The sequence below is a fragment of the Diadema antillarum genome, unplaced genomic scaffold, assembly GCF_040938485.1.
Source record: "Diadema antillarum isolate AM-2024a unplaced genomic scaffold, OU_Dant_1.0 seq00000767_RagTag, whole genome shotgun sequence".
Lineage (NCBI taxonomy): Eukaryota > Metazoa > Echinodermata > Echinoidea > Diadematoida > Diadematidae > Diadema > Diadema antillarum.
This window is the reverse complement of record NW_027271657.1, coordinates 1-63525: the sequence shown is the minus strand read 5'-3', so window position 1 is coordinate 63525 and position 63525 is coordinate 1. Positions and strand designations below refer to the sequence as shown.

Here is a 63525-nt window from a genome sequence, read left to right as displayed (position 1 = left end):
TTTCATACATAAATCAAGATTATTTTCAGTAATATCACATGGAATATCAGTAAGCAGATTACAAGTACATGATTCAAAGAAGGAAAATCGATGTGTAAATTAATTTCATTAACAAAATATAAATCGTATTACCAATTTTCCAAATAATTATCTGAGAAATTATGCGGAAGAAGGACTGCCACTATAAGCAAAAGCTTGAGCACGTGGCAGCCCAGGGACCTTATACACACACACACACAAAAAAATTATATTGTTTGCGGAATGGAGAAATACTACAAAATATAAAACACTGTAAATACATTATATTTTTTATGTTCCTAGTGCATGCATAGATACGAATAAGAGTAACGTGAAATATGATGATGATGATGATGATGATGATGATGTATGATGATGTTGACAGGGTAATGAGGGAAAATGTGATAATGAAGATGAAAGTGATGGTGGTGATGCTGAAGATAATGGGAATGAAATGAAATGATAGACACAGAAACATTGCGTATATTTATTGTAATTTTAAATCCAATTTACAGGAAAAGAAATGTGATCAAACAAAACAAAATATATATTCAAATGCTATATTCATAGATTGTAATCTGACAGTAATGTAGTTTTCAATCTAGCCTTGAAAGCATATAAAGTTTTATATGATTTAACATAATCTGGGAGTGTATTCCAAAGATTTGGTCCATTATGTCTTATAGATTTTTGTGCAATTAATAGTCTGGGATTTACTAAATGAAAATTTTGCGAATTACGAGTGGGATATGAATGAACGGTATAATTCTGTTTAAAGAAATCGTGAAAAATGTTTGGAAGTAAGTTGTTCAAATACTTAATTTCAATTTTATGATCTCTTAATTCATTCAAATTCATTTTGGAGCATTCATATTACCGTTAAACTCATTCTAATAAACACCTTTTTTCAACTGAAGTCCATAAGACAAGCACCATTTCACTATTCGTTCATTCAATTTAGAATGATATAGCCACGTGATCACGTATATGCTGCGCTCGTTCATTCAAATTTATTTTTGGGCATGCGATTTAACATGTTCTGCAGTCAATTTAGCAGACATTTTTTTTTCTTTCATCATAGTTATTGTTTGTAAGCATCATAACGTTTCATATTTTCCTATTTACTTTAAAGATCTTTTTTTTTTTAATGTGCTTATTGAGTCTCCCAGTCCGAAGATAATGTATGTGGCCACAACTTATGAAAATCTGGCCGTTGAGCGCTTTATTCCGAGTGCGTCGGCCGGCTCTAGGAAATCAAGGTTATGATCTTTAAATTCTTTTATAATTTTTCTCTGTTGTCTTGAGATATAGTTACGTCTGTATCTAACTTGTGCGGTCATGACTGTAAGAAGATGGAGTGAATCTGTAGTACTGGTACATGTAGGCCTATAATGACACGCGTAAAAGAAAAGGGTGTAACTCGAATTATACAGGGTCAAAAGTATGATACTTTTACTGCTTAACAGTATGTGGATGAAACAAAAAGTCGCATAGAAATACGCGTTTAAGTGTTTTCACCTTTTCAAAAAAGATATAACATGACGTAAATTTGAATGAATATATTTGGAATTTGACTGCCCATTCGCGAAATTGAATGTCTCTCAAGTTTCCTTTTTCGGCGAGTGATGTCGATTTTGAATGAACGTAGAACACCAGCTCATTTTGAATACCCTGTTTACGAATTCGAAAACCACTTGTGCAAATTTCATTGATTGAAATGCTAAAAATTGCAATTTTGAAAGACAGACTGTGCGATAACGAGGTTTGTTTGTTTTTTCTAAATTGAATGAACATTCTATGAAATGGACTGACAAAAGTGTGAAATTGACCGGGAAAACCTATATTATTGCAAGGTGATGAAGTTACAGCTGTAGATGATTCCTCAGAGATAAACGTGAATTTCTGAGCTCTCTACAGATCAATGAAGTACACATGTGAGAATGAAAACAGAGATCCAGTCACACCATTCCAAGCAATATTTAGTTTCACTAAAGCAATGTAGAGTAGAATCAGACAAACGGATTGGTCGACTTTTCATTAAGTAATCAATGAATTAATTCATTCATACATTTTTTATTTTCATTTCAAAACAATACATGGATATACAAACGTCAAAATGATGCTATATTCTTGTAACATAATGTTACATAATCAGTAGAAATACATCTTGTTTCATTAAGGACTTGAAGGAAATGAAAATTGAGGGGCTGCTAAAAAGCGAAATTGTGTATGCGTGCAGTCCCCTAACTTATTTACGTTACATTACTACGATACATTTATACAAAACTTACAAAACCTCAGGCATTGTCTAAGTCGAACATTATTTCTGCTCAAGTTCTTTAGTTTTTCAACTTATTGGTCATAACCGTAAATAAAATCATTTGAGAAGAGTTAGCCATTCCCTAACCCGAGCAAACTCGCAAACACAGACGCACGCACGCACACACACACACACACACCAACTCACACACACACACACACAACGAACACCCACACACACACACACACCCTCTTGTACTGTTTCCCCATTTAAGTTTCTATCCCCCAAATCCAGCCATCGCCATGTTTCTTTCAATCCTATATCGCACAGGAAAGATCTAATGGTCCGACTATAGTTATAGAGAACCAATTACCCCTAAAAAATTCAATGCATTTAATGAGTTAAGTTTGAATATTTTCTCAATTCATTTAATAATCCATGTTTACTTGCTTTTAATTGCTGTTATCATCAAGATGCCCCTTTGGATCACATACTTATTGTACTTATGAACCCAAACTACTAAGTACGTTTTGCGCAACCTTCGAACTATGAACAGACGACTATTATCGCATACGACGTGTCGTGACTGATTTCGTGAAACGCATAAGGCGAGTGTATAGAGACAAATTATAGTCTTTGTGTCAAGTGTATTTGATAGGCGAAAACTCTTGCACAGCGCAAACCAACCATATCTTTATCCTTATTGTTTTCATTGGAGTGTGAAGTCGGACTCACAATGTCCGAAACTTTCATTGGTATCGTACTCAGACAACTCGACTGGCCAACGGTGACTGTCGGGTTAGTCGCGGTCATTATCACTCTCCTACTTCTCGATATCAGACGCGGCAAAGGCTTCCCGCCTGGACCCACGCCACTTCCTATTGTGGGAAATGTGTTTGGTAAGTTACTTGAATGAATTGAGTTCGCCGTACGTGGCATTTCGTTGGATTTGTGGCATATATCAGCATATATGGGATTTGTAAAGTCTATCACTTAGGTGATCTGCGTGAAATCGCGTAATATCACCTATTGCTTCTCTACGAATTCTTTCTTTCTGTACAAATCTGGTGTATCGATTATCTCAAAAAGTTAATATAAACATATTATGTTTCCCCAAATGGATTGGCTATCCCTATGATCGGTCAACACTCGTCGCGATAATTCGCCGCACATAATCTCATGACCATTGGTAACTCTGGACAGCTGTTGGATGTCAATAGTATATTGACACGGTCGTCCTGACAGGGTCAAACTGACCCGAGAACATACAACGTTCATACGTAAACTTGAGTATTTAGTTTTGTCAACCGGGCCTAAACTAATCATTTTCAGAGATTGATTCTCTATTGTAATCAGATTTACTGATATTTTGCCCCAAAGACCTAGAAACAAGTTATTAGATTCATATTCCAAGTTTTATCACTTAACCATGTCCAGGGGCGGATCCAGGAATTCCGTAAAGGGGGGGGGGGGGGCGCAACTAATATGTCTTGTGCCACTTCGGGGTTTCATTTCATTTTTTTTCTTTTTATTTCTTTTGCTTTTAACTATAAATAAAGGGGGGGGGGGGCGTGCGCCCCTTGCGCCCACTCTGGATCCGCCACTACATGTCAATAAAGTGATTGTTGCTATATACAGGTTGAAAGTTCTCCGATTTTTTTTTTTTTTTCTGTTTGTCGGGTTTGATAATAATGGTGTGCAGACAATTACAACAATTTCTATAGTAAACATGTTAATCCAGTGTTTTTTTTTTTTTTCTAGGATTCAACGACCGCCCAGAAATTGTATTCCGCAAATGGGGCCGCCAGTATGGCCAAGTGTGCAGCTTCAAGCTCGGGTCTCGCTGGGCCGTGGTCATCCATGGATACGACGTCGTACGAGAAGCCCTCGTTTCCCAAGCAATCGACTTTGCCGATCGCCCGGATTTTTACTCCAGTGCGTATCACATCATAACTGATCACAATGATTAATGTTTGACAGAGTTATCACACAGGCTTAGGAGTAACATAAAACAAATTTACAAATAGTTATATAGCATTCATAATATTTCTCAATTTCGTTTCTGGGAAAGAGACATACCTTGTATCAATAATTCATCTTTATGTACATTCAATGTTACGAATTATGATTACTGTCTGTTGTGAGTGGTTCTGATTATATTTCATTACTTTTTGTATAGAGATCATCGTCTTATACATGACAACTGCATGCGCTCATGTTTTTTTCGAAAGGCTGTCACTGAATAACGGACAATTTACTTTTATTCTCCATCATATCAGTGACATTTAATGTTGTTTTCTTTGTTTTTGCGCAGACATTTCATCACATTCTGATGCTTTTGGCACCATTAAGCATTGATTGTGATTATTGATTAGATAATGATAAAAGAAACAATGAAGTCAATAAGAAAAATGATAATCACAATTGTAATTTCTGCTATGATCATAAATGCTATCATTATTAGCATTATGAAATATTCGTTATATTGAAAATTTTCATTCTTATTCTCATCATCAAATGGCACTTTACTGCTACTATACTGTTGTTACTATACTACCACTTCATAATTACATTTCTATAATATCATTGATTGCATTGTTAAATCATGATTATTAATTATGATCATGAAACATTGATATTGATCAGCAATGACTATATGTGTTTATACTTTGGGGGTAGTTAATCGAGCCTTCCATGTTTTCACCACATGCATATTGTGAAATATAGAGGAAGAAAGGAAAAATATGCATTTCAAACATGAATTCTTGGTTTTATTGCTATTCAGGCATTTTGTGCATAATAATGTAAAATGAATTGTTAAAGCATGGAGCTACTGCATGTGTTGTAGCTCCATGGTGAAAGGTAACACGGGAGTGCCGTCTGCACGTAAACGCGACGCTTCAAAACGTCTAACTGTATGATGATATTAATACCTATGTTATCTTATTTGATACTTCATAATAGTGGAGTTACTAACAGACGGATATAGGGACATCGTGTTCAGTCCATACTCGGAGAGCTGGAAGTTACATCGGAAATTGGGTCTCACCGCTCTCAGGTAAAACTCATAACATATTTTGTTTTTCAGTACAAGGTCGATCCCTTGTGATTTTTTTTTTGTTTTGTTTTTGTTTTGTTTTTTTTTTTCACGAGAGCGAATTGTTTCCGGGGATGGATTGAACCGTATGTTCAAAATAACCACATGCCAAATTAGAGACAACATAAATATTATACGTAAAAAATACCGCTGTATAATATCTTGATTGTCACTTAGCTAAGGGTTCATTACATTGTGTTTATACAGTTATAAGCAGTCAATTCACTTTGTTGTATCTTAGTCTGTCGCATCCATCACAGTCAAGCCTGCTCTCATCCCCACTTGTCTGTAACGACCACCTGCCTATTTCAACCATGCAGTCCTTATATCTACATAGTATTTATATATCAGAAATCCTTCACCAAGAAAAAGAGTTACTTAGAGGATTATTGCTATTGATGTAGTCATCGATATCGTATCGAAGTTCGATGGAAACGGATTTCCCGCTCTAATCTCTTGGTCAGGCATTTTGCTACAGGCAGCAACCTGGAGAGGCTCGTATCGCCATCTTTTGTCAAGATGGAAGAATACCTTGAAGGAAAAGGCGGGAAACCCATGGACCCGACTTTATTGATCACTCTGACGTTGTACAACATCTTCAGCATGATGTGCTACGGTGTCAAGTAAGTCTTTTCCTCCATGTGCGCCTTCTCCTCCTCATCATCATCATCTCCTTCATCCGCATCCTTCTTCTCCTGTTCCTCCATCACGTTCCCTTCTTGTCACTTTCCTTCCTTCTTTTCTTCCTTTGTTTAATCAGTATTTCAACATTGATGGTGGTTAATGCAAATTGCTCATAGGTTTTCTGCATAATTATAAGAATATACAGTGTAGCGCGAAACTTGGGCGGGATACAATCATCAACATCGATGAGGGGTCACGCTATTGGTAGATTGCTCCAAACATTTTGTTCTTCTTCTTCTCCTTCATGTCACTGTCATTGATGTTTAACCAAAGAGATGCGCTGGGGAAAATCTCTTTGTGTTGAACGTTGTATCCTGATGGCGTTGTATATGAACAATGCAAAAATTAATTCCAACACTCGGACAAATACAGTGTACCATCAATCATGGAGTACTCCTTGATTACACCATGCTCGTATACCTTGAATTATGTTCGTCAATACGTCGTTCTTCGGAGGTTTGTGATAGATTTAGGTATAGACAATCAACAGACCTATGCATTGAAGGTCCATATGGTATGAGTCTTTATCTTTCGTATTTTTTTTTGTAATGTGTGTGTGTGTGTGTGTGTGTGTGTGTGGGTGTATGAGTAGGCATAGGATGGAATCTTTCAGGCAGTTGCTTTTGTGTGTGCGTTTTGATTTCCTTTCTATGGATTTATTGATGTACTTCTGTAATACGAGACTAACAAATCTCTCCTTTTCAACTTCCTATTAAACTGTTCGCGTTCAATTCCGACAGTTACAACCTCGACGACCCAGGTCTTCTGGCCTACAAGAAGACGTGGGACGAGGCTACGGATGAAATTGGTATGGGGCTTGTAGCAGACTTCTTTCCCTTGGCCAAGGCCTTCCCAACCACAGGGCCTCGTGTGATCCGCAAGTTCTCCGACAAGCTGAATGACGTCATCCTGCCGCACTTCGACCGCCGGAAGAAATCCTTCGACCCAGGCGAGTATTTCCGGCGTGCGCTGGTGTTACAATGCCCATAACTGTACTCTTCTATGAATAATGATTTATGTTGGAAGGTTTGAATCATATTATGTACTGTGAATGTTGTCATCACATGATGTTTAACCCGGTGAAGTGGTCCCACCTCGACAAATCCAACTGGACCCCATTGAAGACCAGCTTAACGTAGCTGAATATGGGCTATCCAGCCATCTTCTCAGATGGAAAATGAACAAACAAACGAACAAACATGACACTGCGTTTATTATTGTTGAATTCATTTCGTCTATAACCAGTGGGTGCTCAACCTCTGCAGAAAACAACAAAGAACCGTGCGCGCTGATGAGTTTGAAACCGCCAAGTATAGTATCAACTCTCCTTTCAACACCTATATAGGCTTGAAACATATAATGGTGTCACAGCACTCGATCTCGACATTTTCTGGGGCAAAGTATAAGTACATTGTATGGGAAATATAGTTGCATATCGTAAGATTATACCTTGTCCTATAGCTTAGTTTGCTTCTGTCAAACAATGACAGGTTGTATGTATTTTATGACATTCTCTAGTTGATTAGCTATCCTCGATGGAATTCAGAAGCTCATAACATTTTATCAAAGTCAATTTACATTAGTCCGATGTGACCACAATAAAGCAGACGTAATAGAGGGAAACACAGCAGGCGATTATACAAAAGCTTATTGCACTGTACTGACTGCAATTCGTGATTATAGGAAGGTTTGTTATTCCAAAGGTTCGTTAATCAGAGAAAGGGAAATGTTTGTAATTCCAAAGGTTCGCAATTCCGAAGATTCTATGTATTCAACGCATCTTACAACCTTTAACCTTTTATTTTCGGATTTAACGAACCTATGGAATATCATAACAAACCTTATTTTCGTTCTCTGACTTACGAACCTTTTTCGTTTTTGATGAACAAACCTTCGGATTATAGCGAACCTTATTTCGTTTTCTGACGAACGAACTTTCCGAATAACGAACCTTTTTCAATTTTGGAGGAACAAACCTTTGGAGTAACGACCCGCATTTTATTTTCGGATCAACGAATTCTCGGAATAACGAAACTAATTTCATTATCGGACAAACGAATTCGAAATAACACCACACATGTTCGGATTAACGAACCTTATTTCTGATCACGAACATCCAGGTATTATAGGGAATTTTCTAGTTTTGGAATAACAAGCCTTCCTCCATTTTCGGATTAATGAACCTCTGGAAAAATGGTCATCATCCTATATACTTAAAACTTCTCTCAGAAAAGATAAACGATGTCATCGACTTGATGCTGGAGGCTCAAAAGAAAGCCATGGACAACGAAAGCGACAAACTCGACAGCCTCACCGACGTCCACCTCGTTCAAACGATCAGGAATATTTTCGGAGGTGATGAATGTACAATTTCAGTTTGAGTTGGAACATTGTAAGAATTAGATTTTAGCAAACGCTTGAGAGATGCTTCACTGAGTTATCAAGACTTCGTCACATTTCATGGCGCTGATATTGCCGTTTCCTGTTATAACGACGTAATTAGAAGCTGTGAATCGAGTAATACTCAACACTAAGACAAGAATTCTATAACTTGCGGGGTAATGTTATACTGTATTTTCGTCCTGTTATAACGACGTAATTAGAAGCTGTGAATCGATTAATACTGGAAACTAAGACAAGAATTCTAAAACTTGCGGGGTATAGTGTTATATTTTCTGCGTCAGAAATTTGAAGTGATTTTAATGAAAATGAAAGAGGGAAGGAGAAAAAAAAAGAGAGAAAGACAGAGAAAGAGGCAAAGACAAAGAAAATTAAAGACAGGAGATAAAAAGTGAACAGCTACCGAAACGGTGTCTCTCTGTGAATCTTGAATAAATTATGATTGCTAATTAAATTGTAATCACCTGATGCGCAAAAGACTCAAGAACTGTATGTTGTCAGATAATACTGACACGTTGTACCATCAAAATCATATCGAAGTCTATTTCTGATTTTAAGAACGATTTATGTTATAGGCACAAAACGAGCGAATCTAAGACAGCATGTTTACAAATTCGTGTATACAATTTCAAAAGACGAATTAATGTTACTATTTTCTGCATAGAGGCAATTTGAGAAACTAAGAAAATTGGGGAATCTTTTCTCCTTACAGCGGGCATCATGACATCACGTGACACGTTGCTATGGGCACTAGCCATCTTTGCGGAATATCCCGACGTCCAAGCGAAGATTCAAACGGAAATCGACCAGGTGATCGGCCGCGACCGTCTCCCGACTCTTAATGACCGAAACCACCTGCCGTACACCGAGGCGTCGATACTCGAGTTGTTCCGCTACACGTCCGTCGCGCCACTTGGCCTACCGCACGCTACGACCAGAACCACAACATTCCGTACGTGCCTTAAAGCATTCAAGGGTTTAACCCGCTGTATGCTATACATTAATTTCCAGGGGCATTTGTGTGACTTGTGTATGTGCACCCGGATGTGCACATTAGACTTACTGGCTCAGAAAGGCTTAACACTTGCTGGTATATTTCTCTCGATCCAAAGTCACCATATTTCCTCTTTTCAGTTCAAAGGGTCCTTGCGCCACAAATTTCAAGTCTTTTTTCCTGTTACAATGTACATGACGAGTATTTGAAAATCAAAATGTACATTCATCCAGATTCATCCAAGCTTTTGAGTCTGCGTTAGAAACGCGGAATTATATGGGAAAGTATAAGTTATAGGGTACATTATCATTGTTGTGTTCCCACCACTACTGATTTGATGTTGAAGATAGAGGAACTATCTTTTTTCCCACACATTCTGAGTCATTACGAAAGATGTTTTTTGTTTCTATTCTTCATTTAGACCCAGTAGCTAGTTTGCATGGTTTTTATTATCATTCTGTTGCGCAATAATTGTAACCAAGATCACATACACACACGCACACACATCTATTATATATATATATATATATATATATATATATATATATATATATATATAAAGTGGCGTATGGTGGGTCGAAACATGGGGGGAACCATAAAGTAATTTTGACGGTCTGTATGCTTGTGCGTGTGTGCGTGAGCAATAATGGGACTACAATACATTACGGAATGTGATACATTTAACAACGCTGTCATTGAGGAACATTGTAAGTTTTCCTTACATGGATTATGGAATGACAGTGTGAAACGATCGACAAAATATGTACTGTCCGCAACATAAGGTGAATGGCATAACAATAAAATGCGAGCGAGCGAAGCGAGCGAGCTTGAAAAATTTGATATTCTACAGTTCCAAAACTGGAGTTTTAATTGCATAGCTATATATTTCGCTTTGGAAATAAATGGGGGCGCATCGGGCGCAACTGCTGGCAATTATTGGCAGCAACATTAGGAGAACGGCATAACGATTGAATGCGAGCGAGCGAAGCGAGCAAGCTTGAAAATTTTGACATTCTACAGTCCCAAAACTGGGGTTTGTAGCTATATCTTTCACTTTGGAAATTAATGGGGCGGCGCATCGGGCGCAACTGCTGGCAATTACTGGCAGCAACATTAGGAGAATGGCATAACGATTCAATGCGAGCGAGCAAAGCGAACGAGCTTGAAAATTTTGACATGTTACAGTTAAAAAACTCCCGCTTGTAGCTATATCTTTCGCTTTGGAAATTCAGGGGGGGGGGGGCATCGGGCGCAACTGCTGGCAATTACTGGCAGCAACGTTAGGAGAGTGGCATAACGATTCAATGCGAGCGAGCGAAGCGAACGAGCTTGAAAAATTTTGACATGTTACAGTCCCAAAACTCCCGTTTGTAACTATACCTTTCGCTTTGGAAATTAAGGGGGGGGGGGGGCATCGGGCGCAACTGCTGGCAATTACTGGCAGCAACATTAGGAGAATGGCATAACGATTCAATGCGAGCGAGTGTTGTACAGGTCCTTATATAAATTGTGTCATGGAACCTCAAATCCCTTTGTGAACACACCTTTGTAGCACTGTGGCCATACAAAATCATCTTTCATTGAATAACTTCCTTGAGTCATTTAGTCGATAAAGTGGTTTCTGATCCTAGAAGGAAAACTTTAACACAAATTACAGTATAAACCATGGAGAATTTGACAGCTAAAACATTTTCATTTTTTAATTGTGTCTGGGTATAGGTGGTTATACGATCCCTAAAGGAACGATGGTAGTCTACAATATCTGGGACATGCACTACGACCCAAAACAATGGAAGGATCCGGAGACATTCCGACCAGGCAAGTTTACAGGCATTCACAACTTTTAATGCTAACTGTACTGAATCATAGCTCTCATGTGATGTCGTTTCTTTCTCCATCAAAGTTCAACTCCTTCTCTTCCTTCTTTCCTCCATTTTGATTCCTCGTCGCTATCCTCCATCTGTTCCTCTTTCAACAGTCCCATCTTATTCTACCTTCTCGTTTCTTGTTCTTTCTATCTTTCTCTCTCCTTCCAATGCTTTTTTTCACACTGCTAAATTCATACTTCTTCTTTTTCAAGCGGCATGTAATATTACACTCTAAAAATGAAATGGTATATCAACATTTTAAATGTTCTTTCCTCCAATCTTTTGTTTAAAAATCTAACACTGAGATTGTTATATGTCATACACTCAAAATGTTGAACTACCATTTCAGAAATGGTAAATCCAGCATTATTTTCGTTAGTAAAATTAATGTTTACAAAAATGTTAGAGTGACATTTAAAATGTTGATTTACTATTTCATTTTTTAGAGTGTACGTGAATCAGAAAAAAAAAAATGTAATACAATTCTTTGTATTGTACTTGCAACTGCATCTTATTCTTTGATGACTCTCCGGCGATATTTAAAACGATTCTCGCAACGATGACTGTAAAGCATAGTCAAACGCAATTTGTGTATAGCTTTCAAACATTCATTACTGTCATTACAACAATGGTAAAGCTTCAAGACCAAGCTAGCTACTCAGAAATAGAAACGTCATTTTCAATTCTTTCTGTTTCTTCCAATACCTCAAGAAAGAGGTGTTTGATTTCCTATGCATTTCTCAAAAAGAAAATACACTGTACTCATACATGTACATCCGTCGCAAACTGAGTACAAACAAAGTCGTCACTTCGAGCTTGCAGAGACAAAACTTCTTCAGAATTACACACAAGTCTTTGCAAAGGGCGTTGTGCAGTTCTCTTTCATCTTTTATGTCATCAACTTAAATCTTTCATGCCGTGCTGATCTCAGAAAACTTCTTGGACGCTGACGGCAAGGTGACCTACAACCCGACCCACTTCATGCCGTTTGGAGCGGGAAAGAGGAACTGCCTCGGAGAAGTTGTTGGGAGGAGTATCATCTTCATGATCCTCACATGGCTTCTACAGAAGTACGCCCTCAAGAAGGACCCAGCGCAGGGGGATGAGACCCTTCTGAGGATGAAAACGGGAGTGCAGGGACGTTTTCCCAAACCATATGAGATTGTGATCGTCAGACGAGATTGAACGAGATTAAATTCATCAACACCCCCAATAAAGTACATTGTAGTTAAAGGAGACCTCCGGATGATTTTCAAATTTTTACATTTGAACAACTATAAATTAGTTATACTGAGGTAAGAGGACAGAGTTTCAGAATTTGTGATAATTGGGATGAAGAAGAAGAATATTTTCAAAATTTAAAACATGTTGCAATGAGCAAGTATGATGACATGGCAGAGTCACCATAAGAATGCACGAGTTGGGGCTCAAGGAAGCAGAACAAAAGAAGAAGGCATGCATAGATTATACCACAGGTGAACTCACAAGCAAGCGGTATTGTAATGAAATTACACTGCTATATTTCTGAAATATGTGAACCTCCTATATGTTATTCCTTGTTCAGTGTAAATTGTTTAAGATTTTTCAAAGTATTGTTTCTCTGCTCAAGAACAACAATGAATTCCACAAACCAATACATGGAGTTGTCGATTTATGTACATGATGTGAAATTATGAAAATCGTCTGGAATGTCCCTTTAATAATGAAATCAGTTTCATTTGTTGTTCAGTGCACTCCTGTTATGACGAACATGATTATATTATGAATCTAAACTCTCGTTACGACGACGTAAAAATTAAGGTCCAAAATATATTTTCTATATAGAGTAATTATCTATAAATACTTCATTATTTATCAGCTACAAATGTATATACAAAAAGATTCAATAAAAGAGAGAAAAATGCCCATCCCAAGGACTTCGTAATACAACTTGTAGCAGGAGTCACCTATAATCATTGTCATTTCGAACAATACTACCAATAACTATTGTACCTACTATCAGAAAAAGTGATTGTACAAAACTGTGTACTTATTCCTATGGTGAATGTTCACACAGTAGTTGTGAAGATATGACAAGAAAGCAGCTAAATCCTATGAAGTGAACTAAACAACATGCAGCAGCAAGATGGGACAACAGTCACCGTCATACTGTATTTATGATCACTGATTAGCCCTTTTTGTGCCAGTGAGCATAGAGTCCATGTGCACAAATTTCAGACATCTCTCTCACTACCTCTCAAATAAGTGTATATGTGTACTGTAGTTATATGATATCATCCGGCTTGTCTCCATGAAATCTAGCAGGTTTATGTCAAATGCAGTTGATTGCCATAAATATGATACATTTTCCTCTTGTTCTCACCTGATATGGCTGAATGGAGCATGGTGTACTGACTATACTTCTTTGCTCTGATACAGTGTACTCCCGATATAACAAACACGGTTATAACAAAATTATGGTTATAACGAAGTAAAATTCAGACCACAACATCATTTCCCTTATGTATTTTCATTGTTTATTTGTTCGGTTATAAAGAAATTTGGATATAACGAAAGGTCCCGAGGGCTTCATTGTAACAGGAGTCCACTGTATATCATGACTGCAAATTACCTGTGTATCAAATGACACTGAATTAGCTCACTCAGTTTCATGTTCCACTTGGTCTTTCATCAGTTAATTATAACTTTCAACGTATCAGGACTACATTACATGTAATGATGGCGACTTGGACTTCGGGACCGTTAACCTACCTTTGTCAGTGAAGGATTTTCATATCAATGTTGTTGTTAAGAATCAATGATCCTGGCCAATCAAACGCCAGCATAACATTACGGACCCAACAGTAAGTTGCTAATAACATCTGAGGATACTCGACGATCAAAATGTCATGGTTACATCTGTACTGGTACACTGTATTTGCACATCACACTGCTAATGGTATACCTCAAAGTCACTCTTGTCTTTGCAATAGTTATTTGGTTATTGTTTTTACTGACTTCTTCCTTATACATGAACAAGCCCTATCTCTTACACATGAAGTCCATTCATTATCCACGAACACATCTTTATGTACAATGTTTACTACCAGTATTCATTGTGAGTGTTTAAATGAGGTAGAGTAATAAAAATCAGCCTTCGTCGGGGTCATTTGTGTCCTTATATAATTGTCTGTTTTGGTTCCAGAATTTTCCAAAGTCTCTTAATTGCTAGTAATGACTTGTTGAGCGGCTGCATAACATTTTTTTCTTTTTTTTCATTAAGGCTGGGGATCAAGGTCAATGATCCCCCCTCCCCCCCCCCCCCCCCCCCAATCTTAGGACAAAACCTTTGGAAATTCATGGGTGTAACAATATTTTTCTATCTCCCCTCGCATATACTATCATCACATAGCAAAACAGAGGAAACATTTGAGTTATGACATCCCAAATATTTGAAAGATATAAAATGCAACTCTCATTTCCACAAAGTCCTGAAGATTGGCAGCTTTCTTTTGTCATAATTACGGAAAATTTGTTATAACCCAAGGAAATTCTATAATTTAGGGACCTTATTTTTCTTTGTTTTAACAAATTTCACTTTGCCATAACCATGTTTGATGAAATGGGGGCCTGCTGTATATGTACAGTGTACTGGGTTTTAGGCACCCATAATAGTGATCTCCTAGCAGCACTTGCAGGCACACACACACACACCAATATGCAATGCACACAGAGAACCTATTTGATGATACACTTTGCATGTTTGTCATAACACAATTTATTCTGTGCACAAGGGGACAGCACTTTTAGCTGTATGCCATCGTAACATTATACAGAACATGATTGAGTGATCTGGGTGTTCCCTCAATTGCTTTAGTTATAGCCTCTGGTGTTAACTATGAGAGTGTTTTCCATCATTTAGATCATGTTAATAACACTACATTACTGGTACAGGAGGGAAACGTTGGGCTGCCGAATACTGTAATGCAAGATATTTTCCCAGCATGAAATTTTCGCGAATTGCCACTGGCATTAATGCATATATTGTAGAACTAATTTTGTGTACATTTTAATTTCGTGAATCTTGGCTCTCAAGAAATCACAAAATTAAAATGCATACAAACATTTCTGGTTTTACAGTATTTTGCATATCATGAATTCAGAGGCTTACCATACACCATTGCATCCATTACACCTGACTACTTCAATTTGAACACTAGCACCAGTCGAGCATTCTTTCATCCAAAATTCAGCTACATATAAGAGATTATCAGTACAGTGGAAACTCAGTATTATGAGACCCTTGGGACCAAGATAATTTGTTCTTTAGATCGGATATTTTGTTATATCAGTAGTCAATAAACAATACAAAACATAGGAAATGAATTCCTTGGGACCAGAAAAATTAGTTTGTTATATCACATATTTTGTTATAAAAGATCTCTTATATATATCGAGTTTCCACTGTACATGGTCACCTCCTACATAGTAATAAATCAATCTGTTCATATATTAACTGGTTTAGTGCTCACTGCATCAAAATATACCTCAACCAGGAGATTACCCTACTTTGATTTTCACAGCATATCATTGGTTGATATTACAAGAAAGGTGCCTATTAAGAGAAAATAATTTTCTGCATGGTTGCTGGGGGTGAGCAATTCAAGTGCCCTTTAGGGGCTAGACAATCTGGTGGTTTTGTATACAAGATGATTGGAATGATTTCTTATCAATGGCAAACTCACTGAAGTGGGCTTATTTCTGTCTCTTGCTTGTTGATGAATAACCTGTAAAGCTCTTCATTTTGCCAATTTCTTTTGCTTTCACCTCTATGACTGGAGTTCACTGTTCATTTGTGATTAGGGTTGGGGAAACCTTAAATAATATGCACCATAAGTTGGCTACAGAATTGCAAAAATTAATCCTTACACAGGAGGTATGATATGCAAAGAACTTGGAAAACATTAGTCAAAACATCAAATCTTTCTTGTTCATGATCCTAACCCCAACAGCTCTTCAACACTGAGAGAACCACAATGGAGAAACATCATAGTCCACTCTACATTGCAAGATAGCAAACAAGCCTGCCACACAAGTAGCAAGACCAACATACTCCTGAAAAAGAGCATGGTCACTAAACTTAGTCACCGATGGTTGCGTAACTTGGTCACTGAGGATCGTAGTGTGGAACTAGTCGACCTCGCATAAGTCGAATAATCGCCAAAGTCGAAGGTCTTTTCAAGTCCTTTTCTCTCTATATTCTATTGATTTTAATCCCTCATAAGTCGAATTTTCTAGAAGTCAAAGCTACTTCTTGAGTCCACATAGATTCGACTAAGGCAAGGTTGACTGTTTAAGTTTGAAGCACAACACTTTGTTTCATTCTTTCCAACTTCATGTTCTTTTCTTCGTCTTCACCCTTCCTCCTCTGCTTTTCTTGCTTCTCGATCCCTCCTCGTCCTAGGGACATGCTTGACTACATTCATCTCCATGGGAACCGTCTCCAATCCATTCACCTACAGAATCAAGACGTATGAATTACAGGCAAAAGTTAAATAATGTCTGCAGCTTGGGAAAGATTGAATTGTCATGTAAGCTAAGAAAAAAGGAGAAGAATAAAAAAAAAACTAGATATATCGCTACGGCTACTGATATGCCTCCGCCATAATGCATGGTTCTCCTAATAGGTCTATAGTACAATGTCTTGACAATGTGTGATGACAGTTTCACACAATTGGCAAAATATTAAAATGACAGGTTTGACACAAATGTGCTGAATGTTCACTTTCCTAGAACTAGGTTCAATTGGATGAATGATTAAAATGTCAGAGTGCAGGTATTTGGGGAACTGATGATTTTTACTTGACTTTTGACCCTTTTATAAGTTTATGCATTGAGTAATTTTCAAGGTATTGAGAAAAAGTATAATTTCAGTATCAAATGGGAAAATAGCATTATCTAAACCTGGCCTTTGACCTTTGACCTCACAGTTCCAAAGAGAATCACTGTTAGGTTGAACATGCATAAATATGTAAGTTTCATGATGATACCTCGAGTTACTTTCGAGATATGGAGGAAAAAGTGCAATTTAGCACTTTCACTTGACCTTTTACCTTTTGACCTTTGACCTTTTGGCAAGAAACTTCCCCCAAAATATATATTGGGTAATACATGCCATACATCAAGTTTTAAAAAAAAAAAACCTTCAGCCTATTGCATTTTAAGGAAAGTAGTGATATTTTGAGGAGTTGACCTTGACCTTTGACCCCCTGACCTTTGACCCATGACCCCCAACTTCCCTAGATAATCACTGCCCATCGGTACAAGCATATATACTAAGTTCCATGAAGATACCTTGAACCATTTGCGAGATATGGAGAAAAACATGAAATTTCATTTTTTTTTTCACAAAATAAACCTGTGACCTTTGACCTTTGACCCTGTGACCCTAAAATCCACACAAAGTATTATCCCCCAAGGATATACCCTCATACCAAGTTTGATGTAAAACCACCACACGGTTCTTGAGATATCGACAAAAACAAAACGGGACGGACGGACGTACGGACGGACGGACGGACGGACGTACTACCTCACGGTGATATACTTGTGTGTCTACCCCTTTGTTCTCCCTTTTGTTAAAATAGACACACAAGCAAAAATTTTAGCCACACAAGCCTGACGGAATAAAGGCCATCTATTGTGCACTATTGTTCTCCTAGCCACACAAGCATACTCTCGTTAGCACAGACAGACAGACGGACGGACGGACGGACGGACGGACGGACGGACGGACGGACGGACGGACGGACGGACGGACGACCCAAAAACATAATGCCTCCGGCCACTTCGTTGCGGAGGCATAAAAACACAGTGGAAAAATTTGATCTCAACTTGATACCTCCTCACAGAAAATGCTGAAAAACTAACAAACAGCAACAGCAACCGAAAAGGAAAGGAAAATTGGTCTCTATTCAATGTCACTAACTAAAACTGATCAAAATAAAGGTCAATAAAATGATGTCAACACAGGAGTAGTCTTATTCAAGAAAACTATCTTATTTTACTGAAATGAGTGTGATCTAGGTGTGCATTTAATATGGCATGCCATTAGTCATGCCGTAACCAACCATACCACATCGTAGGCTATATCATTGTATAGCATCATCTTGTATTTTGAAAAGGTACAGCTATACACTGCAATCATGGCAGCCAATTTTCAGCTTTCGGTGATAACGATCCCAATGCCAATTCATCCCTTTTGTGATGAATGTGTAATGATCATGATGACAACACATATACATTTTGTAGAGAATAGTGCTGTGGTATTGGTGCTGCTGCTACTGCTACTGCAACCACATGAAGTGTTGCTGCAGAGCTGTAATCAGTAAGAGATAAATAATTTGTTAAATTATGAGATTTATCTTATGTACCAGCATTCATTTTTTTGTTGTTTTAAGATCGCCAACAGAACAAAATCTTCTTGCATCAAGTTTTAAACTTACTTTCACCCATTTTTTGGTAACCCAAGGTACAGCACAAAAGAGAAAGAACAGGGAAAAAAAGTAATTATTCAACAGGATATTGTAAAAGTGGTTTCTTTCGCGGTGGTTTTATTTTCGCGCTTTTCGCGCTTTGAGGTTGAACCGCGAATTTAACACCACACGAAAATGTTTTGAACTCGTCGCTTGTACAACGCTATCATTACCAACCGCGAATTTATCCACACATGAAAAAGTCAGCCCCGATGGAAACCGCGAAAGTTTCTGTACGCGAAAGAAACCACTTATACAGTAAAGGATTCTCACTTGGTAACCCAGGCTACCAAATACCACATCATATGTTGACTTACTGTCACTGTGATGTTGTATGTTCCAAAATCTGTGATTGGTTCGTCAGGGAGAGTCAAGGCATGCTCTGGTACAACCATCCAAAGCTGTGTTGGGTGAAAAATAGATTAAAGGGGTAAACACACGAGATGCACATATTACAGTGATTGGAAATAGATAATAGACTTTATTGGTATGTTGTCACTTTACAATCAAAGTGCTTTCAAGATATGTGTGCCCATTGATTTCCTTTGAGCATCTTCGCTTCTCCTTTGGATGAATTACAAACTAATAAATGCTTGAACATGTCTGGTGAAACTACATGTTGACACAATGATCACAATGGATACAATCAGTTACCTCAAAAAGGAAAAAGCTTACATTTGACTTTCAATCATTTAATTTGAACAATCAATGCTTTGTTCAATTTTAGTTTAGGATTTTGCCAAGTTCGAATGAATGTGTTGAAATTTTCCTACAAAAACAGAAAGAATTGTGACTTGAATCATAACCTCCTAACTAAAACCATGCCTTTCAAATATTGTAGCTCTTTCACCACATATTCTTGCATCTTGTCTAGTTTGAACTGGATCAAATCCTCCTCAACTTTCAGCATAAAATGTGCAATTTCAAATTTTGACCATAACCCATAATTGCAAACACAGAAAAGTATGATTCAATTGTCTGAGATGTTTTACTGACACACATCCTTGAAATATTCCAGTAACTTTTGTGTTAACATGAAATGATTGTGCACAAACAGATAGATGAGCAATGCTAAACCAGAATGCCCAAGAGATAGCGCATGACACAGGGATAAAGATTCAAAAAAAAAAATAAGCAAAAGCAACTCACATTATGTCTGAAAGCATGGATTACATGATCCTTGGTGATGACATCCCACTTCAGTTCATGGTGCATTTTGACTGTCAGCTGATTCTTTTTCAGAAAAGCTATGGTCTAGGTTTTCAGCACCACAAAAAAAAAAAAAAAAAAGAACGAGAAACATACAAATTAAAGTGAAACAAAAATATACCATCTGTTATAAGTGCCATATCACATACATGTAAAGTCAGTATACTTTGATTTACATAATTTTTTCACACATGGCTGTGCCAGATGAATCCTGCATGTTTTTAATTCCATGGAATCGAAACATTACATAGTGCCATGAATGATAATTCTGCAAAAAAAAAAAAAAGAAGTTTGAGTGCTTTCATTTTCACGCTAGTTTCTTGTTGCATGAAAAGAACAAAAATTTCCACTTTTACAGTATTGCCTGATTTGCCTTTGCTTACCAGACAATACCCTGCTGCCCAGGTACTACAAGTCATATAACCTCACCAACATTTACCATCTCAAACCCAAATCCAACAGAATAGCTTAGCAACACATTCAAATTCAATGTGTATTTTACAATAAAGATTATAAATAACAACCAAAGAGGTTGCTAGAATTGTGTTTTCTCATACATTTGTACTTTAATTTGATGAAAATAACTAGGATTCATTCCTACAAATAACTGGACAGAGAGACATGACTGGACTAACATCCGGACAACATACAACCTGGAACAGAGGTCTATGAGTTTCCATCTCTAAGAAAGTCTTGACTAACCACACACCAAAACATTCATACATGATTCATTAATTTTTTAACTTGAGAAGTCAAAGTCAGTCCTGTATTACATGGGAGCATGTCAAATGTTGACATATTAAAACAGGGTGATAATGTGGGAAAGGAGATGATTAGTACAACGAAACCCGATTAAAATAAGCTTGCTTGCAAGGTACCAGGTACTGTAAACGTCCATATTTTCGCGCAATTAATCTTTCACTATGAGCGACTTAAAAACATATTTGCTGGTTCTTTAATTTGTGCTGCACATTTTCCATCCCATTCAAAATGTGCAGAGAAAGTTGTGAAGCTATTTTCGCCGGTTTTAACATTTGCACTAGCCAAAAGTAGAGTGAAAATTAATGTACCGCAAAAATTTGTGCATTTACAGTATAACGAGGAAAAGTCGGCGGTCCCAGTGACCTCGTTTTAACGGGTATCCCAGTACTTTAACAACTGCACTGATAGTGAGTGCAATACACAGCTCACAAAACTTTAAATAGAAATAAAATATTTCTTGTTTCATGAGAATTCTTGAAAATGTTGCCTTTGCTTACCTTTACTGCCATTGGAGTGAGTCTGAGCGGTGTAGACTTATCATCCTCCTCCTTCTGTTGGAATGTGAAAAAAAAAAAAATATGAAGTGTGGGGCACGTAATGACCAAATACGAAAGTTATAGAAGAAAATTAAGTATGCATGATTTTACAGAACTTGAAAGCTTTCAGGAAATGCAGGGATGGCATGCAGTGATGTTGTTGAACAAACAGAGATATACAGGAGGAAGCAAAGGGCTAGGGACCATATGAATGAATAAATCTGACACATGTAATTAGTAAAACGGTCATATGAAAATTTGGAGACTGATCATGCTCCAATTGTGTGCTGTCATTATTAGTCAAATGTGAGGAAACGTGTCACTAAATTGTACTTCATATAGTTATACAGCATCATGGCAACACAGGTACGGACTACATAGCAATTGATTCAGAAGATATTAAAGGAAAGCAATGACAATGAAGAACAGCTACAGGAATGATGCATCTTTTTTGTTGTTTTGTTTTGAAGCTCTATCACAGGACCTCTTCATCTGAGGCATATTACTATAAAGTGGCATTTCACTGTCTATCTAAAAGTATCTCCCCTTCATATACAAATCAAATGAACTGCAAAATTCACATACTACATGTACTACAATCATCACTAAAACGGATTTCACAGGATACTCATCACTGAGTAGGAAGAAATACTAATATTCACAGAGCTTCCATAAGGTTTAATCACTTCTACTGATCAAGCACTTTCTACATCTCCAGTTCCACTTAATTACCACTAAAAAGTCTTGTTTATGATATCCTCCCCTCAAGCATTGCATGTCCAAATGAAGAATATCTACTAAATTGTACAGGAACAGACTACAGGTGCTTATTGCATACAGTAGTTTGGGATGATCGCAAGTTGCTATACAGCAGTTACCCTGGTAAATGTTCAAATACAGTGTACTCCCGTTATAACGAACACAGTTATAATGAAATTCCGGTTACAATGAAGTAAAAACTCGGGCCGCGACATTATCTGCTCTATGTTTTTTACTGTTTATTTATTTGGTTTTAAAGAAATTTTGATAAAAAGAAAGAAAACTGCCGGTCCCAAGGACTTTATTATAACGCTAGTCCACTGTACTCAAATCTGATTGGTTAATGCAAAGTCACTGCAACTGCAACTGTGACTACTGCAACTTAGGATTGCTTTAAAGATAATATACAGTTTTGGTGCCTCAAAAGTTTCTCTGAATTTCCTTGTCTTAGTTTGTGTTTCAGGTTAAAGTACCTTTCATATAACTAACACTGTGAGACTTACTCGCCCCAAAGTGCTCTCATGTCTTAGTAATCATGCAATAATGGTTTCGTACCAGAGCCGACGCTGTACCGCGAGGTATTGCATGATAACTGCAACCAGCAGCCCCATACGCATAGCTAAATGGGGTTGCGCATTGTAGCATTCAGGATCATGACAGATTTAGTATCGCGGGTAAATATCAACTTAAAATCCAAAAATTTCTTCAATTTGAAGACTTACCAGTTACGTTGAAGTATTGAAAACAGGCTTCCGGCAATGTTTGGTTCTGCCAATAGTCCCTTTCTGTTTGAATTGATGACTGAATGTGACTCGGTCGAGAGGACCTTGGGAGAGCTACACTGAATTGACGGCCAGCGCATGTGCACACATCACACGCGAACAAATTTCAAATCCATGAACGGATAAGATGTCTGTGTGCGCATGCGCTGGCCGTCAATTCAGTGTAGCTCTCCCAAGGTCCTCTCGACCGAGTCACATTCAGTCATCAATTCGAACAGAAAGGGACTATTGGCAGAACCAAACGTTGCCCGAAGCCTGTTTTCAATACTTCAACTTAACTGGCAAGTCTTCAAATTGAAGAAATTTTTGGATTTTAAGTTGATATTTACCCGCGATACTAATCTGTCATGATCCTGAATGCTACAATGCGCAGCCCCATTACGCTATGCGTATGGGGCTGCTGGTCGCAGTTAATTGCATGATTACTAAGACATGAGAGCACTTTGGGGCGAGTAAGTCTCACAGTGTTAGTTATATGAAAGGTACTTTAACCTGAAACACAAACTAAGACAAGGAAATTCAGGGAAACTTTTGAGGTACCAAAACTTTATATTCTCTTTAAAGAATGGTGCCCAGGTATGCCTTTACAAACCCCACCTGTTTGGCCAGTGCAAACTCCTTTAGGTTCTCTGGGGAGGCATAGACAGCAACACCCATTGGCAGCAACTTGTTTCTACCGATCCGCTTGTCCACCGTGATCACGTCTCCTCGTAGGCCGTATTCTGGGAAGTCAAGAGACAAAAACGCATTGGTGTAGTGTCCACTGTACATCCACTGTTTGTTGCCATCCTGGACTCATCCCATAGAATAGATGAAGACACAACTGGGCTTGCAGTATCCAGGATGGTGAGATCCATTTCTTAACTTAAATTTGCGCTTGGATGTTCGGATTAATCTGAAAGATGTTGATACAGTTTCCAGCAACATGGACATATCACACTATTGGCCTTCAACAAGAACACTAAATGCAAATTGTAGGGATACTTTTCTTCTTTTTATTTGGCATATTAGTGCCTAGTTTATACCATTATTCGACTCCTACTGTTTTTTGTTTTGTTTTGTTTTTGTTTTTGTTTTTGTTTTGTTTTTTGTGGGGAGGTGTTAAGCACACAAGGGGTTGACATTGTTGACCCATTTACCAGAATGTGTGTGAAACAGACTACTTTTGATTAACCTATTGAGGATGATTCCTTAGTACACTCGGGCAAGTGTCTGTGGGAAATGCGTGTTGTAGCAAAAATCAGCCTGTGTGTATTTGTGGTTTTCCAACATATCCTGGTGGGCAGCAATAGATTCAATAGGGTCATCAATATTTTCCCTTGTTAAAGGGTCCTTACATATCATGACCTTTGACCCTGCCTGGTAATCATTCTGACCAACACCTCCTACTCACTTGGAACATCCTGAGTGAGGATGAGCTGCAGCTTCCGGCGAGGATTGTGTTGGGTGTTCTCTTCCAAGATGTAGACCCTGTGCTGCTTCTTCAGCACCCTGGGCCCTTTGCCCAGCTTGGGGATGGGGGGTGGGAACAGTCTTCTCACAATGTTCACATTCTGAAGAAATCAAATGACATACAAACCAAGTGTTCAGGATTTTTTTTGCTTTTTGTTTTTGTTATTTTTCAACAAAGATCCAAACGATAAATCACAGAGATTGTGTCTATGGCAAAAGAAAAGTGAAAACCCTTTTACAATTTCATCTTACGGTCAAACTACCGCTAATTATATTTTCAAAAATTTGAAAGTTGTTCTGGTAGAACTCTACTCAACACAACTGTACGAATTGTACCAATACTGCAACTATCTCTTCTGAGGTATAAACACGATTTGATAAAGGGATAAAATGCATACAATTTATTCCATAGATGGCTATAGACCCCTGTCCTGAAATCTTGGGCACTTTTGTCAACTGGTCACTGCTAAAAGAATAACATTCAATTACAATGTACAGACTTTGAACTTACCCTCTGTTGAAGCTGAGTAAGTACTGCTGCACTGTGACCAGCAGTGGAAAGGAGTTGGCTTGACCGACTCACAATGGCTTGAGAGAATGCTGATAGCATGTTGACCAACACAAAGCTGTCATTTGTGGAATGATAAAACAGAAAGGAAAATTTTACTGACACTTACACACTATAACATTGCCTGTGATGAATTCATCAATGAAAACAATGGAGAGAGTTCCTTATATAAATGTACCCCCACCACTAGCCCGACCAGACGCCGTGCGCTAGCACACGGCCACACAACAACAAAACTGTTCAAAATTTCTACATTCTTATCACAAATTTTACAAATCACTCACGTGAATTGAGATGCTTGGACTATGAGCATTGTATTTCAGTCCATAGTAAGCCCTCACGCAACATACACTGAGCAAAAAGTCCAATCTTAACCCGGAATGCTGTGATCATCGCTGTGCAATTCAAAATACAATTGTAAATCTTTCCCAGCTGCTTTGAACGATGCAAATTGCACTGTTAGAGTTTGTACGTCCAAGCGGTCGACAGCGCCCCCTTTGCCCAGTGCTGCGGAGTACAGGATTAAAAAATGTGTCATTTTTGGTAAGTTGTGAAATGTCAATACAGGGGCGTCACCAGCTTTTTTTCAAGGGGGGTGCGTTTTGACCCTAATGTAACGAGATATTTTTTTTGGACAGACATTTTGAATATAGGAAGCTCTCAATCCCTAGACTTTTACTGTTGTTAAAGGAAACCAAGCGGGGAAAGGGCACCGGCGTAGCTAGGATTTCATCTTTTACAGTAAAAAAACTACCATTTGGAGCTATATTTTTTCGCTTTGGAAATAAAGGGGGGAGGGCGCACCGGGCGCAGCTGCCGGCAATTACTGGCAGCAACATAAGGAGAAAGGCATAACAATTAAACGCGAGCGAGCGGAGCGAGCGAACTTGAATATTTTGACAGTTTACAGTAAAAAAAAAAAAAAAGAAACCCTGCCGTTTGTTGGTATATTTTTTCGCTTTGGAAATAAAGGGAGGGGGCGCACTGGGCGGAACAGCTGGCAATAACTAGCAGCAACATCAGGTGAATTGCATAACGATTAAATGCGAGCGAGCGAAGAGAGCGAGCTTGAAAATTTTACATTTTACAGTCCAAAAACTGTCGTTCTTAGCCATATTTTTTCGGTTTGGAAATTAAGGGGGGGGGGGATCGCATGCCACCGAGCGCAACTACTGGCAATTACTGGCACTGGCAGCAACATCAGGTGAATTGAATAACGATTCAATGCGAGCGAGCGAAGAAAGCGAGCTTGAAGATTTTGACATTTTACAGTAGAAAAACTGCCGTTTGTAGCTATATTTTTTCGCTTTGGAAATTAAGAGGGGGGGGGGCGCACCGGGCGCAACTGCAGACAATTATTACTGGCAGTAACATCAGGGGAATTGCATAAAGATTAGATGCGAGCGAGCGAAGCGAGCGAGCTTGAAAATTTTACATTTTACAGTCCAAAAACTGCCGTTCTTAGTCATATTTTTTCGCTTTGGAAATTAAGGGAGGGGGCGCACCGGGCGGAACTGCTGGCAATTACTGGCAGCAACATCAGGTGAATTGCATAACGATAAAATGGGAGCGAGCTTGAAAATTTTACATTTTACAGTCCAAAAACTGCCATTCTTAGCCATATTTTTTCGCTTTGGAAATTAAGGGGGGGGGGAGGAGCCCATGCCACCGGGTGGAACTGCCGGCAATTGCTGGCAGCAACTTCAGGAGAATGGCATTACGACTAAATGCCAGCGAGCGAGCTTGAAAATTTTGACATTTTACAGTCCAAAAACTGCCGTTTGTAGCTATACTTTTTCGCTTTGAAAATTACGGGGGCGCACCGGGCGCAACTGCTGGCAATTATTGGCAGCAACATCAGGAGAAAGGCATAACAATTAAATGCGAGCGAGCGGAGCGAGCGAGCTTGAATATTTTGACAGTTTACAGTAAAAAAAAAAAACCCTGCCGTTCGATGGTATATCTTTTCGCTTTGGAAATAAAGGGAGGGGGCGCACCGGGCGGAACTGCAGACAATTACTGGCAGCAACATCAGGTGAATTGCATAACGATTAAATGCGAGCGAGCTTGAAAATTTTACATTTTACAGTCCAAAAGCTGCCGTTCTTAGCCATATTTTTTCGCTTTAGAAATCAAGGGAGGGGGGCGCACTGGGCGGAACTGCTGGCAATTACTAGCAGCAACATCAGGTGAATTGCATATATAACGATTAAATGCGAGCGAGCGAAGAGAGCGAGCTTGAAAATTTTACATTTTACAGTCCAAAAACTGCAATTCTTAGCCATATTTTTTTCGCTTTGGAAATTAAGGGAGGGGGCGCACCGGGCGCGGAACTGCTGGCAATTACTGGCAGCAACATCAGGTGAATTGCATAACGATAAAATGCGAGCGAGCTTGAAAATTTTACATTTTACAGTCCAAAAACTGCCGTTCCTAGCCATATTTTTTCGCTTTGGAAATTAAGGGGGGGGGGTGGAGCGCATGCCACCGCGCACAATTGCTGGCAATTACTGGCAGCAACATCAGGTGAATTGCACAACGATTCAATGCGAGCGAGCGAAGAGAGCGAGCTTGAAAATTTTGACATTTTACAGTAGAAAAACTGCCGTTTGTAGCTATATTTTTTCGCTTTGGAAATTAAGGGGGGGGGGGGGCGCACCGGGCGCAACTGGACGATTACTGGCAGTAACATCAGGGGAATTGCATAAAAATTAAATGCGAGCGAGCTTGAAAATTTAGACATTTTACAGTCCCAAAACTGCCGTTTGATGCTATATCTTTTTTGCTTTCGAAATTGAGGGGGCGCACCGGGCGCAACTGCTGGCAATTACTGGCAGCAATATTAGGAGAATTTAAATGCGAGCGAGCGAGCTTGAAAATTGTGACATTTTACAGTCCCAAAACGGCCGTTTGTAGCTATATTTTTTGCAGTAAGGGGGGGGGGGCATCGGGTGGAACTGCCGGCAATTACTGGCAGCAACTTCAGGAGAATGGCATTACGACTAAATGCCAGCGAGCGAGCTTGAACATTTTGACATTTTACAGTCCAAAAACTGCCGTTTGTAGCTATACTTTTTCGCTTTGAAAATTAAGAGGGGGCGGAGACGCCCGGTGCGCCCCTCCCCCTGGATCCGCCACCGGTAGTCAAGGGTGTCGGTTTATGTTCATGACTGGGGGAGGTATGACCAGCGAGGTGGCGTCGAAGTGACCAAGTATGGGAAGGATGTCCAAAATCTATGTATATAGTCAACACTGTATAGAATATACTTGCACTAGTAGATAATTATGTATAAAATCAGTGCTGCCAGGACCAGGGGTGCGAATTGCTTTTGCCCACGATTTTTTCTTTTTTTGTTTTTGTTTTTGTCCCCATGCAAAATTTCAAAAAAATAAATAAATAGATAAAAAATAATAATCATTTAGTGTCCGGCGTTGAGGTCGCTCGCAGACTGAATTTTTTTTTTTTTTTTTTTTTTTTTTTAAGGGTCTGAAGGGGGGTGCGTTCGCACCCAACGCACCCCCCCTGGTGACGCCCATGCAATATCAATAGCTGAAAATGGTACCTAAATAGATAAAGTTTTAATCTTATGTAGTCTTACTAACAAATATGGTGCAGTAAATTCAAAATAGAGTCAGTGCCCCGGAATTATAAGATTACGTAGTGTCCACACCGTACAACCCTGTCGCGACTTACACTTGTGTACAGCATACCATTCTACTGTATACTACCTTACCCTTGCGTATGTTACGCACGGATGAGCAGTGCATCCAGGGCATTCATTAAGGCATTCAGAGCAACTTCCTGGTGCCACTTCCAGGTTTCATCAGCTAACGGCCCTGAGTAAGATTATAACTGTTTGGCTAGAACACTTTTAAAGTAAGCTAAAAGTTATTATTTTTGACATGATTCACAACTTTACTTGGCCTGGGACAGTAGACTGTCGACTGTCAAAGAAGAAAAAATTCTATCTGTTTTGAAAAAAATGAGTTATAATCAAAACATAAATCTCATGATCTCATCATGGAGAATGGATATGTGTGTGTGACAAAAAATCACAGTGCGAACTTGCGACCATTTATATATAAATATAATACAAATGTAAGATGGATGCGAAGTGAAGTGATGGATGAGTAGCCGCACAGTCACAGTGTATGTACGCAGGCGAAGCCGATCAGTTGAAGTTCAGTGAGTTGTTTAGAACAAGGCAAACTAAATTGTGCCATAATGAGTCTCGCCCATTCGCGTACAAGAAATTGTGCGCAAATGGGATATAACAGATTAAAAAAGGAGATAAAACAGGGTAAAAATTTATGGCAAAAAAGAAACGTGCCACAAAAACTTAACATTGGGCCCTTAAAGTTCTTTGACCCCTGCCTGTGACCTTTGACCTTGTGGTGACCATCCACTCCCCAAGGGACATCTACCATCCAAGTTTGGTCACAAACGGACCTATGGATTAAAAGTTATGACGAATAGAAATGCGCCATAAAAACTTAACATTGGCCTTTAAAAGTTTGTTGACCCATGCTTGTGACCATTGACCTTGTGGTGACCATCCACTCCCCAAGGGACATCTACCATCCAAGTTCAGTCACAAATGGAGTTATGGATCAAAAGTTATAATAGAAACGCACCATAAAAACATAACATTGGGCTCGAAAAGTTTGTTGACCCCTGCTTGTGACCTTTGACCTTGTGGTGATCATCCACTCCTCAAGGGACATCTACCATCCAAGTTTGGTCACAAATGGAGTTATGGATCAAAAGTTGTGGATGAAAAGTTATGACCCATAATAGAAACGTGCTATAAGAACTTAACATTGCCATTGCCTGGGCCCTTCAGTTCATTGACCCCTGCCTGTGAGCTTTGACCTTGAGGTGACCTTCATATAATATATGGTAAAATGTGAAAATTTGTATGATCCCTCTTCTATGCTTCTCTCGAAGTTAGATTGCAATTGAAGCCCAGACTATTAAAGAGTTACTGAAGTTTTTGTAGCGTTACGGCCACGGACAGACGATGGACGGACGGACGACGGATGGCCATGGACAGACGGATGGACGGACGGACGGACGCGACGGACGGACGCGAGGGACGCGACGGACGGACGCGACGGACGGACGGACGACGGACGGACAGACGCTGCGCTGCAGGCGATCCCCTAGTCTCCCCTCACCTCCGGTGCACCTCCTGGCTCGACAAAAATGAGTGACAAAAGTATGCGCTTGTAACTGTAAGGGCGCTTGTTGTAATTGACGAGTGTGCCTGGCCCGGCAAATGTTTGTTTATTGTGACATCATGCGATGCGAGTCATGCGATGGAACAAAAACTTCGAGTCAATCGTGAGTTGTTTAATACAAATTACCTGAATTACCTTGATCTTGCATAACCTGTAAATTAATATGAGATTGTTACACGGGAGTCAATGCATATGAATGGAAATGGGTGATCTGGATCTGGATCTGGATGAATACGCTGAAAAACTCTGGATAGAGTATCACTCAGCAATGCGCAATGAGTATCACTCAGCAATGATGTCAGCCATGCGCTATCCATTTTTGCTCAAAACTACAAATACTAAGCGAACACTAGCTAGACCAAGGAGGTGCTTGCCTAGTACCTCCTTGGCTAGACCAGTGTAGACCCATCCAGATCCAGATCCCCAGCCAGCCCGACCAGACCCCGTGCGAAGCACTGCAACATACAGCTGCCTGTGTCGGGACAGCGACCCCCAAAATACTCACGGTCACGGATTCTGAGACACAGACTGGCCTTCTTTTCGTAGTGATTAACAGTTCTTTTTTTTTTCCCTGCGGACCTCCAACGCTCCTACTGAAATTCAAAACGTCATATCATCGACCACTAATTTTGATAAATATTGATTCTGTCGCTCTGTCATTCTCCCAGCGAAGCTGCACGCACGACACGACCCCAAAATACTGTAGCTGCAGTCAAAAATACACGTGTTGTAATGCCGGTAGATACACGTACCACCACGTCCTGTGTGGTGCGTGTGTCACATGCACAGCTAGCTACCCTGCCTGTACTGCAGCTGCACGAGCACCGTACTTGTGTATAACAGAAAACAGACGAAAGACTGATGGGCTGCCGATTTGAATCACATTATTGCTCTAATGATTACAGACTAAACAAATTTTAAAGGACAAGTTCACCTTCATAAACATAAGGATTGAGAGAATGTAGCAATATTAGTAGAACACATCATTGAAAGTTTGAGGAAATTCAGACATTCCGTTCAAAAGTTATGAATTTTTGAAGTTTTTGTGCAGTAACCGCTGGATGAGAAGACTACTGCAGTGTATGAATAACTTAGATGTCACATGCGTACAACAATATAAGGAAAATATAAAGAGAATTTCACAAAATTCCATCTTTTGAGAAAAGTACACATTCCTCTGACTCGTTACCGACAAATGTTATGAGTAATATTATTCCCCCTGCCTTTAGAAAGAGGCAAGTCAAGTGCTCTTTTATCATGCGAAAAAAGTGAAAATATGTTGAATTTTCTTTCACATTTTCTTTATACTGTTGTACGCCTATGACTCACAAGCTGTAGTAGTCTCCTCATCCAGCGGTTCCAACACAAAAATTTTAAAAATTCATAACTTTTGCATCGATTATCCAATTTTCCTCAAACTTTCACTGATGTGTTCTACTAATATTGTTGCATTCTCTCAATCCTTATGTTTATGAAGGTGAACTTGTCCTTTAAAAAGAAGGAGAGAGGGAGACACACACACACGCACACACAAACACACACACATACACACACAAAAAAAAAACAGAAAAACAAAACAAAACAATACTTAAGCTCTTGTTTCAGAAACATTTTCCCATTTCATAAAATGCAATCCCAACTTATTTCTTTATAAAGCAATTTCTTTTTCTTCATCCCGAAAACTTATTATTCTTTTACAAATTTCCTCAAAAGTAAGAATTTTTCCCTCCGACCTAGATCTAAAAATAATATATTTCAAAATGAAAATTATTGTATTATAAAATTTTACTTTTGGATCCCTTTCCATAACACCAAAATGAACATCTTTCCACTCTATATTTCGAAGATTTGCCATCTCAAACCTATCTATCACTTTCTGCCACAAATTCTTTACATACACACAATCCCAAAATAAATGTTTATATGTTTCTACAGATTGCTCACAAAAAGAACACCGGTTATTTGCAACGAAACCAAACTCAAAGGGATTTTCCTTTGTATAAACAACTCCATTTATTTATACTGAAATTCCCTAACTTTTGTTAGAAGTGTTGTCATCCTTGGTCTTAAAAATAAATGTGTAATTTCCTTTTTCGAAAACAAATAATCAATTTGGCCATCTTTCATTCGCAAAATATACGATTGCTGTAAATTTGTAACTAAGAGTTCATACACCTTTCTAAATGAAACATCTTTCAATAGAATTACATTTTCAAAAAAATTTCAAAGAAATATTATATTCCTCTTTATCAACAGAATAAGAATAATATATATATTTCCCTCAAATTTCTGGCTTCTTACAACAACCTCCCCTATTTTCCAAACTTTAACTATATTTTCACTATCTAATCCTAACCTGTGAAAATGTACTGCTGATCTCATACAATCTTTTTCCAAAATTTGCTTTACTAATTCTTCCTATACAAATTTTCACAAAAAATCATTTTCCCTTTACACAAATAATCCTTGTTATTAAAAAAGATTGGATTGATCTTGCCTTCCTGATAATTCCGGTTATTCTCCATTTCTTGCCCTGCCCTCAAAATTCCTAAATAAAACAATGGTACTTTAAGCTTTAATAATCGTATATCATAATTACACAAAAATATGAATATTCCTCCCACAGTCCTGAAAATATAATCCAAAAAAAGTTTCCATCCCATAAGCTTCTCACCGTATAATCGCTTCAACCACCTAATTCTTTGACTCTTAACAAATAATTCAAAATTTGTCATTCTAAGGCCACCCTCACTATAATTCTGATAACAAATAAAATACACACACACACACACACACACACACACACACACACACACACAAACACACACACACACGTCATGTCAGCAAGTCATAGTTTGTTATCAGTGGCGGATGCAGAGGGGCCGGGGCGGGGCGGGGTAGCACAGGGCGTGCGCCCCTTCTTTATTGAATTGAATTGAATTTATTCATTTCATTTCCATTTTACATTGCATTGTTGTTTACCTATTGAAACATAATATTACAGTGATATATCAGCATGAATTGACAGAATAAGGGTAGTAGGGCCTATCTACAAGCGGAAATGGGGTGACCCAACTAAAAGCATAGCTTGTAAAATTTGTAGGTCACCATCACGAGTAATATTCATATACTCGTATGTACAGTCGAGTAATTGAGATTTGAGAATATAACATACAGACTCCTGAAACATATTTACATAACTTGTAAATATTTACATCTAAAAGGTAGTAAACATGAATGAGAAAGAGAGGGAGAGAACGAGAGAACGAGAGAGAGAGAGGGAGAGAAAGAAAGAAAGAAAGAAAGAAAGGAAAGAGAAAAAATAAACAGTGGAATTAAAATGAATAGGAATTCCACATTAATAATATACCATATAAAAGTTGATATAAGATTACCTTATAGGGTAGGCTAAAAGTGTCCAGATATATGGTATAGGATTATAAAGGCTAGTTACATCGTAACATATTTACTCAGAAGACTTAGTTTTAATTTGTATTTGAATGTTTTGAGGCTTGTGGTTTGTTGAAGAGAATAGGCTAAAGAATTCCAATATTAGGTTTGGTCCAGCAAAAGCAAAAAGAAACAAATTAGGGGCAAGAGTTATAAACTCACCAGAATTTCCTTGAGTTACATACAACAAAAAGAGTACCGGTACTTAGTCTAGTCGCTATTTTTCGTATACATTGTGACATAGGCCTATACTCGAGTACACTACCACTGGTACATTACCACGACTTATACGCTTGAATGAGCCACTAGTACATTTTGATCTTTAAATTGGCAATGGTCATGCATGTACACAGCCTCAATACTAGTAAATTGGTATACTAATTTTAGTTCATCATCATGTGTGTGGTCAGTGTATGCAATATCTGCACGCAGCATAGGGCCAGGGCCAGCAGCCAGGCAAGACTGACAGAAAAGTCATCTTCTGCTACAACGAAGTGCCAAAATCTTGACTTGAGTAGAGCACTTTACCTCTCTCTGTTAGGGTAAGTTAAATTGATTAGGTGATTTTAATAGTTTGATGAGTTGCAGTCAACCTAGTTCATCTTATCTTACAAAAGGAGTCAAAATTAATGACATTTTAACGTTACATTTAGAGAAAGCCAAAGTTTTGTATAGTCGTAGTGACCGGAAAATGTGTTTCTGTTTTGCTTCATAGACAAAATGTGGTCTGCTCGCAAGGGGAGGGTACGAGTAATCGTAAACCGGGCCCGTCCGTGCGCGCGCGTGCTACTCTTGTGTGTCTATGGCCCCGCCTGAGACAAATTGCAGTGTGATGGCCAGATAGACAGTAGATTCCACATTTCTAGTTCTATATTTTCCCAATGGATTAATGATACTATTAAGGCTAAAATGAGGGTAATCATGTAGAAATGCACACCATGCACACTTACCATTTTTCCTTCCTTAATTTGTTAATGAAAACTTCTTGTGGCTATCAGAAATGTCAAGATGGACCATATCTGACGGTTTCATGAAATTTCATAGCCAATTAAAGAAGAAAAGTAGCTAATTTTGACTCAAAAGTACGCCGATTGACGGCTGTGTCAGCGTAGCATGATGAATGATCGATTATGTGGAAGAGCGATAAAACGATGATAATCGATCGTTGTAGTCTGTGATACAGCCGCTTGTTTGGTGTTTAACCACAAAAATTACGTCGGCTTGACAGTAAAAAGTGGAAGAAAGAAAGTGATCTTGATGCGTCTGTTTTTTATCAGTTTTAGTTAATTTTCTCCTGTGTGTGCATATGACTGTATATCTATCACCATTTTTTGCTGACTAAATGATGGAAGGGTAATATGTGTACAAAACAGTAAAAGATATATGAAAAAAAAAGAGAAAATGATATCCATCATTAAAGGTCCAGTTTACCTTTGGGAGCAGTGATTTCAAAAATGTTCAAGATATCACATTTGATGCATATATATGTGTAGGTCTGTTGTATCACAAAAGATCCTACCATATAAAATTTTCGCAATAAAGCCTGAAATGTAAGGAGATATCAGTGTTTTTCTCAATAAGCCGTAACTGTACACGGTTTAGTCTTGAAACATTTTCATTATAACTATTGTTCTCATTTTGTGTATTTAACGACACTTACATAGATTATACGGATTCAATTTTTTTACATTGGTTGTTTCTATCCCTAACTCACATTTTAGAACTATTTTGAAGCACTAATGCTGGATTTTTGTCTCAACTGCAAATGGTAAATTATGCCTTTAATATTGCACAATAAAATGGACCTTTACTACAAAACAAAAGCAAATATTGGGGATGCAGTTCTTGTATACATAATTTAAAAAATGAAATGGAAAAATTAATACTATCATAAAAACAATTATTTATACAATGTACTATAATTCGAACTTATGAATTAAAAACATATCGCCCTGTCAATTTCAATATTCTGTTTCCACAGCGCCATGAATATCTTTTTAGGTGAAATGAGCACTTTATAACTAAGAAGTCCACTATATTACTACATGATTGTACACTTTTTCTAACACTAATCTCATTAATTTATTACTATTAGGCCTATATGTAGACTACTAGAAACAAATCCCCTTTGAATTCAACTTCATTCTCATCTTCTTTTCTCTCTCTCTCCCTCCTTCTAATAGCCTTACCTTTTTCTTCCACTTTTCCTTCAACTTCATTCTATTCCCTTCAACACTATTCAAATTATAAAATTATCAACTTTTGCCAAGATGAAATACTTGCCACAATCTTTAAAGAAAGGACGTCCAAATCCTGATATGAATAATCTGTATCAATAATTTGAATAGCATTAGTAATAGTGATAAGATCGTGAAGATTGTGGCAATGGAAACAATGAGAAAAAAAATACGAAAAATAAAGTAGGCCCTACACATATTGCACGAATCGCGTTCGATATTGTTAGTAACCGGCTGATTAGAGACTACCAGAATCGATTATAATCGTTGACATCGTTCTCTGCGAAATCGGTGCACTACTTACGTTGGAGACTATGTTCGTGACCGACGTACTTTTCAACTCCGATTTCTCATTTTTCTTACCTTTTCGGCTTTCTAATTCAATGGAAACTCTCTGATATGGTTCAATTTAGTATCTCCAATAGCTGCACAAAATTTTATTGACAAACAGCGAAGCGAACGGTAGGTGTGCATTTCTACATGATTACCAAAATGAGCACGTCTCGAGGTTTGAGAAGGAAATGTGGCCAGCTTTAAAACAAATTCTTAAAATAGAGAAAATAAATTAAGTTTCCCTGCCCTGCCCCTGTTGATATTTGATATTGCAGACATATATTTTTGTTTGTTTCATAAATTTAGAACCCCTTGTACCCTTCCTCAAGGAGGTTTTAAGAGATGGTGTTCCAATTTATTATTCAAATATTTGTCAGGGTTTTTTTTTTTTTTTTTTTTTTTCATTGATGTAACTGTTACACATGTATTCCTCAGGTGCAATCATGGGGGTTTGTGCCTTTGATTATCAATGAATGTTCGATGCCGCCGTCTTGCTGAGCAATCTGAAGGTTTCATTTTGAATGTTAAAATTTAGTGTTGTAATAAATAAGTTCAAGTTGTATCTCACCTATATTTTTCTTGTGTATTAATTTACATGAAATAAATCTCACTTAATGATGAAGCATACAAAACTCAATCCCGTCTGAAATTTGTGCAAGAGTGAAAATCAGAGCTGTGTCATGTGAAAGTTTTAGGTGTTGATGTACCGTGGAAAGCCGGTTTTATCATTTTTCCATTTAACTTCCACAAATAAAACTGATAGAATGATCTTCTTGTTTCAAGTGTACAGCTGTATATTCTTTATTAATAACCTTGTAAGATGTTAACTGGTAATTTATGTTTTTATTTCAGAATCCTTTTTTTCACTTATTTGAGTGTCTTTACCATTATGTCACCTAGTCATGAGAGTAAAAACCCCAATTTTTCGGCCGGCCTCCAAAATCCAGACACTATAATATCACTTATCACAAGCCAGCAAATTTTACTGTCACAACACACGCATCACATTGTTTCACATACTGTCACACTCAATCACCACAGGAAAGTGCCCGAGTCGCCTCCAAAAATCCATCTAAAATCCTAAATTTTGCTGTCAAAAACGCAGAATCTCAGCAATTTTTTCAAAGTGCGCGCGAATTAGGTCCTGTGTAAAGAATCAGGGTTGCCGAAAAAGGGCTAAAAATTGAAAAATTACACCGTTCTGTTGTGAGATTCTTTGCTTATCGCAAGCTCAGAGTGTGATGGTATCCTCAAAAACACAAAAGTAAAACAAAATCTCCGTACATGCTGATGCAGTGAATAAATGTACAGGGGCTGAATGCAAGTGCAGAGTCACCAAATTCGGACACAAACAGGCGCCGCAAGGTCTCTAATGCAATCTTGCGCCAACAATGTATGGCCCACGCTCATTTTGCAACATCGGCCTTGTATGCGTATTTACTTTGCGTGCGTGTCCAAATTTGGAAGAGGCTGTTCGAATTTTGGGAAATTGACAAGGTGATAATATTTGGGGCTTCTGTGAAATTTTATGATGTATTCAACAAAAACGATATTGAGAAAAAGTAGGTTGATGTATTTAACAAATCATAATTTTGTAGAGTATTATATGAGTTGAACAGATATTGCAAAAAAGCTTAAAGGGGCTGTACAGTACTGGTTGAGGTAGGGATTCATGTTTTGAACATTCCTAAGTAAGATAATGAAAAGCCTCTTATGAAATGTGAAAAAGCCTGTAATTTTAAGAAGGATTCAACATTTATTTAATGAAAATTGGTTTTCAAATGGCTGAGATATCCAAAAAAGTGCTAATAATAAAAGGCGACATGCCACAACTTTATTAGGATCTCTTTCTTTCTCCTTGTTTTTGGATATCTCAGCCATTTCAAAACCGATTTTCATTGAATAAACTGTTGATACCCCTTAACACTGCATGCTCTTTGACATCTCATAGAGTGGTTTCTGAATATCTTGCAAAACGTTAAAAGCTAAATTTTCACCTCGACCGGAACTGTACACACCCTTTAAGTGTCTGAAAATTGGGGTTTTTACTCTATTTTTTTGTAAGTAGGGACAGCAAAAAGTAATTACCATCACAGAGACATACACTGTAGCTTCCTTAGATTCTTTGAAAGTGGTTGGTGAATATGCAATGAGACATGATGAGTCAATTGTCTTCCTATCTGCGCAGTAGATCCAGTTTGGCACATTCTTCAAATATTATATTTTTGAGTGGTGGCATCGTACATCTTTTAGCAAAGGAAATAAAGACAGTTGTGACTCCATTCACTTGAACATCCTTGCCTTCCATTTAAAGACACTCAGTCGTGGCGAGTGGTTTGTGCGGCACGGAGACGAACGCAACACGCTGCCTCCCCCATTCTGTATCAAATGTAGTGACCCCCGAATGAGAATAGCGCTGGCTCAATGGGACAGCGAAAATACGGTAGGCTACAAGAGAGCTCCCTGTGCTTATCTCCTAACCCAAAATGGCTGTCCCAGCGAGCCATGAGAGCTTCCGAATGGACGCACACTCTCAGTGCGCATGCACATGAAGAGAGGCCGAAAGAGCCACGCGTCTTCTGGCCTCTCTCCTCCAATCACCGCAGCTCGCGGTGACAATATTTATTTTGTGTATGATGCGTACACACACACGCACACACACATACACACACACACACACGCCGCAGCGTCTTCTGGCCTCTCTCCTCCAATCACCGCAGCTCGCCGTGACAATGTTTGTGTATGATGCGTACACACACACGCACACACACACACTTGTCTCAGTGATAGCATTGCGCAATTGCATGCACAAACTTCGGTCGTTCGGAGTTTACGTACCATTAGGGATGGCGATCGGCTGCCTTTAAAGGACAAGTTCACCTTCATAAACATAAGGATTGAGAGAATGCAACAATATTAATAGAACACATCAGTGAAAGTTTGAGGAAAATTGGACAATTGATGCAAAAGTTATGAATTTTTAAAATTTTTGTGTTGGAACCGCTGGATGAGGAGACTACTACAGCTTGTGAGTCATATGCGTACAACAGCATAAAGAAAATGTAAAGAAAATTCAACATATTTTCACTTTTTTCGCATAATAATAGAGCACTTGACTTGCCTCTTTCTAAAGGCAGGGGGAATAATATTAGCCATAACATTTGTCGGTAACGAGTCGGGGGAATGTGTACTTTTTTCAAAAGATGAAATTTTGTGAAATTCTCTTTATATTTTCCTTATATTGTTGTACGCATGTGACATCTAAGTTATTCACACACTGCAATAGTCTTCTCATCCAGCGGTTACTGCACAAAAACTTCAAAAATTCATAACTTTTGAACGGATTGTCCGATTTTCCTCAAACTTTCAATGATGTGTTCTACTAATATTGCTACAACTGTACATTCTCTCAATCCTTATGTTTATGAAGGTGAAGTTGTCCTTTAAGAAGCAGGTTTCATTAACTGAATTGCTGTTTTGTAAAATTTGTCTACTTGAGGCCAGATTTTTATTTTTCTAGTCTTCTCAAAATGTTGTACGGAGGTATTGGCACTCACACCAAGGTTTGACTGTGCGCGAAGGACAAAAGATCGGCATCAAAGTTTAACCTCCCATTTGACCACATGTAAAAGCAATAGGTTTTTACTTTCTTTGTAGCCAGCGGTCGAATTTGGGATGTGACAGTGTATTAATGGTCATACTTTACAACACATGTTTCTACATGTACATGTGTAGGTCTAACCAGTGGTCCAATATTTGGAAATGTTTACAATGTGTATGGTTGAATTACATACAGTATGGGCTGTGTGCATTTAAGTAGGTAGGAAAAACTAGAATACCCTGTCAGACGTTAAGGGCGGTCGTAATACAAATACACTTACACTCTACATTGTACACTACCCTGCCTCCGTCCTTAATGATGCATGTGCATGTGCAGTATGATGTGCACCCACATTGGGCCATGATGGACGCGGACGGGTATTCTGCCGTTTAGCCTGCTGGTAATTCAACAACCAAAAGTACAAGATGTAGATTCGATAGATGAATCAGAAATAGGATCTAAATTCTAGAGTTCTATTGCTGTTGGTACTACTTCTGCATGGCAGTAAAAAACCCTTTTATGGTTCAAGCTACAGGTAGACCTCGATTTACAGTACGGTACTTCCGGTAAATGCATTCAGATTAACAATAAAAAACCTGCACCTCCCATGTAGAATTCATCTAGGCGAAAAAGCATCAAGGTTCCTATCCTACATGTAGCTGGCAGTGGAATTTTGGAAGGTCTAATTATTGGCAGTGTGATTTACTGATTTTTCTGCATACAGCAGTGTATACTGTACCCAGTTAACTCTCTCCTTTGTTGTACTGTGTTTGTAGAGAGAAAGTACAGCCCTGACGATGGCGGCATCTGTGCTGAGATTAGCTCTCCGACTTCAGTGCACAAGGAGGTTCTACCCTGTCACAGTTGCACCAGGCTATCAAGGCATTCACCACACCCAGAATAGAACATTGTCATTAGGGAAAGCTGTGCTGTATAGCGATGCTGTAGCAAGCTCTTCAGAACCTGCAGTGAGAGAGAACGAGGAGAGAGAACCATCGCCGAGTTCGGTTTTCTTCAAAGAACTGAAAACACTGGAAACCATGGAAGAAGTCCTTGCAAAGGCAAGCCAGCATGAGCTGTCTGGGAATGAAGCTTCAGTGACTATCAATGCCTTGCAGTATGTTAGTAAGAATAATCTTGAAGAGAATCTTGTGCAAGACATCCGCTTTAAGGACTTGTCAGCGGTGATAAGTAGAACAGTGAAGAGCTTGAGCAACGAGAGTCTAACTAGCACATTGTCCAGTGCCCTTCATCTCCAGGCCCAGGATGATTTGATTCTGACTCTTGAGGGTGAGTGCAGACGAAGATTACGGCTGCTTCCTATTCGCTATCTGGCTGCAATCATTAGCAATGACATCTTGCTTTCGAAGAGAGCAGAAACTAAGGCTCTTGTCACTGAGGCTGCCCGTGTCCTGGAGCTAAGATGGCGTGAAATCGAAAGCCCGCAACTTGTCCGGCGGTTGCTTCCTGCTGCTGCCAGGATATCCCGGCCACTCCTAGAGCGTGTGGAGGACAAGACACTTGAGATGCTTGACCAGTACAGCTTCCAGGAGATTGCGGGACTGACCAAGTCTCTGGCCAGCACCAAGACGAGATCCCTGCCCATCTTGAGAGCTGTTTCTTACCAGCTGATGGAGCAGAGATCATACTGGGAGGTCACCCAGATCCTGGGCATTATGAGGGCCTTGACTACTCTAGGCTTCCACAATCCCGCCCTCTATCAAGAGTTCGCTGCCCACATTCAGGAGCAACTCCCCGACATCCCCCTGAGTGTCATCTGCGATGTTGCCAAGACGTATGCTATAGCACGCATTGAAGCTGTAAGCTTGTTTGAGTCCATTCATAGCATAGTAGCTTCCTCTCTCGACAAACTCTCCATATTAGACGTCAAGAGGATTTTATTTGCCTACGGTCAATTGTGCTTCAAGCCGTCTGATACAAAGGGGTTCTTTGATCAGATTGGAAATTTTCTGTCAACTCAGCTGGATGGCCTTTCCCTCCTAGATAAGATTGACTTGGTTCACTCACTCGCTGTCCTTGGCCATGTTCCTTCAAGTCTCCTGGAAAACACTCTTCAGATTGGGGATGCATCACAAGAACACGATGGTGAGATAGTTTGTCTGTTGTATTTTACTCCAAATATTTTCAAACTCTGATTGCTTGTCAGTGCACCTTGGGATTTAAACATCATTATTAAAAAACAAAATGTATATCCCTCTGCTGTTTGATGAGTACATTTATTTGTTTGTTTGTTTAGTAAATCATATTAGTCTTCCTGAATGGAATCATATCTTTTGCACATGGAAAAATGTGTTATTCCTAACCTTATTTGTCTATCTCACTCTTTCTCCCACTCTTGCTCTGTTCCTCTTTTTGATGGTTTCTTTGTTCATTGCTCTGTCATGAGGTTGTGTACATGTACCATTAATAAATCATGCAATAAAGTTAAGTAGAATATGAGAGGAAAATAGACTTTCATGGTTTTCCCTTGTTCTGCGTACTTACAGCTGTGGTGGCGTTTACTTTTGCTTCTGTGTTTTAATCTGTATATCTGTCTTTATTACACCAGTACCATGAAATATGACCTGTTGTGTTTTGTATTTCAATTTTGGCAACTGAAAAAAAAAGTGCTTAAATAATACAAAAGTAATGGTGATGTGATAGTGTCTGAAATATGTGTACATATAAATGCATTTATGGTTACTGTGGTTGATGTGTTTTGCTAAAGGTCTGCAATCAACACACAAGCTGAAGTTAATCCAGATCAACACCCATGCCAAGCTGGAGGCGCAGTCCTACCAGGGGCCGACCCTGACCCCTGACCTTCACCCTTTCCCATCCGACCACAAAATCTTCACCACAACCCTCCATCGGTCGGTGCTGAGCGTCCTAACATCGGATCTTAGGGAGAAGTTTACCATGGAAGAGAAAGTTAAGACCAGTCTTGGCCATGTTCTTGGTGAGTTGGAGGGGGCTGCACTTGCAGGAATTATGTTATACTTCATAGCCCTTACATCCTGAATTGCATGCTTCAAGATGGGCATTATATATCACAAATTCTAATACTTTTATGTATATTCTATGGTTGCTAGATGAAGCAGCATAACCTGTTGAAGACTAGTTGAGTATTCTTGCGGTCGGCTACACGTCACTTCCGGTTGACTGGAGTGAAAACAAACAGCTTGCAAGCGCTAAGCCTGCATGAATGCGCATACTGCATGCTGTGCATGTGCGACGCGTACACTTTATGTGCAACTCTGCGCAGACATGGGGACTGTTTTTCATTATTCATTTTGTCATTTGTGCCATCATTCATGGGATACATGCATCATGTCTTGTCAGCAATATTCTAAAAATCTGGATCCTGTCGATCGATCGGTCCCGGTATTTTGCCAACTTGAAGGCAGCCGGACTGGACCTGTGCCCGTATGAAATCGCGGCAGGACTCTGGATCAACGACCCGACAGAATGGCCAGATGTGCAGTAGAACCTCTTTGAGTAGGCCCTACCCCGATATCTACGCTTACTTAGTACCTCATAGAAACTTCAGGTAGGTCTAACATTAGTACTGTAGTACTTAGGGTAGGGCCTAATTTAGAGTAGGCCTAGGGCCTAATCCTGCCGCCCGCACAGCTACAGTACCAGCTTGCGCTAGCGCTATGCTCGCGGGGCGCCCCGGCAGAAAACACGTACAGCGTTCACTCCAGGCTCACGCGAGTGGTTTGTTTTCACTCCAACGCTATCCATGACCCTGTGACACGCAAAATACCCGGATGTCCGACCATGAGAATTCTCAGGCAGGTATCTATGCAAATATCCATGATGGTTATTTTTGCATGCACATGAAACGCCATAATACAAAAAAGATAAGACAAATAACTTGAAATCGAAAAGATCCTTACTGAGACTGGTGACTTTGCCCTGATTTTCCTGAAGTTCTTGTATTTCATAGTAACTTGCTACTTTGTAGCTATTTTGTGCCATTGAGATGTAGCAGAGTAAAAGCAAGGCTCTTCAACAACAACAACAACACTATTAATACATTTATTCCGTTGAGTTCAGCAAAATCAAAGTTATTAAAAAACCAAAGTCTAAACAATTTTACGATAAGACAGGTTCCAACAACTTCAGCCAATTCTGCACCACAAGCACTCGGGTAGCAGTACTTTCTGTAAAGTATATATTTCTAAGTATAGTTTTGGCCATAGCTGTACTATCTAATATTTCTTAATCAGTACAGCTAAAGCTAATGACGAAGTTTTCTGTCTTTTCGGTACAGATGCTGAGATATCAAGTCTTGAAGGAGGCAGTGAACAAAAGTAAGTAATAATCCACTGTATCCGTATGCTGAAATTTTTAATGGATTTCGAGAATAGGCTCCCAATAGCAAAAAATAACATCGTGCAAAAATATTGACAAAGATAAGCACCAGAATTTCCTCTCATGCACTGTCCCAGGCCACCTCAATAGCATTGCAGTCAGGGGCCCAAATATTGTCAGGGGCCTTAATAATTGACCCTGCACAGAATGATGAGTTGTGCAAAAGTTTAAGCTCTCATGGTGAAAAGATTTACCTGCCAACAGCTATATTTTAGATGGAATTTACACATCTGATTTTGCTGAAAATATTTCTCAATACAATGTACAGTGTATGTACCCTTCATGATATCACAAGTGACCATAGATTTTGGCTTCTTGAGAATAATCAGAAAGCTCCAGTTGAACATTGAGGAAATATGTTGCATATAGGAACACAACTTGTCACAGAAATAGTCATTAAACAGTGAACTGCAAATGTCCTGATCCTGTAATAAAGGAATTTTTTCCTTGTTTCGAGTAAGATGAGTTTTGGGTGTTTTCCCTGTGAGCAGTCACGACAATTGAGTGAGCACTGACTTCATAATGTAACCATATACAATGCAGGCGTGCCAAGTAAAACGTTTGCGTGTTTTTAATTTTGTGATAGTTGCATTTTGCATGAAGTTGACTAAAGTTTTATCCTGCAAAACTTTGCACTCTACAGTACAAGTACAATGCATATAATTTTCTCTCCCATCTTTCACTAGAATGGCTGTTGTCACATTTGGCCCACCTTGCTATATTTACTCAACGAGACAACTAATCGGCCGGATTGAGATGATGCTCCGTCACCTGAAACAGTCGGGCTACAAAGTCCTTGAGGTAATAGTGGCCTGTAGGTGTAACTCTTGATGATAGACGGTAGCCAAACCTAGAGTGGTTAATTCGAACATTCCTTGTTAATCCACCGAGGACGGACTGATTTTGATGTAACACACATTTTCCATAGACACCTGTCCGGTATTCTCAGGACTCGTCTTCAACAGGTTATGAGTCCTGAATATTGAACCATGAAGTATTTTGCATTGTGGAAATGTGGATGGATTTGGTGCCACCCCAAACTAGAACAAGAGTGACAATATGCAAGAAATGGGAAAGATGTTTAGTTTGTTCAGAGATACATTTGGCTGCAGAATTATAAACAACCGAAGCTTGTGAAAACTGGCCAATAACCAAAGAAAAAACAAATAAATGATTTGTATAAGTTAACAGAAGTGTACCAAGAAATTCTTCATGGCACTGGTTTGAAATTTGCAGAAAACAGCACCATCATTGCATAACTGCCAACTATTAGTACATACATATATGTATAATTTAGTGATTATTGATAATACCAGCATGTGGCTTATTGTTTTAGCCTCATAAATTTGTGCCTATAATAGTATTTTTTTTCTAAATATGCTGTTCGCTTCTTTGCAAAACAGCCCACTATCCATAATTTTCATAAGAATGAATAGTAAATTATTAAATTGTACACAGACATGTTGGCAGGTATGCCGTTATCCTGTGACACCCTTTCACACACATATCTTTACAGTTATATCAAATGGAAATGTTGTTGGAGACTGCTCATAATCAGAGCAATGACTATGTTCCCTCCTTTGATATGTTTGCATATCTGCATGATGATGATGATGATGATGAAACAGCATTTATATAGTGCCATTTATCTGTAGAAACAATCAAAGGCGCGTGGCTCCCACAATGTGTCACACATCATTCACAAAGTTGCTGGAAAAGATAAGTCTTCAGTTCAGACTTGAAGGCATTGAGGCTGTTGCAATTCCGAAGCGGGACTTGCAGAGAGTTCCGCAGGCGTGGCACACCAGAGATATCATAAGTAATATGTATTTTTTGTTTTTTTCTTTTTCCTCAGGTATCCTATCATGACTGGTATCCGCTCCGCTCATCAGCACAGCAAATCAAGTACCTGGAGGAGAAACTTTCTGAAATGCTCAAATAGCAGTAGAAGGATGTGTGAGAAGTGCAACAATTCTTTCCACAAAGGAATTGTTTTATTTGGAGCATGTTATGATTTTTGCCCTCAGGAGTTGTGAAAGACTGTGATAGGGTGGCGAACATGTGTACCTCTACCCTGTCTCATATAAACCATGCTAGATTAATTTGGTATAAAGTGGCCACTCATGAATATGCAGATTCCCTATGCTTTCCCAGCCCATGAATACCCTTTTATAAGGATTTCATTTCCATTAACCCTATTCTAACTGGGGGGGGGGGGGGGGGGGGGGGTGTCAATTTGACCCCCCCCCTCAACATTTCGCGCCGCGATTCCGCAACGCGCGAAGATTTTGCCGCGTCGTTTCATGACTTTTTTCTTTGAAGTCTCCTGCATATTTTTAGACCAAATTTGCGATGTCCGGGTACACTGTTCTGAAGTTACGTAATGTTTGGCGCATGCATGTCAACCCGAAAATGGCTCAAATTCATGATATCGTGTGCAAATCCAATGCAAATTATGTTTTTTGGTTAAATTGATATAAATTAGATTATTTCAACTTTTAACCATTGAAATTAATCAATTTTACTGTAGATAAGCTTGAAAAATTGCCTGCAACAAATTTTGGCCAAAAAACAATAGAAAACAAAAGGTCAAGAAACAATGAAATACATAAGAAATTAACAAAACAATAAAAAACAAAAGAAACTGATTTTGATTGTGCTATTTTTTTACAAGAAAAATGTTCAATGTGTCTTGAGGAACTCTAACACAAAAATTTAGCAATCACTCGGTCTTTTTAATGGAGTTATAGGTGAAAATATGATTTCATGCATAAATTTGCATAATTAATTTACTAAAAATAGAAAATCAAAATTTTTCTTTTGTATGACCATGTAATGTTGTAGTTGACATCTGGCTCTATGTTCAGGCAAAATTTTGCGGCGATCGCGCGATCGGCGGCCGAGATCTGAAGGGGGGGTCAAATTGACCCCCCCTCAGTAAAAACTTGGTCTCAAATAGCCCAGTTAGAATAGGGTTAAATTTAGAACAAAAAAAAAAAAGAGTTAACCTGCCGAGGACGTACCGATTTTGCTTCATCACACATTTCCCATAGACACCTGCCCGAGTATATTCGGGACTCGCACCAGTGCAGCCACCCCACACAGTGTCGTAACAGCAGAGAGTGTGCCAACTGCAATTAAGATCAGTAGCTTATCAAATAAACCTACAGTATTGCTGGGTTATACTACATGTATATGGTTGGCCAATCACAGAAGTTACTCAGTACAAGTGGTGTGTCAAAAAGCACAGTATAGACCTGTTTTTATTTATCTTTGGCACTTCACAAGCCATAACCCTGCTGGTCATTCTTCATTCTGCAAGATTGCAATGTGGTGGAAAGTTTCATTTCATTTTGAGTGTGATGGGTTAGAGGTTTTGACATCGTGCGAGACTGCATCCAGGATTCCCTTGGCAATGCAGGTAGCAGGCACTTGCATTTTATTTTAACCTCAGTGCTGGATTCTGATTTGTCAAGTAACACTGATTAAAGGGAAACCCAAATCCAAAGAGTAATGTTGATTGAGTGAAAGCAGCAACATTATTAGAACACATCAGTGAAAGTTTGAGGAAAATCCTACAGTCGATGCAGAAGTTATGAATTTTTAAAGTTGTGGTTTTGTAATGTCTATGACATCATGCGTGGACAACTATAAAAAGAAAATTCAACATACTTTCACTTTTCTAGCTTAAAGCCGTACAATCGTGGCGAGTGGTTTGTGCGGCACGGAGACGAAAGCAACATGCTGCCTCCCCCATTCTGTACCAAATGTAGTGACACCGTATAAGAATAGCGCTGGCTCAATGGGTCAGCGAACAACACTTTAGACTACAAATCTCCTGACCCAAAATGGCTGCCCGAGCCACAAGAGCTTCCGAATGGACGCACACTCTCAGTGCGCATGCGCGTGCAGAGAGGCCAAAAGAGCCACGCGTCTTCTGGCCTCTCTCCTCCAATCACCGCAGCTCGCAGTCACAATGTTTGTGTATGATGCGTACACACACACGCACAAACACACACGTGTCTCAGTGGCAGCATTGTCCCACACGTTTATGGATATAGCACAGAGTCTAGCATTGTGCAATTGCATGCACAAACTTCGGTCGTTCGGGAGATTATGAAATAACGCACCATTAGGGGTGACGATCGTCCGACTTTGATGAAAGACACTTGACTGAACTCTCTCAGAAAGCAGGGTTAATGACATTACCCTAAACATACATTGTATATCAGTAGCAAGTTGATGGAATTTGTAATTTTTATGAAAATGAATTTTTGTGGAATCCTTTTATTTCTTTATATTGTTGTCCACACATGACATCATAAACTCTAGTAATCTCCTTATCCAGTCATTACAACACCAAAACTTTAAAAATTCATAACTTTTGCATCGATTGTCCACTTTTCCTCAAACTCTCACTGATGTGCTGAACTAATGATGCTGCTTTCACCCAATCCACATTAGCTTGTTTGGTTTTGGTTTGCTCTCAGCAGTTTCATGCAAAGTTTATTGTCTGCTCCCAACATGTTAACCTCAGAGCTGGATTATGATATAGTCAAGTGAGACAGATTTTGATTGGTGTCAGGCTGTAGAGTTTGATGCAAATTGTATCAAAGATTATGCTCCTTACAGAGTTTGCCATGTGTGCATGTCGATGAATATGGAACCCAGGCTGCATTTGTGTCTAAGAATTCAAATATCTCAATAAGATACAGGAACGTTTGAAATCATACAGGTGTAATACATGTATTATCAGTTCCATGTATTCATAAAAAATGGTGAAATTACTTTATTTGTGGAATGAAGTGCGGTTACTAAAAAATGGAATGTAGAAAGACGGTGAATGAATTGACTCACACATCTGTTGAGACTGGAAAATATTATGTACACTTTCTGTCATTTTTTACCCCATGAAAAATGTTGATGTGTGTGGTCAGATGTTAGTGTTGGTGGATTGTACATCTGTTGGTTGCCCTCGTACATGTACATGTACAAGAGTAAAAAGAAAAAGAAAGAACAGCTTTAAGCAGTTACATAATCCCATGCAAATCATTACATAGTATTGAGTTGCAAGGGCTGTTATTGAATGAAAAGTAATTAAAAATACTTATTTTAACATTTTGATGATTAACTCATTGCATTCTTCTTACACTTGTACCTAGTTTTATATTCCTTGAGAGTTTTCTGTGTGAGAAAGTTTCCAAGAAGATATCTACCAAATCAAACAAGTGATAACAATATTTTGAGCAGAATCAGACAAGTAAATGAAATTACAGATTGTATGTCAGTTTGAATATCAGGAAGTCTGTGGATATGGCAATCTGTTGGCCCATGTTCTTTAGTGCAATGCCTTATGAAATCATGTGCTGACTTTAATGACGGTACTTTATGATGTTTCTATTACATGGTCAACTTCATCTATACGATTTGCAAAGCTGTTGTGCTGTTCAACTTAATTCATGCAGTGCAAATGTGTCATGTTTTTCCCCCTGTGGATAGTCTAAATTCACTGACCCCCCCCCCCTCCCAGTTTGTCATTCCTACAAATTATAGTGTAAGATTGTATATGAGATATTCTATAGTTTGTAACAGTGTAGTTTTTTTTTTCGTTGTTGTCCCACCAAGTGTCACAGAGAGAGCTTTCCATCTGGGCAGAACATGTTTGACCCACTGTCATTACCCATAGACAGGAGATTTAGACTTTGTGTGTGTGCGTGTTGTTTGTGCCAGTTGATATGTATGTAGAAAATAAACCAAGTACAACAGAAATCTGTCTGCATGTGACATTGTACTGAGAGGACAGCAAATGGTATAAATCAAAATATTGTACAACGTATAAGTAGTATACAAGTATGTGAGGACTTGAGGATTGTAAATTAAAAAGTTGGTAACTTTTAAAACCAGGATAGTTCCTGATGACTAGAATGCTTGGACTGAAGATGCTCAACATAGAAAGGACTAATGGATGCGTGATGGGATCCAGGTGCTACTGCTGCTGCTGTTGTTATGATAATGATGATGATAATAATAATGATAATAATCATCATCGTCATCATAATCATAATAATAATGAAAATGATAATGATGGTCATAATAATAATGTTGATTATCATCATTGTTTTTATTATTATTATTATTATCATCATCAGTATTACAAAAAACAGTTTTTGTAATAGCCAATATTTGCCATCAAATTGACTTACAGAGCTGTCGCTCTAAAAAATTAAACATGCAATAGAAACGATATCATATCTTTTACACCTGTAAACAACATTTTGCATGCTTCAAGGGATTGATTGCAATATCTTCAGATTTATGAAGACATTCCTTGTTTGTGAACCTGACAAAGAAATACATGTAGAAAACTTATAGTGTACACTGACTTACAGATGCTTTTTTTCAGGTGATCCTATTTCTTAAGTAAATCGTGACTTTTTTTTTCTTTTTTGCTTGAGTCTGTTTTCATAAGATATGGAATTTTTTGGAATTATCTTTATATTTTCTTTATACCGTTACGCTGTTGTGACGTCACGAACTTTTGTAGTCTGCTCACCCAGCGGTGACAGCACAAAAATTTTAAAAATTCAACTTTGAACTAATTGTCCGATTTACCTCAAACTTCCCTGTTGTGTTCAAGTCTCTGCTAACAAAAAATTGTTGCATGTTCACTTAATCAACACATATAATTGGGTATAATTTTCCTTTACTAAATGTTTACAAAATAATGTCAGGCAAAAAAAAGTAAGACTGTACATCCAGCAGTGAAAAAAAAAGCTTTATATGAATACATGACTGTATTAGCAACAATTGGACTTTTGTACGACATAACTGTAAGGAAAACCTTACATATTCTTTTTATCATTCTCAGTGTTCTCTTTGCATTAAAGGACAAGTCCATCTTCATATACATGTGGATTGAGTGAAGGCAACAATATTAGTAGAACACATCAGTGAAAGTTTGGGGAAAATCGGACAATCCATTCAGAAGTTCTGAATTCTTAAAGTATCTGCGCAGTCACTGCTGGATGAGAAGACTACTACAGTGTGTGTGATGTCACATGCATACAACAATATAAAGAAAATAAAAAGAGAATTTCACAAAACTTTACTTTTTGAATAAAGTGCACATTTCTTTGACTTGTTACTGACACATGTTTAGGGTAATATTATTCCCCCTGCCTTCTGAAAGAGAGAAGTCAAGTGTTCTTTTATTATGCGAGAAAAATGGAAATAATATGTTGAATTTTCTTTATTCTTTCTTTATATCGTTGTACATGTGACATCAAAAGATATAGTAGTCTTCTCATCCTGCCGTGACTTAGCAGAAACTTCAAAAATTCATAACTTTTGAACGGATTGTCCGATTTTACTCAAACTCTTACTGATGTGTTAATATTGCCGCATTCACTCAACCTACATGTCTATGAAGCTGAACTTGTCCTTTAAATTTCATGAAATTTTTAAGGGTGCTCCAGAAACATAAGAAAGGCGACTAATCTCTATTTGAAGCAAACTCCCCAAAATAGAAACGTGGATCATTTCAAATTAATATTCTCACACGAAAGGGAATTGGTACAGAACATATTGTTCAAGAAAAACGAAACACGTCATTTGTTTGAATTCCTTTTCTTTTATAATATGTGCAGTAGAGATCGCGGGCGGCCCCAGGAATTCCGTAAAGGGGATGCATCTTTACAAAATTAAAGGGGGTGACCCCCCCCCCCCACACCATTTTCTTGCTATTTCTTTTGTTTTCAAAAAATACAAATAAAGAGGAGGTAGGCCTGGTGCCCCTCCCCCCCTCCTCCCAGATCAACCACTGGCATTACTTGCATCCATATGTTTGCTCATTCCCGGTTGTGGTTATATCGCTAAACACTGCGAACAATTCAACCAGGATATGTTCTCTCTTCAAGATATTTTGTAGTCAACAAAGTTATGAACCCCAAGTGATTAATGGATCAAAAAGAACCAACAATTTCCACGAATTCTAGGTTCGACTTTCCGGGTGTGGCTTGCCGCACGTAATTACATTTGTCAGATTAGTACCGTGCATTTGTCATTGTTTTGTTTCAGTATAGTTATGATATGAAAGCGGCCAAACGCATCTTGGCACACAGCATCGTACATCGAATACACCATGCTTCACAGTAACTGCTTCTACTGAGTACATGGATGTACATCACTCAAAAACTGGTTCCGATATCCATACGCAATAGAACGATATACTATATATAGTACTTAGTTATCTTGTCAACAATATACTGACGTGGCAGGTGTGTGCGTTTGAGTCCCCTTTCTTGGTAAGAAGATATCCACGTTACGTTGCTGAAACGACGGTCCGCTCCTATATGCTTCAATCGCCTGTCGTGTATCTTGCGAAGGTGATCTACCGCTTGGTCTACTCCCATTTCGTCTAATAGCTGTTAAGTTAATGTCTCTACCCATTATGTAGTCTAATCTTGTTTCGTCCGCAACCCTGTGTCTATGTATAATGACTATTATAGTCCAGTTGGAAATGCGCAAAATCTGACTGGACGAAATTGCCATTTGAATTAGACCATCTGTATAATAATAAGTATTATGGTCATTAGATTGATAGTAGACCAAATGAGTTTAACATAGCAACGTCCTCGGTGTAATTCCGATATATTAATATTAATATGTATATATATATATATATATATATATATATATATATAATATAATATATGTGTGTGTGTGTGTGTATGTGTGTATGTATATATATACAAGTACTTTATTTATATGAATAAATATATATATATATATATCATATATATATATATATATATATATATATATATATATATATATATATATATTATACACACTCACATACACACATATTATTATGTATAATATCATGGGGACATTTTTTTCCTTCTTTTTTTGTGCAGTTCCTCGCTGGTTGTCTAAACCTTCGCTCACAAGTCCGAATACAATCTTCATGTCTTATACAGAAACCCATGGTGACAAATAATCTCAACTCGTTTTCCCTTCTCTTATCACCATCTGCATTATTGGAATTCTATGACGATCAAGAATCATACATCTTTTGAATAGTCCACGATGCACCAAACCGGCATACTCAACGTCATATCAATACATTAGATGATTGAAAAAAAAAAGAAAACCACAATACCCCAAAAAACAACAACAACAACAACAACAACAACAACAACAACAACAACAACAACAACGAACCAACCAACCAACCAACCAACCAAACAAACAAACAAACAAACCCATGAACATGAAGAGTATAGAAGCGTAGGCTTCTACGCTCTTTGCCCATCAAGAACGCATCGGGTACTAGTACTTCCCACAGTCTTCCCACAGCTGGTAGGCGTGTGATCAACGTGGTTGCTTGTTGTTTGCTTTAATGAATTGCATATATTTTTTCAGTTAAAGGTAAACCTTTATGAGTATTAGCTAACCAACTTGAGAACATTGATCACGAATACAAGTATATGATAGCACATAACAAATACATTCGCCGAGCTAAAACAATTCGGGCATCAGATAATATTTTGAACATGTTTAAATGCGCTTTCAAATAGCAACTGAGATATTGATCACATCTGCAAAGTCATTAGGGGTTTACCCTTTTTGTCATTACAAAAATACCTGCCCACAAATTGATTTATTGGTAGGGTCTAGTCGTCAAAAATTAACACGAAGAACAAAATTTATCAAAGATTAGCATAATATTTGTAGAACCCCTTAGCTAAGAAAGATACACGTTTATGTTAGCACCATGTGCACAAAATAATGTGTCCAAATAGATGGATAAAGTATAAATCCCACGTATGAACAATATTTCAGAATCAAATATGAAAAAGTATTGAAACTACTGTCGTGGTCACTGTACTAATGTGTAAAGATCCAGTCATTTTATGTTTATAATCCAACTATTGGTTTGGCCAATCAACTTTACGTTCTGATGCAGAGGACAAAAGAGACAAAGTTTAGACTCTGTTTTATTGGAGGGTTCATTATACGGGTAGCATATACGTTCCGAATAGTTTTACTGTTTCTTTTATTTCAAAATCTGGACAAATCAAGCAGCACAGGCCTACAAAGAATAACACTATAGCTACATGTTTTAAATGTAAAGAGATGAATTTTGTGAAGGAAATCATTGATTACTTGTTCAGCCACATACTGCTGAAAATTATGTTTATGGAGAATATAATACAATGTAGACCTATCTCATTTTGTAACAATTTTGTCCTGATTCGTATTTCCCAATTCAATTTGATTCAATTCAATAACTGTTTCATGTCAATCGTATATTGCAGTCGTTTCATATTGAAATATCATGATACATAATTATAGGCTTAAATTACGGGTAAAAGAATAAAAGAATACTATTACAAAAAACATTCCATTTTAAACATACAATATTCAATCAGAATATGGAGAAGAAAGACATATCTGAGATACTAACTGGAAGTTAGAGAGGCAGATCAATGAGGGTGGGAGAGAAAGACAAAGAAAGAGAAAGCAGGAGTCAGAAAAAAAATCTGTACTGCAGGTGCTTCATTGCAACGATTCAGTGGGATCCTTGAAATGACGATTATTTGAAATCTCTTCATCCTGAAGATCTTCCGAAAACTAGAAGTTCAAAATCATTTTCCCTGACATGATCACGATATTACCAGAGAGCTCGTAAAAGCCTTGTTTGCCATGGTTCCAGACGGAACGTTGGGAAGTAAGGGTACAATGTCGGCCTACTAGCGCTAGTACAGTGTACTAGTATTTCCAAGGAGGTACTAGGCGAGCCTCGCCTTCATAGTACATTTTGTACCTCCTTGATACTTCCAAGAAGAATAACTAAAAAGATCAATGATTACAGTATACAAGAAAATGTGTATTACCAGGGTGTTCCACCTCCCCGGTATTACAGTACTAGCCACAGTATGTACATGTGGTGCGTGATACGTGACAATAACCGTAGAGGGCGCTCCAACGCCGAGGCCGAGGCGTTCAGGTGGCGTGTCACTACTGAGTACGTAACTGTGGAGTCATCGGAGAAATGGGAATCCCCTTTCCCAACGATGTACTGGTAATGGCGGCAGCAAGTTCCCTGTTCTGTTGTGTAGCATTTAATTCCGCGCCGTACAAAAATTGTGTTACCAACAGGTCCATGCATGTAATGCGTGAATACGCGTACAATGTTTACTCGAAGGGTGGCTGCCCGAAGGTTTACAGAAGTTATTTAAAGGAACAAGTTATTCTCTCGTAACATGCTGGGCTTTACGTGGTGAGTTTCTGCTTCCATTTTGACGTACAATGTGTATAACATTTATGAGCCGCTGATATCTTTGGAGTGAATCTTTGATTGTTGTCATGACAAATTTAGTTTTGACTTTCTGTCCCTGCTGTGCCTGTGCATGCAAGTGGCCTGTCTGTAAAGGTAGAAATCTATCCTATCTAGATTCTACTAGGCTTACTACAAGGTACTAATTTACTACATAACTAAATGAGTAGTGTAGTGTAGTGAAGTGCTCACATTGGTATTGATACCTATAATGTAAGTTTAATAATTTTGCTGACTGTCGTGACTGTAGTCTGTAGCTAACTCTAGTAAACAAAGAATAAAGTGAGGCAGTCCTCACGAATTTCAAAAAAATATGTTGTTGTTGGTACCTCCAATGAACTACTTTCACCAAAAACAAACTTTCAAATCATCAAGCTCGTAAATGTTGATTGAAAAAGTGTGAATCTGCATGGTGAATATGCTACTGAGCAAGTCTTGGCGGAGAGTCAGACGTCACTGAGGCACAACTCTTCCCAGTTGTGTTCTGCTCGTCATGCGTACGCTCCCTAGTTATTTATAAATTTGTGTTTACTATTTATTTTCATATCAATTGTGCATGAAATATTTTGTTTGAAATAATAAAACCACATACTGTCACATTTTAGGACAAAATCAGATATGATCATTTTGAACACTCAAATTGGCTTTCTGAGGCACGGCTGAGTTGGGCATCAATGACGTTGCACCTTTTTGCAGGCTCTTACATGATCGCTTGCAGGAATTATTTAAAAAAAATCGCGTACAGAGACAGTGTTTGCTTTCCACGTGTATAAATTGGTGAAAGGTTATATTTTCTACTCTTCTTAATTATCATACAGTGAAAATTCTCAGGACTTCCTCCCTTTAAAGGAACTTCGTAATCGTAGTGCAATGCATGCTGTCAATTGGTTGATTCTTGATACCCTCGACATTACCCATCATGTGACGAAATAAATAATGTGTATGGTTACAATCCGCAAATTACAGTAGACATTCCAAAAACAGAGCCGAGTCACTGTCATTGACATTGTCATTCGACAAGTTTTTGTTATGATATGTAGGCCTACTACATTAGGCCCTAGTCAGAAGTCTGGACATATTTTTCAGCAGATTAATGCTCTAATATTTCTTTAAAAAAACCCAAAGCAAGCTGTCAATAATTCGACCATAAAACAAAATGCTGTCCACAGTTTGAGGGGAAGTTGCATTCATGCATTTCAATGCCTTTTGTTAATCATATCACTAGACTTTTTCTACAGAGGAGGTAGAGAGTAGACCTTTTATTTGGAAGGTTTCCTGTGGGCGTATCCAAGTAATCTGAAGAAAAAGTGAAAAATTATCAAATAGACTTCTACTACTTTAGACTCTATAACATATTTTTGTCAATTGAATGCAAGATGTTGAGGGTGTCATGAATTTTAAAAATGTCACAAGTCAGCGAAGGGTATTTGCTCTGCATGCATGGGTAGGTCCTTTAATATCTATGCTGGGCGTGGACACTACTACCCCTTTAACTTTTTTTTTTTGGTCACATCTGACTCACTGTAGCACAGAAAGTAAATCTTCGTTAGGCCTACCACTATTTTTAATTTAGTTCCACGATGGGTGTGTTCCTCCTACATTATCTGAACAATGCAGGCCTTATAGTACCATGGCAGGCCTCCTGATGATGAATAATGATTGAGACAAAAACAAATGAGCAAAACAAACCTTGCCTTCTTCTGACATAGGCCTACATGTGTGGCCTAACATTGCAGATTTACATGTATAGTCCCAACACTAACAGCAGAACAAAGTTTGCCCTAAAACCTAACAATACATAATTACATTGTATTGTAAAACTAGCTCGTGAATTTATATTTTGTAAGTGAGCACACTCAAAAAGCTACACTCTGTGACATCTACTTTTTTTTCTTCTTCTTTTTCATCTCTGATGGTTTCTGACATTGCATGCCCATTCCCAGGGAGGTGGGAATTCCCACCTCCCTGCATGATACAGGCCCTATCTACTAGAGATTGTGTTAACCTTGTATGGGCAAAGGGTAGGACCCTATATAAGAATCATATATATTATAAATTACAGTCCTGTCTCCTGTTAAGTCCCTGTCTAGAAGGTGAAAGGTTGGATTGGGAACCAGTTCAATTAAAATGCATACAGTACAGTTTGTACTTGCGAAGGTCAAGTTTAGGGACAGGTGAACAGGGAGGATACCATGGGTTGGGGTTATGGTACAATTTAGTAAGAGTTAGACTGCTACTACACAATAGTATCAATGGTTGTTTCCTGTTCTTGTTTTTCTCCTGAAACATGAAGTCAATATTTTTTATACTACAACTCATAAACCCTCTTAACCATGGGCGTAAATCCCGGGGGGGGGGGGGGGGGGTGCTTTTGAAGGAGGGGGGGATGGCCTGTACAAATATCCCCCCCCTCCCTTGAAATTCTCCCAAGAAAAAGATGTAGGAACAAAAAAACAAACAAACAAAAAGAAATGTGGTGATGTTGATTTCAGCATGATGGATTATTGCATAGCCTATAATCTAGGCAGAGAATGCAGTTATTGTCTTTGTAATTTGCTGAAACGTATGATGCAGCGAGATAATTGTCTTTGCCAAGCGATACATCTGATGGGGCGAGACTACGAACAGTGGACGCATCTACCGCGTCCGCTAGGCGCCACGATCGCAGTTTTTTTTTTTTTCGTGTAAGAAGACTGCCACCGATTAAAAAAAAAGAAAACAACGACAAACAACTGGATCATAGGCGGCGTATTCGTGCGCATCCACTGTTCGTAGTCTCGTCGCATCAGACCAGCTGCATCCCCACCTAGGTTATAGGCTATATACTGCGTATCCGGGCACTTACCCCCTGGGCAACTACCCTCCGGATAACTACCACCCGGATAATTACCCCCCAGGTCTATTCCCCCTTAGGGCAACAACCCCCGGACAACTACCCTCCTAGGGCAATAACCCTCCAGGGCCATTACCCCCTAGGACAACTACCACCCGGTCATCTACCCTCCTAGGGCAACTACCCCCAAGGGCAATTACCCTTAGGACATCTACCCCCCGGATAACTACCCCCTGGGTAACTACCCCCTGGATGACTACCCCCCGGATAACTACCCCCCAGATAACTACCACCCAGATAACTACCCCCTGGATAACTACCCCCCGGATAACTACCCCTTGGATAACTACCCCCCGGAGAACTACCCCTGGGTAACTACCCCCCGGATAACTACCCCCAGGATAACTACCACCCGGATAACTACCCCCCGGATAACTACCCCCCGGATAACTACCACCCGGATTACTATCCCCCCCCCCCCCCATAATCATACCCCGACCCCCCCCCCCCCCCCCGACCCCTCCTGATACTTACCTACTGGACAACCCTCCCTCCCCACCCCCCGAAAGAAGTACCACCCTTTGTAATTTTTCCATAAGTTCATAACACCATATCAGAAGATGCACCTTTCTCTTACACTGTCATCATTTACTCTTTTGGCTCGTCATTTTCTACCGTTATAACACATTAGAAGATAAACATAAGAAAAGGAGAGTTGATTTCACTGCAATTCATATTTCCTTAACATTAGCGAGGGACCCTTCGATATAAAGCCATAATTTCTGATAGGATCCGGGCACGGTTTTATGAAGTCAGTCCTGACAAGCTGTCAGTTCCACACAATTACCAATCGTTGTAGGTCGATCAACGCAGGTCCATGGTAACAAGTCGGTGACTCGAGCTTATCAATCAAGCAGAACCCATGGTTTTATTGAAATTATTAGAGACTAACAAGATGTCATAACTGGCAACTTTTATCAAACGGTGCCCTAATCTGTCATAAGAGTAAGATTACAGCTTGTTTTACATTCAAGTAGAATTGTGCTAGTTTTCAAATTAAATGTTCTCGACACTTTAAGGGGAAATCCAGTTCAAATATAAGTTAGACTGATTATAGAAAGAGTAAAATATTACGAGTTTAACGGTATTTCTTTTTTTTACAAAACATCCCTAGTTGTTAACGAAGTCTTTTGTCCTGCACCCTCTTTTTTAATAGATCTATAGAGAGTTGTAGTTGACAGAATCCTTTTTACATTATAGGGCTGCTCTGTTTTATCCCGGCCATTTCAAGAGTATTTTTTTTTTTTCACAAAGACTAGAATCCTTCTTGGAATAACATGCTCTTTAATATTTCGTAAGGGGTTTCTAATTTTCTCACCCAAAAGATGTTTAAAACCTGAAGTTAGGTCTCGACCAAAACCAGACGATATGTAGTGAAAAAAATGTTTTTTTTTTTTTTTTTCAATTCAAATAGCAAACGTTGTTCGAAAATAACAATGAGAAACGTAATTTTCTGGGGGAGAGTTATTGTAAGAGGGGTGACTGTTTGGAGCCTAATTTTGATAAGGAGTAATTGTCAAGGGAGGTAATGCTCTGCGGTGATCATACCAAGGAGGTGACAATCTCTTCCCACATTCTTGATATACTATAGTTGTTAATGCCCAATGATGCAGTAGGGCAATTCTGAAATGAGCGTTAACGGTATAACAGTAAAATAGTTACAAAATTGATGAAACAATTCAAAGAGAGGAAATTAAGACAGAGACGAAGAACACAAATAAAGATACAGTGCACTCCCGTTACAACGAACACTGTTGTAACGAAATTTCGTTATAACGATTCAAAACTTCTGTCCCAAAATTATCGCCATTAAAGTCTATGGTACAAAATTCGCTTATAACGAAGACGGTTATAACAAAATTTTCCTGTTCCTAGACCCTATATACTGTAATGCATGAGCCATGACGTTCGCACGCCCGCCTCGTGACGAGAGCATACTGCTGAACAGTGCTAGCAGCGCTCGCGTACTTCTCTCGCACGCCAATGCATGTAGAGCAATATCGACCGTAATGCATGCTTCGGATGTTGAACTACTGGTAGCCACACAACCAGATGGCAAGCAGCTGCATGCAACCAGGGAGGTGCTCTTCCCACCTCCTTGATGCAACACAGTCTGTAGGGCCATCGACGTAGGCGTGAACGAGTGCACCATGCCTTGCGCGATACGACTCACGTCGAGCTCCGCATGAATTACCCAAAGATCTAAAATTTTAGATAACAAACGAGTTCGTGAACAGCCTTGTACGAGTTTCAGTCGTAGGAATTGCAACACATTTACCCTCTCCATATTGGCAGTGATTTTGCTCAGTTAGTATAATTCGTTTGCCTCCAGAAAAAACAAAAGAAACGCGTGTCGATTCCCATATTTTGCCATATGCAAGTACCTCCTTTAGTCTAATGAACATTGCTTTAGATTAATGGTTCAGACCTATTAACCAGATTTCTTTTTGTTTTCATGGGAGATGTGCAAAAAGCACTAGAAAGTTCACCTGTTGACAAACATACATCAATAGATTAATAAGACAAGTTTATTCGCAGCCAATTTTACTGATATACAACATTCATCTCACGAACAGAAAAATGGATTCTTTAATCCCTAATTAAACAATCCCACAGAAAAGGCAAGACATATTATCAACAGTTTGCCAGAATAGTACGAAAAGTTTTATACACTTCTGGGATTGAAATTTCCCCAGATTACATCATAAATGTGTTTACGAGATATTTGTTGCTGCCAGTAATTACCAGCAGTTGCGCCCGGTGCGCCCCCATCCCTTAATTTCCAAAGCGAAAAAAGTACAGCTACAAACGGCAGTTTTTGGACTGTAAAATGTCAAAATTTCAAGCTCGCTCGCTTCGCTCGCTCGCATTGAATCGTCATGCCATTCTCCTGATGTTGCTGCCGGGTAATTGCCAGCAGTTGCGCCCGGTGCGCCCCCCCCCCCTTATTTTTCAAAGCGAAGAGAAACACTTCCCTGCTCGCATTTAATCGATATGTCATTCTCCTGATGTTGCTGCCAGTAATTGCCAGCAGTTGCGCCCGGTGCGCCCCCATCCCCTTCATTTCCTAAGCGAAAAAATATAGCTACAAACTGCCGTTTTGGGACTGTACAGTGTCAAAATTTTCAAGCTCGCTTGCTTCGCTCGCTCGCATTTAATCGTCATGCCATTCTCCCAATGTTGCTGCCGAGTAATTACCAGCAGTTGCGCCCAGTGCGTCCCCCCTCCCTTATTTTTCAAAGCGAAAAAGATATAGCTACAAACGGCAGTTTTGGGACTGTGAAATGTCAAAATTTTCAAGCTCGCTCGCATTTAATCCTTATGTCATTCTTCTGATGTTGCTGCCAGTAATTGTCAGCAGTTGCGCCCGGTGCACCCCCACCCCCTTAATTTCCTAAGCGAAAAAATATAGCTACAAACTGCCGTTTTTGGACTGTACAGTGTCAAAATTTTCAAGCTCGCCTGCTTCGCTTGCTCGCATTTAATCGCTATGCTATTCTCCTGATGTTGCTGCCGAGTAATTGCCAGCAGTTGCTCTCGGTGCCCCCCCTTAATTTTCAAAGCGAAAAAAGTGTAGCTACAAAAAGCAGTTTTGGGACTGTAAAATGTCAAAATTTTCAAGCTCGGTCGCTTCGCTCGCTCGCATTTAATCGTCATGCCATTCTCCCAATGTTGCTGCCGAGTAATTACCAGCAGTTGCGCCCGGTGCGCCCCCTTATTTTTCAAAGCGAAAAAGATATAGCTACAAACGGCAGTTTTTGGACTGTGAAATGTCAAAATTTTCAGCTCGCTCGCATATAATCTTTATGTCATTCTCCTGATGTTGCTGCCAGTAATTGCCAGCAGTTGCGCCCGGTGCGCCCCACCCCCCTTAATTTCTTAAGCGAAAAAATATAGCTACAAACTGCCGTTTTGGGACTGTACAATGTCAAAATTTTCAAGCTCGCTTGCTTCGCTCGCTCGCATTAATCGCTATGCTATTCTCCTGATGTTGCTGCCGAGTAATTGCAAGCGAAAAAATGTAGCTACAAAAAGCAGTTTGGGGACTGTAAAATGTCAAAATTTTCAAGCTTGCTCGCATTTAATCGTTATGTCATTCTCCTGATGATATTAAATTGCCAGCAAATGCGCCCCGTGCGCCCAACTTCAAAGCGAAAAAAATATATAGCTACAAACGGCCGCTTTTGGACTGTACAATGTCAAAATTCATGATCGCGTTCATGATCTTCAGTGTAAGAATTAAGACAAGAAGTTTCTCTAATGATACCATTTTATAGGCAAAATTGTTCAATAATAATCTACATAAAATGTACTGCTGCCTTAAACATGTTGGACTGTTTCAAGTTGATAGAACACGCAAAAAAAAAAATGAATCAAATTGCACCATTTACAACATCAATATGCAAAAAGTTCTCACACACCCTCCCCCCTCGCTCGCATCTCTCCCTCGCATCTAACCGCTCCCCCTAAGATCAAATCCTGGCTACGCCGGTGATAGGCCCCACTATTTAGTAGGTCTTCACAGTGATGTCGCACAGGCGGAGCAAGAGCTGAAATACCACGATGTAGTCATTCAAATATCTATGAATATTTCTTTTTCTTACTTGTTTTTTTATAGGAAAAAGATCCCAAATTTTACCAAAAGTGTGCACCAGATCGCTGAATTTGAGGTCTGAAAATGCCAAATTTCCCACACCCTCCCCCAGGCCGCTCCGCTCCCTCGCACAGATATTCAAACTCAAAGTCCCTCCCCTACCCCCCATCATTAAAACGGAACGATGCCCCTGTGATGATTGCTTCACTGACTTAAAGCAAGAAAATTGAAGAATACAATTAATAGCTACAGGAAAATATCTACTGCGTTATTCAAGAAATGGATATCCTTATTATCATTTTATTGAATTTAGTTGGGCATTATTCAGGGCTGCGCTACGTTTTTGAAAGGGGGGGGCGCAAAATCGCCTGTCAGTCAAGAAGAAAGAACATCAAAAGACAAGAGAAACAACAACAAAAAATTCTTCATACTTTTAAGGTCTGATTCTCCGCTGAAAGTCGGCTGACAAGAAAAAACAAACAAACAAACAAAAACAAGAACAAAAAGTCGTCATATTTTTGCTGCCACTTCCTCCCACTTTGCATGGAA

General features: G+C 38.8%; 3 protein-coding genes across 3 annotated transcripts; 2 read left to right on the top strand and 1 right to left on the bottom strand.

Moving 5' to 3' along the window:
- Window positions 1–3014: 3014 nt before the first annotated feature.
- Window positions 3015–12506, top strand: LOC139738747 (cytochrome P450 1A5-like). The gene is made up of 9 exons (XM_071649386.1): window positions 3015–3177; window positions 4040–4213; window positions 5243–5336; window positions 5840–5998; window positions 6800–7008; window positions 8289–8414; window positions 9172–9411; window positions 11173–11271; window positions 12253–12506. Exons 1-9 carry the CDS (start codon window positions 3015–3017, stop codon window positions 12504–12506), a joined length of 1518 nt encoding a protein of 505 aa, XP_071505487.1.
- Window positions 12507–16714: 4208 nt separating this feature from the next.
- LOC139738770 (large ribosomal subunit protein bL9m-like) lies at window positions 16715–30769 on the bottom strand. Its single transcript, XM_071649411.1, has 8 exons — window positions 30650–30769; window positions 24847–24961; window positions 24277–24436; window positions 23481–23605; window positions 21304–21357; window positions 19985–20089; window positions 19153–19236; window positions 16715–16816 (listed from the first exon to the last, which is right to left on the bottom strand). Exons 2-8 carry the CDS (start codon window positions 24943–24945, stop codon window positions 16715–16717), a joined length of 729 nt encoding a protein of 242 aa, XP_071505512.1. The 5' UTR covers window positions 24946–24961; window positions 30650–30769.
- A 3260-nt stretch (window positions 30770–34029) lies between these two features.
- On the top strand, window positions 34030–46213 carry LOC139738762 (FAST kinase domain-containing protein 4-like). Its single transcript, XM_071649403.1, has 6 exons — window positions 34030–34136; window positions 40542–41871; window positions 42494–42724; window positions 44045–44084; window positions 44832–44946; window positions 46001–46213. The coding sequence occupies exons 2-6, from the start codon at window positions 40563–40565 to the stop codon at window positions 46085–46087; spliced, it is 1782 nt and encodes a 593-aa protein (XP_071505504.1). The 5' UTR covers window positions 34030–34136; window positions 40542–40562; the 3' UTR covers window positions 46088–46213.
- The last annotated feature ends 17312 nt before the right edge of the window (window positions 46214–63525 follow it).

Excerpts from the sequence above, each read along its gene's own strand:
- LOC139738770 (XM_071649411.1), bottom strand. The coding sequence starts at position 24,945 with ATGCTATCAGCATTCTCTCAAGCCATTGTGAGTCGGTCAAGCCAACTC. Across the intron at positions 20,090-21,303 it reads TCACTCCAATGGCAGTAAAG|ACCATAGCTTTTCTGAAAAA; the intron begins GTAAGCAAAGGC and ends CTGAAAACCTAG. Across the intron at positions 19,237-19,984 it reads TCCATGCTTTCAGACATAAT|CTTTGGATGGTTGTACCAGA; the intron begins GTGAGTTGCTTT and ends CACCCAACACAG.
- LOC139738762 (XM_071649403.1), top strand. The coding sequence starts at position 40,563 with ATGGCGGCATCTGTGCTGAGATTAGCTCTCCGACTTCAGTGCACAAGG. Across the intron at positions 42,725-44,044 it reads CAGTCTTGGCCATGTTCTTG|ATGCTGAGATATCAAGTCTT; the intron begins GTGAGTTGGAGG and ends TTTTCGGTACAG. Across the intron at positions 44,085-44,831 it reads GAAGGAGGCAGTGAACAAAA|AATGGCTGTTGTCACATTTG; the intron begins GTAAGTAATAAT and ends ATCTTTCACTAG.
- LOC139738747 (XM_071649386.1), top strand. The coding sequence starts at position 3,015 with ATGTCCGAAACTTTCATTGGTATCGTACTCAGACAACTCGACTGGCCA. Across the intron at positions 4,214-5,242 it reads TCGCCCGGATTTTTACTCCA|TGGAGTTACTAACAGACGGA; the intron begins GTGCGTATCACA and ends ACTTCATAATAG. Across the intron at positions 8,415-9,171 it reads GATCAGGAATATTTTCGGAG|CGGGCATCATGACATCACGT; the intron begins GTGATGAATGTA and ends TTCTCCTTACAG.